The sequence below is a fragment of the Vigna umbellata genome, chromosome 7 (assembly GCF_029865625.1).
Source record: "Vigna umbellata cultivar VRB3 chromosome 7, Vumbellata_1.0, whole genome shotgun sequence".
Taxonomy (NCBI): domain Eukaryota; kingdom Viridiplantae; phylum Streptophyta; class Magnoliopsida; order Fabales; family Fabaceae; genus Vigna; species Vigna umbellata.
Window position 1 is genome coordinate 6,032,827 of NC_142171.1, and position 71,621 is coordinate 6,104,447.

Genomic DNA, 71,621 nt, shown 5'->3' on the forward strand with positions numbered 1-71,621 from the left:
GATTATTTTCGTGTTGTTGTCCTTCATAGGCGTATTCTGCTTTCTCTCTCATGTGTGGCAACACTTTATTCCGATGAACCAAGGTTAATTTTCGTTTTCGTTTTGAAGAACTTATTTGTTGAACTTGTTTTTTGTTATTTTTGTTGAACTTGTTTGTTGTTATTTTTGGGTGAACTTGTTTGTTGTTGTTGTTTGATTAACTTGTTTGTTGTTTGATTTGACTTGTTTGTTGTTTGTCATTGTTGTTTGTTGTTGATACTATATTACACGTTCATAGTTCATGCTTTACAAAATATCAAAAATTGAAATTTGTTGTTTTTCTGCTTTTTAGATCTGGTAAAGTTGTAAAAAAGGATCACAATTAATTTAAAAAATTAAAAAAATTGATTAATATCGTTTATTGATAAAATTCGACGTTAAATTTAACGTCTCCCGATATGACATCATTCTCGAATTCGACGTGAAAGGTCCAAAATATTCGACGTTGTACGCTGTTTTTGTACTAGTGACAACATTTATATATGAAAAGTATAAACTAATTCTGGTTTTGTTTACTTTTTAACACATCTCCCTAAACAAAACCCTAATCTCAACTAAAAAACCACATTTTGTGAAGCAAGACACCTCCTTTCACCGATTGAATCGGTGAAAACTCCTTTTTCCTTCGATTTGAACAATTTTCACCGATTAAAATCGGTAAAAACACTTCCTTTGAGCATACGAACATTTTTCACAGATTAAACTCGTTAAAATCCCTTTCTTCGAGCTCACCTCTCGTTTGCGACGAAAATCCTAGGTTTTCAAAACCCCTTTCAACCGATCTTCACCGATCTCTGATCTTACCACTCTGATTTTCTTTCTAAGGGTTAGAAAGCGGTCTCCTTTCAGTGCTTTGGTCAATATATATGCGATTTGGTCTTCGGATCTGAAGTGTACGACCTCCAGCTTCCCTTTGCTCACTTACTCTCCTATATAATGAAACCTGATTTCTATATGTTTGCTTCTCCCATCAGAAGTAGGATGCTTAGCTAGATTAATGGCTGACTTATTTTCAACATGTAGTCTCATCTATCTAGCTAAACCAACTTTCAGCCCTTTCATTAGTGAACTCAGTTAGGCTTCTTGAAAAGTGGCTTCATAGGCAGCAATATACTCTGCCTCACAAGATGATAAAGCCACTACGGGTTCCTTTGTCGAACTCCATGAAATTGGCACTCCTCCAAGGAGGAAAACGTACCCAGTTGTACTCTTCCTGTCACATTTATCCCCACACCAATCTACATCAGAATAAGAGGTAATTTGTAACTCTTTTCCTGGTTCTCCTCTTGGCAGCAGTATTCCATAGGTATGTGTACCTTTCAAATACCTTAGGATGCGCTTAGCAGCATTCAAATGAGAAATTCTTGGACTCTGCATGTACTTGCTTATAACACCCACACGGTAGTTGAGATCAGGCCTAGTATTACATAGATACCTTAAGATCCCAACCATCTTCCTGTAATCTTTAGGGTCTACTCATTCTTCTTCAGGATCTTTGTCCGGCCTCAAACCCACTTCTGCTGAAGTATTTGCAGAATTGCAATTGAGCATGTCAAATTTCTTTAATATGTCCAATGCATATCTTGACTGATGCATCACAATTCCACCAACAGTCTTAGTATACTCAATCCCAGAAAATAGCTCAACCTTCCCAAATCACTCATTTCAAATTCCTTTAACATTTGGATTTTGAAATCAAAGATTTTCTCCTCACTACTTCCTGTGATTAATAGGTCATCCACATATAAGCACACTATCAACTTTTCTGCTTTGTCATTATGTTGACAGCACTATACATAAAACCCATGTTCAAAAACACATTTCTCAAACCCAATGCTGCTCATAAACCCATTTATCCTCTAATTACAGGTCCTTGGGGCCTACTTAAGCCCATACAGAGCCTTCTTCAGCCTATACACCTTGGCTAGATGCTTTTTGACCTCAAACTCCTGAGGTTGAACAACATACACTTCTTCGTCTAGGTTGTCATTCAAGAATGCAAACTTTACATCTAATTAATGCAAAGTCCAGTGAAACTGTGTTGCCAAGGAGACTACCAATCCGATTGTCTCTATTTTGGCCACAGGTGCAAAAACTTCTCCATAGTTTATTCCAGCTTGCTACAGGAATCCTAATCTGACCTTGTGCCTAATCACAACACCTTGTGGATTTATCTTGTTGGGAGATAACTTTGTCAAAACCCATGTTTGGTTCTTCTCAATTAAGTCTATCTCTTTCTGCATAACCTTATACCACCTTTCATCTCTCACAGCCTGGTCAAATTCAACAGGTTCATCTTATGCTTTTAAAGCATGGTGAACAAAATTACCTTCTGATGTAATTGTTGCATCATAAGACAGGTCATAATCTCTCAGATGTGTTGGCAGTTGAGTAATTCTGGATGACCTTCTAACACTATCATATCTCCTCACACATCTGACTCCACTACTGCATGTTCATCTTCCAACACAATGGTTGATGCTTCTTGTTTATTTGATTCCCACTTCCACATCCCAGCTTCATCAATTATAACATCCATGTTGATTATATAGCTTCATCAACTAACACAAGTTGTTCCTAATGTAGGCTCATACAGCTTATTATATCCTCCTATAGCATTATAGCCAACCAAAATTAGAGAAACCCTTTTATATCCTAACTTCTTCCTCAACTGATCTGGAACATGTCTATAACATATAGAACCAAATATTTTCAAATGCTTAACATTTGATTTTACCCCAATCCAAGCTTCTTCGGGTGTAATGTCATCCAGCCTCTTTGTTGGAGACATATTTAAAATATAGGTGGCTGTCAGCACAACCTCTCCCCACACGAAATTAGGCAGTCATTTACTCTTCAGCATACACCTAACCCTATTTAATATGATTCTATTTTTCCTTTTTGTTGTCCCATTGTGTTGTGGTGTATAGGGAGGGGTAACTTCATGTATTATCCCCTCCTTTTCACATAAATCTTTAAACTCAGTGGAGGTATACTCTTTTCATCCATCTGTCCTCAACACCTTAACTTTCTTCCCACATTGTCTCTTTACAAGCCATTTAAATTTCTGAAACATCTACAACACCTCCTCCTTTCTCCTATTCAAGTAAGCCCAGCATTTCCTAGTCCAATCATCAATAAAAGTAGAAAATACATGCTGCTCCAGGTGTTTCTATTTGTATAGAACCACAAAAACATCTAAATAGACCACCCATAACTTCTCTACTAACTTCTGGGTAAGTATTTCTAGAAACTGCTCCTGCTTTGTTTGCACTGGATACATTCTTTGCATATTGTCTCTGGTATGCTAACTTTAGGTAAGCCACTCACCATGCTCTTTTGGCTTAACTTGGATAAATCTTTCAAGTTTAGGTGACCAAATATGAGATGCCACAATAATTCTCCTTTGTTTTTTGATGCAGTAAAACACCACCCTGAATGTTCTCCTTTGTTAGGGTTCTTAGAATTTTATCAACAACATATTGATCAGAAATCTCATCCTTACAGGCCCTCATTCCATTTACCAACTCCTACACCTTGTCAAAATACTTTGCCACGGTTTCCCCTTCATCCATGGTCAGAACTTCAAATTTCCTCCTCAGGGTCTGCAAATTTTACCTTTTTTTTCTTGTCTTCATCACCATATGTATTCACCAAGGTTTCCCACACCTCTTTAACAGTGGTAGCCTTGGAGATCTTGTTAAAGATCTTTGGGCTGACACACTGATACAATAGAAATTTGGCCTTGCTGTCCATTTTCACCTGTATCTTGTAATTTCTTTTCTCCTCTTTTGTGGCCTTTGCACCTAACTCAGGCAGCCCATCTTCTATTACTTCTAAAACATCTTGGAAGCCAAATATGGTTTGCATCTTGATGTGCCAGTCATCAAAGAGCTTCTCATCAAACACTGGTAAAGACCCTTGTATCCCTCCAAAACCTGCCATCTCTTTCTTGCTTCGATCTTGAAGTTTCTTTGATTTCCTTTTTTACCTTTAAGGATACACACGTTCCAAAGAATCCTTCCTATTCTGGATACACACTTTCAGTCTTCAATCACACCCACACTCACACAGTAAAATCGGTTGAAGCTATGTCTTGATACCATATTAGATCACAATTTCAAATAAGAACACACACAACTTGAGAAGAATGACTGAGAGAAAATGAAGACACACAGACAAGTTACTGGAAAAAAATTAATTTTTATGTCTTATTTCAGTATATTTATAACATTTATATATGAAAAGTATAAACTGATTATGATTTTGTTTACTTTTTAACATTAACTAATACAAAATAAACTTTTTTACATCATTCCATGTTTATGTAAATTACGTATAACTTAACCTAAATAACTTGGTGATAGAATACCAGCAAGTAGAAGTTTTAATACGTTCTAGCTCTTACCGATGAAATAATATACTTCATAAGAGTTCGTATGAATGTATGTATATTTTCAAGCGATGTGACTACTTTCTTTTCTACACACATGTAACCACTGTCTTCTAAAAAGATGAAGTTATAATAATAAACTGAGAAAAATTGTATACACTTAGCAAATAGGTCAAAATAAACTTCAGAGTCTTAAGTACATGTACAAATCTACCACTCTTTTGTAATAATTACTAGCCTCGGGATACAGAAGGAATTTAACAGGGATTTGCAAAACAAATGCTCTCAATTATTGAACAAGTGTCCAGTTTGTTAACCATATTGCATGGAGTACACTGATTGAGGTTGGTGCTGTCATTGACGTTTGTGAAACTATATATATATATATATATATATATATATATATTGTTATTGTGGTGTTAAAAATAGTTATAAATATTAGTAATTGCTTTCGTCACAGTTAGTATTGAAGAAATAATTGGCCTTGATTTTTGAAATAATTGGCCTTGATTTTTTGAAATAATTTCACTTGGAATTATTTGCTTTGATTCTAGTTTACCCTTTAAAAATGATTTAATTTTTTAAAATTAAAAACTATTTTTTAAACGACGGTTTTTTCTCAAAACAGAGGTTTCATCTTCCCAAATTTAAAATTATTTTAATTTTAATATTTAAAATATTTATTTTAATTTTAAAATACATAGATATGCATATTCTGAAATAAGTTGATCTTAACTGTGAATGCCATCAATGAAAATTTCATAAAAATAAAAATGAACAGAAAAGAAAAATTTTAAAATTACACTAATTTATGATAAAAATTATATTGCATAAAATATTGGAAAATTATACCTCTAATAAAAAAAATATATAATTAAAAATATTAAATTACTTATATTATTTAATTTAATTTTCTTTTAAAAAAACATGAGAAATTTTTAATTTTATATATTTAAAAAAATGAAAACACGAAATAGCGTGAGACTCGATAGACAAACTTCTAATCACATTAAGATATTTATATTAGTTAACCCTCTTAAATTTAAAAAAATAAATTATTAATGATTTTTAGAAGTCTCTAATTTGAAGATTTAACAAATATGAAATTATAATTAGTACTTAAAAATGAAATTATGTTAGAGGAAGGGTTAAAATCTTGGATTAGAAACATAATTGTTCATGCATGTGAGCGTACATAAAGGATAGATCAACTTATTAGTTTAATAAATTATTTTGAGAGTACAGTTTTAAAACATTTTCCTATTTTTATAATTTATCTTCTGTTACTCTTATTTAAACAGGTTTCAGTAACATAAATTTTTGAAAGTTTGGTTGAACAGTGATTTTTCTTTACTATGGCAGGTTTTTCATAACATCTTATTGTGTCCTAACTTCTTAAATATTGTAAGAATAAAGTCTAAAAGATTTCCTCAATTTTAAAGTTTAAAATTTTCTACATTTTGGCAATGGATATGTTATTCTTATGTATAATCAAATCATTAATAATAAATTAATCTTTTCATTTGATACTTTGCCTTTGTAAAATTAAAATTAAGAATATGTATAAAACGTCCAAAATGTTGAATTCATTACTTTGTTTGGGTTGGTATTGCTTTCTTTATAATATATTGAAATACTTCTTACAAATACAAAATATGGCATTTTAAAAAATGTAATAATGGTTAGGTTATAAAAATAAGGAAAACAATAACAAATAAACTTTTCAAAATTTATTTATTTAGTTGATAACAAACGTAATTATTGTAGTGTTTAAGGATCATATTAATCCACCAATATACACTTTTTATATTTTTAATGGCTTATATGTCCCTTATCTTCATAAGATCATTATGGCTTATTCTTTTGAGTATTTGAGGGGATCTGAGAAAATCTGAAGATAAATTTTTTTATTGTTTATTTGAGTGAATTTGGAGGTAAATGAGAGTGAATTTGGAAATAAAATTTGTAAGAATTAATATAGAATTGCATTTGACGTGATAAATTAAAAGAATTAGTATAGTAAAAATAAAACTGATTCGTAAAAAATGGTATGAACTGAAAACGTAGGTTTAGTTAATTTTGAAAAACCTCTATGCAGATAAAGACCCAATATACTCACAAATAAAATTATAAAATATATAATATAATAGAAGGGATTAATTTGGTAAAGTAACTTACTCAAGTACTATTTAAACAGATTGATTATATTTTTATATATAAAAACACCAATTGAATGTAAAATAGCAATGCAGATATGATAACAATTAAAGGATTACACGTGTTCTAATAATTAATTTTCTCTTTTTTCTAATGTGGATATTTTTGGGTTCAAAAATGGAGGTGTATTCTAATTTTTTAACTGATAATATGTATTGTAATTTTTTTCTTTAATTTATACTATGAACTTTGTATTACATTAGAATGCTCTCTACACGAAGATACTCTAGTATATATATATTTTGCAAGATGGAATAAAGATTAAAAAACTCTAAATATTCTGTATTATTTAATTTTATTTTGCTGATTAAAAGAATCATCAATCATTCAAAAATGTAAATTAAAATGATCTATTTTCATTTTGTGCTTTTTTTTATCCTTCTAAATTTCTTTTACATGATTAATTAAAGTAATATTTGAGCATATATAAAATTTTTGTTTGTATTTTGTATCTTCTTTTCTCCAACGTTGAAAAAAATGTTGTGAGGATAAATTAATACAATAATACTTTTGACAATATTTTTTTAATAATATTTTACAATATTTACCTATCATATTTTATAATTAATTTATATTAATATTTATATTTATTATTATTGATTATAAAGCAATTTTGAACTAATTACATGATGATGAGATATAAATAATATTAAAATATTATAAAGTGAAATTATCGTTATCCATTAATAAAATAGAAACAATTATCAGTCATATCCCATAGGAGTACCTTAAATTCATCTGAAAATTTGTATAGACACACCTTTTGCACAACCAATTAAAATGCGACACCACATAGCAATTTAAAAAGTAAACTATTAATTTAGAAATTTTAATTAGGTTCATGTATTGGGTTTCGAACAGCTCATAATTATAGTGTCCACCAAACCTTTCTCTAACTTCATTTGCCCATTATGCTGGAGTGGAATTGGATCACCCAACCAGCTGTACAATGCCATTAATTAGATTTATTTTTTCTTTTTTTCTAAAATAAGCCAAAGAATTATTAGTGATGAAAAAGTAGAAGCATTTTAGCGAAAGAAAAATTCAAATAAACAAACACAGACTTACAATGTCTGAATGAGTGGAATCTATATACACGAAAGAAGTATGGTGCTACCATAAGAGGCGTAAGAGTCTAATCACATGGATCATAAATAACCTTACCACTATCTGACACACCATGCCAATATCACTCAATCATAGGTGCAAAGTGATTCTCATATACTCCCATTCAACGTATCTCAACTGTTTCTTACCATTTAATCCTCCAAAACGAGTTTAATGTAGTGTTCATCAATCACATGCCTCAACACGTGCACCTATGAGCCCAATTACCAATGAAAATTTTTATTTTGTAATCATATTATGAATTCTAATATTTCTTTCACATTTAAATATTAAAATCATTGATTTTGTGTTAAGAGTTTAATGTATTTTACATTATAAACTACATTTATTTATATTTTTATCACTTAATGATGTTTGATTTTTTTTATAATTGTTTGCTAAATGTTGAGAAAATGTTAATGAGAAAAGATTATCCATAAACAAGTTACATTAGATCTCTCGCTAGTGTCATGATTAGAATAATAGAAAAAGGAAGAATGACCAAGAATTATATTATTATTGAGAATAGTTTATTAATTTGCTTTTTCTTTTTTTATATTGTAAAAATGTAAATAGATTTTTTCCTTTTAGGATTTTGTATTTGTTTTAAAAATACTTTTCTTTCATACTTATATATTCACTTATTAGTATTTAAGCTAACTACTTACTATAACCATTATAGTAACATTATTATCAACATAGCATCGTCTAGAACATTTCAAGTACCAAGATTATTATCATAGATACACTACCATCATAATTATCCTAGTCATAAACAACATCATGAGCATTACTATACTATGAATACCATAGTGAAAAGAATCAGTCTCACTCCTGTATCCTATCCCACCCGCCTATAGTTGCTCCTACAGAGCAATATGTAGCTTTTCCTACATATATACTCGAGTAGTCCTGCAATCCAACTAAGGAACATGTAGTTCTATCACACAAGGACAAGGAACACACCATCACCCTCACACAAGGAAGGTTTAATACCTGAAAAACCTTTTCTATGCATACAAGGCAAAAGGAAGCACTTATCCATAGATAGCAACATGATTTACCAGGTACAACTAGTAGACTTATCTTCCACTCTCATGCTCATCAACCACATACTCAAGTACACCCCAACACCTACTTTTGTTCCAATTTCAACCACAAGTCAAAACCAACCCTAAACATAACTACTAATCTTATTCTCTGATTATCATCATATTCCACAACTCTTCAAGCTTGGTCCACGTTCATTCTTCATCAAAACGCACTATTTTCAATCGGATTTCGAGATCCAATGTTTTTCCTTTCGGATTTCCATATCTGATATAGTGTTTTTGATAGTTCTTTTTAATTATATTATTTGTAAATGTTTATTAGATTAATTTAAAATGTTTTATTATATTATTTTTAAATGTTTAATTAGGTAATTTGTATGAATTAATTTAATTTATAAAAAAATATTTAAAGTTGATAAATTTATTTAAAAATGATATGAAAAATTTAAAATATTTGTAGGAAGTGTTAAGTATTATTAATTCATTAAATAATTTAAAATAAATATTAAATATTTACAAACAAAATTATTTAATTCATAATTAATTTAATTAATTCAAATATTTATATATTTATAAAATTCTAATATTTCATTAAAAAATAACTATATATCTTAAAAATATAAAAACAAGATATTTTAATGGAGATTGAAAATCCTAAATCAAAGAATCTGATGAAAAGATTCTTATGTTTTTATTAAAAATTAATCACATCTTAATGGAGAACATTTATAAGTATTTCAGAAAATTTTAAGAGAGTTTCTCGTTTCACCACCACACTATGCTTCTTGCACCTCTCCCTTCCTTTTTTATCCTTCAGTGATATTTAAACGAATGTGAATATACGTTGAATTATTAAACTATTAAACAGATGCGTGTACGGATATTGACATCCGTTCAAGACCAAACGGATGTGTCAGATCCGTTTCGCATAACACTCATATTCTACGCTGCCCATAGTGTTATTTGAAAATACATTATATGAACTCAACTAAAAAGATGTATAAGTAATGTTAATTTCCTGATTTTGATACATTTATTCAACTTTTATATGTCATATTCTGGAAAACTAAAATACTAGAACTTGAAGAGATAAAGATGGAGACATAAGAACTGAAAATTCTGAAAATTTTTTGAGGAGGTATAGGAAGCAGTTGAGGTGGTAGAGGAATAGCTCTCAGATTTTAAAATGTAGAGTGAAATTATTGGGGATTTAGGATGAAACGCCCGAGAATGAAACTAAACCTGTGGAATCTCGATTAAGACCCAATAGGAGTCCATGTTGGTTTAAGAGCTGGGGTCAAAGGGCTTACTGTTGTAGCTGGTTATGTCTTCCTCTACCTCCATATTTTCTTCCTGCACACTCCTTTATTTAAAAATTATTAAATACCCTAATATCATATTTCCTTACCATGCACCTCCTTCATTCTGCAATTCTTTCACCTCGATTTTGGTTTTGAAATTTATGTGACGGAATTTAATATTTTCCATTTGGTGTTTCTCCGAGTTATTGTCACTCTGGAAAAGAGTCTGAGCATTGGTAGCAATATCAGGATGCAGAATCAGAATAACTTCTATTAGGATCAATTTGGCCATCCTCTGTTCTTGAGGTGTTGAGGGGTTTTGTTTTTACATTGTGTTCCATGTTGTAACAGAAGATAAACTTTGTTCGTTTAATGATTGATAATGGAGAGGACGCTTCCTTTTCTTCCTGCTGTTTTTTCATTTCTCATTTAGATACTCAAAATTATCACTATAAACTATAAATAGTTATCTTTGCACCGCATGCGTGTAAGAACCATTCCGAATTCTATTATCTTAGAGTCTTTAAGTACTATTATGAAAGGTAGAGAGTTCGTTAGCATTGAGGGCTAGAGTTCTTCCACATTAGTTTTCTTTAATTATTAATTTCCAAGAATTACAATAGATTTTAGTTTGAGGTTTAAAAAATAGAAGTTTGTAAAAATGGATGTCAAAATCTTGTTTTTAAGATAATAATTGTGTCATCTAATCAGTGTGACTTATATTGTCTGAATAATATGACTATTGCATCGTGTGATCATGTAATCTTTTGGAGCATCTAATTAACATGTTTCATTGTATTATTTGATGGGTTTGAGTAATCACTTGAAACTTGACATATTGTGTGCATTAAGTGATAGAATTATGTATTTGTCTGTTCCTTGCAAATCACTTTCTAATCCAAGGTTTAACAGCTTAAAGCATTGAACTATGCTAGGCACATTAACATATATCTTCATTACTTCATTAACATATAACATATATCTTCATTACTTCATTAACATATATATCTTCATTACTTTATATATTTCGTTATCGACAAACCATAATTAGAAAACCACTTAGAACAAGAATCAAGACTAGGAGTACCTACAAAAACATTCTAACGAAATTAATTTAATAGTAAATATGATAATAAATATATAATTAATGCACAATTCATCTGTTTTAATGACCAGGTATTCCGTGCTGTGGCTTAACGCGGGTATTAACAATCCAGTTAAATCTGACTAAAATCTCCCAAAAAAGCGTTTGGTCCGGTTGAAATCTCTGAAACTGTAAGGTTATCTTTTACAGAAAAAATTATTTGTTTTCAGGTATGAACTCAGGTCAAATTATCTTTTGAAAAAATCGTTCTGAAAAAAAATATTCCACGTCTCTCAGAAAACCAAAGTGAGGAGTGGTAGAAAATGAAGTGACATTAACATTACAAACTTTTTTTTGGATAAAATTACAAGACATACTAAGGTATGTTCCACTACAGCTTTTAGTAGCAGGACTTACAACAGCTACAACTAATTCCAGTTTTAATATTGGATTCAAAACCACCAAATAAAAATGTGGGGAAGAAGAAAGGACAAGAACTAATACATCACTGTTACAAAACTCAAATCTAAGTCCTTCCCCCACCCCTTTTTTTCGTCATTTCGTCATAATCAACATTTCTTCACTAAGAATTTTTTGGACATAACTTGATCACTTGGCCATCATCACCTTAACAAACTCCTCGTAGTTTATTTGGCCATCACCATCAACATCAGCCTCACGAATCATCTCATCAACCTCGTCATCAGTGAGCTTCTCTCCAAGGTTTGTCATCACATGGCGGAGCTCAGCAGCAGAGATGAACCCATTTTGATCCTTGTCGAATACCCGGAATGCCTCTTTGAGCTCCTCCTCAGAATCAGTGTCCTTCATCTTCCTGGCCATGAGGTTTAAAAACTCAGGGAAGTCAATGGTACCATTCCCATCAGCATCCACTTCGTTGATCATGTCCTGGAGTTCTGCCTCAGTTGGGTTTTGCCCCAATGAACGCATAACAGTTCCCAGCTCCTTAGTTGTGATACAACCTGAAAATTCAACCCATATACAATAAAATCAACAACAGCTTTTACTTCACAGCCTAGTCCATAATTCACAAGTCTGTTTCGATATTAGTTACATTAATATCATTAACCAGTCACTCCCACAGAGGATATAATGTATAATAAACTTTTCTCATTCAATCCATTTCAGGGTCCACGTACTATATAACATTGTCAAACGTTGTCATGTATGAAGCTGTGTTCCTGATTTTCCCCGTTAGCATCACGATCTTGATCATCACATATTATTGACCAGAAAGTGCAGAAAAAATGTAGAATAACGAGTAGACCACCTACAAGCTACTATTTGTTCCTTTCTTCTACCTCTTTTCCCAAAATTGAATAAACCAAAACGTCATACATAACAACATGACCTATAACCTTAAAAGAAACATTTTTCTTTCTGGAATTATATAAAAAAGTCACGACATTACATGCAATTCACCTATAAAAAACAAAAAATTGAAACAAACAACAATTTTTCAACAGACATCCGTCCCTTTATTTCTTCTCCTCAACAACCAAACAGAAACATGAAGAACAATCACTAGAATAAAAACATTAACGTCAAAAGTATTGCCCACTGAGAAACTCTACCAATATTAATTATAATGATGATAAACAACATAAGCACATATCACAAATGAAAAAACCCTTATACTTAAATTATTATTGACAAGAATTTCTAATTGGTTGATTCATATAAACCTTCCTAATTCGTAGATTTAAACTAATAATGATAATAATCGAGATCTAAGCCAACTAAATTGAAAATGAAAGCGATCTTAAGAGAAAAAAAAAATATCAGACTCTGTAATTTCCTAATTAGCGACCGATTTATGAAAAGCGCAATCGCCAGAATCAAATTAAACACTCAAAGCATGAGAGAGCAAACCATCGCCGTCCTTGTCGAACAAGCTAAAGGCCTCCTTAAACTCGGCGATCTGGTCGTCGGTGAGTTGATCGGCCATTGATTTGTTCTTCGGTGAGAAAAGTCGCTCTTTTTGTTTTCTTCTTTCGTTCGAGTTTCTTCGATCGAATATGGAGAGAGAGAGAGAGAGAGAGAGAGAGAAAGCGCGTTTGGATGCGAATGGATGGATGGTTACAAACAAGTGTCGTTGGCGTTGCTATATAGGAAGGATCTTCGGTGGCATCAAAATCAATCAATGTTATCACTGCTGAGTAACGCAACGCAACGCGGTATCCACACACCTTTACCGTTTTTGACTTTTCTCTTTTCGCAATTTCCTTTATTTTTAAATAATATGGAAAAAGATATTTTTACAACTCATGTAATATATTACAACTTTAAAAAGAAACATAATTAAAATTTTTAATATTTAATTATGAAGTGCTTAAATTTTTAAGAATTAAACATATTTTAGTTTTTAATATGAAATTAGAATTGATTCTCGAAACTTTGATCTTTTTTCAATAGAAAGTAATAAATTTAATCTCTTATTTAATGGTGTTAATTGTTTTTATATGATAAACAACGTGTCAACAATATTTTACTAGAATGTACGGCATGTTGACACTTTATATATTCTCACTTAACAAAGTCTAATTTTGTGAATTAAATTAATTTTTTTCATTATAAGAATCCGAGAAGAAGAGGGTGAAGAAAAAGTTAATTAAGTGAGCTAATGAACCAACCCGTTTAGCCCACCAACCCGTGGTGGGTCGGGTCGGGTTCGAATTTTTCGGCTTGCTAATAAATGAGCCGAGTTGAGTTGACTCACTAAGTGGCCAACCTGTGGTGGGTCGGGCCGGGTTACTCGTTTTGACAGCTCTAGTTTCGATGCCACCACGAACTGGTTGGATCAAGTGAAATTGGATGTGCTAGGTTTTGTAGAGATTCTTTTGAAATTGATGGGGTTTAGGAGAGAGGGGGGATAAGAGAGAGGTGGGAAGGAAAGAGCTTTAAGCAACAAAGATAATGAGTAGAAATTAAAGGTGAGCTTTAAAAAGCATGATTTCTTTTCAAAAAAGAAATTGCTTTCTTGTTATGTTGATGAAGTCTTTAATTATATATATATAAGTGGGTTTGTATTTGTGTGTTGATTTTATCTTTGTTTGTGATGGTTTTGAAGGAGTAAATGAAGGGTTTTGGTTAAAGTGGAATAGAAGAACTTAAGAGACATTTGAGGGGCCTTATTCTAATTGTTTACATTAATTTTGATCCATGAGAACAAAAGCTTAGGCTTACTCAACTTAGTTGTAGGTCAATCTATTTGTACGTGCTTGGCCATGACTTTTATGGTCAGTCCCTTAACTAGAGCTTTGTAATCATCACTTTCCTTTTAATAGCATTTTGTCTCCAAATATAGAGGTTTTGCTTCACCATTTGTTCCTCCTACAAAAGGAATAAGATCACTAACATTAAAGGTGAGACAAATCTAACTTATATGCATTATTGTTGACTGTTTTGGTCACTTGAAAGGATTATCTCCTCTAAAACTGAGTTTGGACTTTCTTTGTTTAGGAAGTCTATCATTGTTCAAGTGAAGCCATGTTGAATCCCCTTCCTTAAATGTCATATATCTCTTTCCCTTATTATTGTGTTTAATATATCTCTATCTTTGTTGTTAGATCCCTTTCATGTAGTTTTTTTTTTACAAAAGTCTTACCTAGCTACCCCTTCTTTATGAAACAAATTAATAGGGTTGGGTAAATGTAGCAAGTTTAAAGGAGTGATGGAAATCACCCTTAAGGTTTGCAACTTAGGTCAATGGCAAGGCCTAATTTTATTTCTTTGTTTGTAAAAATGTAATATATAGTAGATATGTGAATAGGTTTAGCCTTTTGGGGCCTTGTATTTTTGGACCATTATATTTTCCTTGTAAATTGTTTAGACCTGGAAAGATCGAGGCCAATATCTTAGTTAAGCCTTTTGTTCTTGTGCTAACTATTTGCACAACCTAATATGTAACCTAGTAAGTCCCTAAATCTTGAATGTTTTTCATGACTATTTGCATTACTTTAGGTTAGATGAAGTGGTCAATTAGTAGTTTTTAGCTTAGATTTAGTTAAGATAGCTTTTTAGTTGATTTTTACAAAATTAGCTTAATTAGGCAATTTTAGATCATTTTTAGTGTAATTTCTTATATTGGTAGATTTCACTCACTTAGCTTAGTAGTAGTTTGGATTATTTTATTTTCCATTATAAGATTGAATTAAATAAGAAAAAACCTATATTAGTAAAAAACCTATACTTTTCATTCAATCTTATAATTAAGGCTTATGTGAGCAGGTTGAGGGAGGTCTTATCGTAAGGCTTTGGCTTAAGGTAGTTATACTTATAAGGCTTATGAGAGCAGGCAGAATGACTCTGAGTGAGGTTAAAGTTATAGTTTGTTATGGGGAATAAAAGACCTAACATTTGAAGTGGGTTGATGATATCATTATGATGGTATGTATGAATTTTTTATGATGCCTGATTCAACATTTTTTTGGTTGGGTAAGTGTATACGTAATTGTTTAATCTGTTAAGTTTTTGGTTGACTCGCCCTTTTTTTGTTTGTCGATGTGTGATGATTGTATAACATGTTTGTTACACGGGACCAGATGCAGTTGCAAATGATGTCGGTAATAGCTAAAGTGACGAGAGAAGTTAGAAACCTTTAGTTTTTTTTTATAATTGTAATTTTGGACTTTGAAGTTTATTTTGTAATGAACATAAACTATGGTTAATTTTTTATTACCAATTGGAATAAAGTTTTCCAGTAAACGAGTTTTTTTTTTAATTCGTTTCCGCGAGGGTATCAGATTTAACCATATTCTAAACTTCAAGTGACACTCTGAAAATGGGGTGTTACACCTAGCACATGCACCTGATAGGTATGAGATGTAGAAGGTTACATGGACTACGTTCGATGGACAAATGACATCACAATCAGCTCAACTAATATAAGAAAGAATTTTAAGTACAAACTCTTGACTCAAAATCATAATTCATATGAATTTTATGTAACAAACATCATTATGATATACAAGATGAGTTGGTTGAGCAACAAACTCAAGGTTCATTTGTTAGCTAAGGCAAGGAGGATATTCTTACAACGGCCATTGGAAAGCTAGAGCACCCAAGTCGTGTGTGGGGCATTGGAGGTGTAATTAGACTAAGGCCTTGTTCTTTTGAGTGGATTTGAGGGGATTTGAAGATAAATTTTTTTGTCGTTTATTTGAGTGAATTTGGAGGTAAATGAGAGTGAACTTGGAAATAAAATTTGTGAGAATTAGTATAGAATTGTATTGACATGACAAATTAAAAAAATTTATTTCCAAATTCACTCTCATTTACCTCTAAATTCACTCAAATAAACGACAAAAAAATTTATCTTCAAATCCTCTCAAATCCCCTCAAATCCACTCCATCAAATCCACTCAAAAGAACAAGGCCTAAAAGACTACTTTGACCCTACACAAAGAAGTAAAAAATCCTTGAGTCATGAGGCGTTGAGGAAGTTAGAGTTCCAAATGGAGGAAAGAATCAACCAACATATGATTGTTATCGAGCAATGCTTTATGGAATGCCTTCAACAATAACAAGAAACATAAAGAGCATTTGGAGAAAGACTTTAGTCCATGACCCAAGAGAACGATGATCTCCCTACTTAAGATCCAACAGAGAACCAAAGGCTCATGCTATGATGCAGATCATAATGACCACATTTGTCAATATGAGCTATTGGTTGGTGGAGATACCCTACACGTAATGGTGTAAGTCGACAACTTGCAAGAGGGTAGACTATCCATGGTGATCCTCTATTGCCCCACCACACATGTGTGATTATTGATGAAGTCCGAGATCCTCACTCTCAAGTGCCTATGCTAACTTCTGAAATCCAATTTGTGGGAGGCCTTAGGCACATTTATAGTTTGGCCTAAAGCTTTAATCAATCCACATTTTAGCTCACCACAAGTATTATATTGTTATTCTTAGTATTTTATATGAAAGTTAGAAATAAATTATTCATAACTTTTAAAATGTTTATTCCAGTTCTCTGTCTTAAGAAAGAACCCATGTGTGAACCTTTGATCCATGAAGATTATGACATGGAAAAAGCTGAGGATTATCCTTTAGCAAATCTGTTAACAAAATTATACAAGTTAAATAAAGAACTAGTAGAACTGAAGTGAGATTTAAGAGTATTGATGCATTGAAGATCATTGGTGGAGAAAGGATGTTAAATATTTCAATCCTACAACTATGGTGCATGTAAGATTTTTCATTGTCTTCCTTATTTAAATATTCAGTTGCTTTTTAATACATATACTCAACTTTATTGTTATAGCTACATGAACATTGTCATTGTGGGCCAAGGTCGAGTATCCATGCATGAATTTTTTGAACCTTAGACCATTTAACCTTGTGGAAATACAGTTAAATTCAAGCAATCATATTTGTAAACACGGATGATTGAGTCCAAAAGAGAGATGTACATCGTGTCATACATTGAAGGGTATGTGTTGTTGATTTTACAATTTTATGAAGGTTTACTTAATTAATTGACTCATTATTTGTGATTCATGATAGGGCCCATTGGTAATTGATGGTGATCATACCAAATCAATGCATAATTGTATGGCTTTGTTCCCTACTCAAGAAGATGAAATCTGACTTGAAATCCTTGTTACAAATGTAAGTGTTACATTATTTCATATCGATTCATTATGATATTAATGTATTAACCTATATTTCAAATGTTTTGAATTTAATTAAAGTTGTGGGTAGGCGCAAAGCACAACAAATTCAAATATTGTATCCAAAGGTTGAAACCTATTGATCTTTAAGTTATTAATTTTCGTATGTGAATTTTAGACCTTCATATTTGACTATTTTCTTTATCATGTTTAGTGTAACAAACAATTAGATTCATGGGCATGCAACTACTATATCATTCTTGGATCAAGACTATCATTCAAGCAGGAATTAGAGATGATTGAGTTGAGGTAATAATATATATTTTACATATCACAAAACTTATGAGAATGCAAACATAATAAAGTTGTCTTGTTTTTGTAGTGCTTCAATAATCCATCACTAATAACAGAAACCACAATGAAGGAGATACGATAATAGTGGACAACGTATATTTTGGAGCAATTGAGTTAGGACATACATTAGTTTAGTTTTAATACTTTGAGTTTTGATAATTTTAATTTTTAGTTTTACTTGTGATAACTTTAATTTATAGTTTTGATTGGTAAATACAAAGTTGAAACTGAGTTCTGGATATATGAAATGCCAAATTGTTGCTTTTATGCTTTTTAAGTTTGGTAAAACTGTAAAAACGAATTATTTATTTAAAAATATCTAGGAAGATTAACAAGCATCCATTGACGTTGGTCAAGGTAAATTTTGACGTCAATTTGGCCCCTTTTCACCATCCTAGAAAATTGTGCTCAATGTCAAGGTATGTGCTCAACGGTCTTGAGCGTCAGATATTCCAGATTTTTTACGCCAATCCAACGTCTCTTTTTTCTTCCGACGCCAAATTGATGTCTCCCACTATAATGTTAGAGTTTGGGCAGACATCAAAGGTCGAAAACAATGGATGTCAAAGATCGTTTTTGTAATAGTGCTTGCTTTTAGTTGACATGCCTATGTTGCTGATCTCGGGAATTCTCATTGTCTTGCATCCATTGATGTAACTCTTCGTTTTTCTTTTTCAAATTCTCCTGCTAGTAGAAAGCCTCCTCCATGTGTTGACAAGATTCCTCCATCACCTTCTACATGCATTCACGTTCAATATCTGATTGAGCATGACTTCCTTGGAACATTTACGTACCTCCTTATTCTCTCACTGCAACTCATCGATGTTCTGTATGATCTATTGCATAGTCTTCATCCTCATGACTATTGAGGCTGATTCTTGTATTCCTCATGGTAATGAGTTTCTTATAGTGAGCGGGGTTAGGATCAAGTTTTAGCGAGCCCCATGGTTGGACGAAAATTTGGTTTGGTAAAAAGTTGGAGTCTTAAGCTGAAGATAAAAGATATAGTAAATTCTCTTACTCAAGTTAATAACTATCTTAAGCCAAAATAGTTATATTCCTTGACCGTGGGAGTTAACATTTTATTTCTAAACAAATAAGTTACAATTACAAAATATAACAACAAACAAAATATAAAGATAATAACCAAAACATCAAATCTCTCGTGTATAGAGTAAGATTTGTTAATGAAATTTAAACTAACTACTCGATGAATGTAGGCCTAATTCTTGACCCAATCTTCTAGGTCGGTCTTTGAATGTCAACTCGATCCATAAACAATTTATGTTGAGGTTTGCTAGTTTTTCATAAGGTTAGACATGAGCCAAACAACGTGCACTTCTCTTTTTTTATCTTTACTTGTAAATGTTGGATTACCATTGAACATATTAACTATGATGAGTATATCGGAAATTACCCATCTATCCCTAAACGATTTATACTTTTTCCTTTGTTACTTACATACACATTAAAATAATATTGAAAAAACATTTATAGATATAATAATAATTTAAATTAAATATCTATAAATTAAATTAAATGAAAAATTTATATATTAAAAAAATATTTTTTGTATGATAAATTTATATATTATAAAGTAATTTTTGTAGATTTTATTTTATAGGACAATCAAATAAAAGACTATATTAAATTTCAATAATTAGAAAATGAACGAATATATAATTTTATATTTTAAAATTGACCCTCTAAATTCATAAAAACCGAAAGATAATGCTACAATGATTAATTAAAAAATTTTATATTATTTGTTCATAAGGTTGGGAAGGGACACCATAAACGACTGTGCTCAGCAACAGATTTTTTTCGTCCCACTTACCTTAAACGACGACTGTTTCAGACAAACGGTGCCGGTTGGTGGTGCCGCCTTTACCGATCTCAAAAACTACGTTTTATCCATCATTCTCTTCAAAACCAAATTCCTCCTTCCTCTTTATTCACAAACCCTAATTCAGAAGACAGAAGGTCGCTTTCTTCACCATCATTAGCGCGTAAGTTTCAATTCAATTCAATTCTCCTTTTGCGATCTTCTACCGCTTTCCTTTTTCTGCATATCGCATGATGGGTGGGATTTTGTAGTTTTCCATTTCTCATCATGATGAACTTAAAAGTCTCGTCTCCCGTCGACCCCGCATCGCCCCCCGGTCCTATGCCTTTATTCATGTTGAGGTTTGCAGCAATTGCGGTGTAGATTTAGTATTTTGTATATGAATATGTTGTTGAAGTAATCTGGCGTGCTGGTATGAGGGGTCGAGATATTGGTTAAGATTCATATTTGGTAAGAATTATGTTGATGCTGGTGTTGGCATAAAGGGGGGGGGGGGATTTTGAGGCTATGAGTGCTACGCCTTCATAAGTTTGATTAAGTCTTATTTTTGTCATATATATGTTGGATGTGAGATTTGAACACCTCCTTCACTCATCCATCAGGATTGGACATTTGTAATGTGGAGATTCTTTGACTGAAATATTAATGAGGGATCAAGTTATTTAAAGTGTAAGTCTATGAGAGTTACTTATTTTCATTTTCTCTTAATTTAATAGTTAAATGTGAATTATTTATTATACCATTGTATTATAAAAATAAAGGGTTAGAATGAGGGTAGAAGCAATGATTTTTTAAGCAGTTAGAAAGTAAGAAACTTACTGTGTAAGTTTCTATTCCTTCTTTAAACGAACAAACCGTCTATTTCAAATCTACATTTTGCGTTTCTCCTTCTCTATTTAAATTTTTATTCAGATGAATCTAACATACAGGATGTCTTTTTCAATGATGGTAATATGCAAGGGGGTTAAATATCTTAAATGAATTAGATCCTCTTTTCACTTTTTGGATTTTAGATGGAAGGATTAGATCCATTTATGTATCAGAAAATAATGTGTGCAGATTGTTATATTTGACTAACTTTTTAATAGATGATTTTGAATATTCTCTTGATTGTCAATTTAACTAATTCATAATAATGGTCAGTGTGTGTATTTGTGCTGCTGTATCCTATATTTTGGAACTTATTGATGTCTCTTTCTGAGTCTGTATCCATGCTTCGGAAGTTCTCAGTTTATATAGAACAATGTTGTTGACACGTGTTCTGATCCTCATCATGACATTAACTGATCATATAGTTTCCTATTTTTATTAGGAAAACCTTTTTCCATTTTCAAATTTGTTATGGAACTTTTAGCTGGGGCAAAGCTGCAATGGTTAGTGTTTGACATAAAGCAGAAGGGTTCTATAGTTTAGCTCATAATGAGTGATCCATTATGTTTTCTTGCACTTGAACGAGACTTGGTTCATTTGTAGAGGTAACTTTGACTGATCAGTCTCTTCCTCTTTTGTAAGAAGGCTGACATAACTTATTGGGGAAGGATGGAGTAACTTCATGAAGCACCGTGTAAAAAGTACCTAGATTTACTTTCACTGCTGTTTATTAAAGTCAAAGTGATCAATGGCTGTAATAATGTAGAATACCATTGTGACTTAATCTGTCTGTATCTTTATTATCATGATATTCTTGCACTATCGTATGGTTGTCGTAGCTTGTTCTTGAGGCACCAGAGGAGTTAGTAGGATGTGGAATGTTAAATTATCATAAGTGGGGGTCATTTTGTCATAGCTACTTATATGAATCTGTGTTTTAGGAATTTCTCTAGCCTGACAAAATTTATCTCACGTTAATCGTGAAGACTGGAAAATTATTTATAAAGTCAAACACTAGAAGATTTCTCAACTTACAGAATTATTGATTTTACATAATTTTTTAGTTCTTGTATTATTTATTCTGCATTCAATGTAAAATCTGTTAGATAGGAAGATATGACTTCTATAGATTATTTATTCTATAAAATGAGAAATGACCTTACCTTGGTTCTGAGTTTGGTTTTCTTCCTTTTGCATCTTATTTTCAGGAAAATGGCATCTTCTTCAGACTCTTGGATGAAGGAATATAATGAAGCTGTAAAACTTGCTGATGATATCACTGGTATGATTGCTGAACGGAGTTCGTTTCCTGCATCTGGACCCGAAACCCAGCGGCATGGATCTGCTATAAGAAGGAAGATTACGATATTAGGGACCAGGCTTGATAGCTTGCAATCTCTTTTGTCAAAGGTCCCTGCGAAGTGAGTGTTTAGTTATTTCCTATATACTGATCGGGAAAAGTTCAATGGTATTATGGCAGAGCATAGTGACCTGGAACACTATTGGGTTGTAGTCATGTGATACTGTGTATTTTTGAAATAAATTTTTTGTGAAACCTTATGATCTTGACTATATCTTTTATGTTAAATTGCATGCTTGTTATTGAAGTGTTTCCTTGTCAATAATGCACAGAACTGAGAAGGAGATGAATCGTCGCAAGGATATGCTTGGAAACTTGAGGACCAAAGTTAACCAAATGGCTTCAACATTAAACATGTCAAGCTTTGCAAATAGGGATAGTTTGCTTGGGCCAGAAATAAAATCAGATGCAATGAGCAGAACTGTTGGCCTGGACAACAGTGGACTAGTTGGTCTTCAACGGCAAATTATGAAAGGTCACTTTGAATTGTTTGAAAATTTAAAATATCAATTGTAGTCTGCTTTCTTTTTTTTATATTAATTTGCAAATGTGTTATTCAAGCAGAACAAGACGATGGCCTTGAGAAATTGGAGGAGACTGTAATCAGTACTAAACATATTGCGTTGGCAGTGAATGAAGAGCTGGATCTACACACCAGACTCATTGTATGTTCCCCCACGTGTTATTTTTCTTTGCTCCTTTTACAGTCCATGTCCTATCAGTTCTGAAATCTAATCATTTCTCTTCTTTTGCTAGGATGACTTAGACGAACATGTAGATGTTACAGATTCCCGGCTGAGGGTAACACTCTCACTATAACTTCTATATTTGGAATCATAACTTGTTTTTAAGCGTAAGAAAGTTGAATTTATGGCATGGTTTCACAACATGCACGATTTGGTGGAATCATGTGATATTCTCTTCAACTATGTCCTTATTTTTTTGTCTATAAATTCCTTCATTCTGATAGGTATATTGTCTTTAAATTGTTATTTTGAAAGTGAATCAATTTAACCTCCTTTCAAATACACGACACAGGCACACATTATTTGGTCAGTCTTTTTTGTGGTAGTGGTTTAGCTATAAAATCATACTTATTTGGGATAAATATACTTTCATCATTATACACTGTCAAGTATAGATTTGTGGGGATTTCTTCTCATAGTGTTACGTTTTTATCAGGATATAAATGTTTTTGTATAACAATATTTAGTAAATTTTCTTCAAATATATTTGCATTTCCTTTACCTATGATGAACACTTTAATTTGAAAGTTTCAAATTAATATTTGACACGTGGCATAGAAAGCAAAAGTATGTGAAAAATAAACGAATGATATTCACATATGTTAATATACGTATTTCTGGTGCATTTATTTAAAAAGTAGTTACTTGTTAACTTTCCCACATGATTTAGCTCTTGATATGAGATATTGTAGAAATGAAGTAGCTTGCAACTGACCTTCCGAGTTTATGATGTGTAAACAGCGAGTGCAAAAGAACTTGGCAGTTTTGAACAAACGTACCAAGGGTGGTTGTTCCTGCTTGTGCATGCTTCTATCAGTGATCGGTATAGTGGTTTTGGTTGTTGTCATATGGCTGTTGATCAAATATTTGTAAAGATAAAAATACCCAACTCGTGAACTTTCTCTCTTTTTTATGTTTCTAAATGTGTGCATTGAAACATGGCAACGTGTTTCTTTTCTTTTTTTTCACTCGGTGTTTTGGCAATGACAGGAATTTACTAAGGTGTTGAAAGGTTTTATTTTGTAATTCTCAGTTTTAAAGTTTTGCCTTTGAGTGTTTCTGTTGTAAAAATCATTATATCGAAAGTGACTTCCTTTAATGACTTAAGCCAATTTGAGCTTTTTGGAGCATTTTGAATATTTGTCATGCGTCTTAGTTCCTATCTAATTACTTTAATCCAAATAATATTTCATCAAATGACAATTAAAAATCACCACTAACGTTACTTAGTTTTCCTCAATTATTTCCGAACACACAGGTATCATGGAAGTTTTGCCATTGTTTTTTCTCTTTACTGAATTATTTTTGTTAAACAGAATTAATTAAGGAAAAAAAAAGAAAAGACGGTATCATGCAGTTATTTAGTAAGAAATTCTGTGTCAAACACAAAATACCACAATCAATACAACTCAAACAACCACAAGATTTTCAAATGTATTACATGAGTAGCTAAAGAAATCCTAATCAACAATCTCTAACGCCCTAGCCATCACATCTTTCATTTCGCATATCAACTTTTTGTAATGATTAAGGAAGGCTTCAATCTCCTTGGATGGGCTAAAGATTGGCATCATAGACTCGATTTCTGCTAGCATCCTTGGGACGTCTTTAATAGCTCTGTTTGTTAGGGTCGCCAAGTGTGAGAAATGTTTCTTCCAGTTCTTCAAAATTTTTCCTTGTTCGATTCTTTAATGAGCTATCCAAACAATCAGCTCTTGGCATCTTTTATCCGACTCAGAGTCGGTGCTCTTTGATTAGTTGTTTCATTGTCTCTTTCTCTCGTTGTTCGAATTCGTCAATTTCTGATTTGCATGTTAAGCAACTTCTCCAATGTCTCTTGCTTATCTCTCTTTTAAGCTCATCACACTAGTGTTTCACATGGCTCTAAGATGACACAATTATATCATTGTCCAAGGATTTCAAGGCCAGTTTTGTGTTAGTTGCAACAAGGTTCTGGTTAATTTTGATGTTGTAGTCCTTTTTCTTCCTTTTGCTTTCTTAGCAGCTCCCTACACACTCCCCTGTTTCTTTCATTGTCCCATTTGAGGTCCACCTATTCATGCTGCAGACTCTGAAGGTCGTTAGCCAACTCAGTATTCTTCTGTTTCAACCTCTCCACTTCCCCTTTCAGAAGTTTCACCTCCTCAGTTTCAGTGTCTTGTGATGGCTCTTCACAACTCAAGTGAAAGGGAACTAACTTGAATGGCAATTTAACCTCTCTAACTCCCTATCCTATCCATTGGCGGTACATCTACTGTCCATGGTTTTGGGTCCCTCTTAGCACAAACCACCTAATTATGACCAAGCACATTAAAAAATAGTCGAGGTCATATGTGAAAGATGAATTTAGACTCTTTTTTGGACTATCTTGAACTATTATGGAGCTTCTAGCAGAATAGGAATAATTTGAGTCTTGTATTTTGGATCAAGTAGTCTAGAATTGATTTGAACTTTGTATTATGGACCAAATAGTATAAGATATATTTTTTAGTCTTATATTATATGTCAAGTAATGTAGGGTTTTTGGACCACTTAGTCAAACAAAGATTAAGGTCTAATATTGACCCAAAGTGGATGTCTATGAGCTTAGGTTGATCATGGGATCAAAAGTTTTAACATAGCTTGGTGGCCAAGGGTGTATGGGACGTATCATGTGAGAGTGATCATGTTTTATTATTCTTACATTATATAAGTTTTCTCAAAATTAGTGATTACATGTCATATGAAATGTGTGTTCTAAATAAAACATTTAGGAAAAACGTTTTAAATAAGAAACCACAGTAGGCATGACACATTGGGGTCACCCTCTATATTTGGCTCAAAACTCACAAATATGAAGGATTGGGAATTAACAAATGCAAGTATGAAGGCTTTAGTGCAACTTCGGCTGAAGGGGATTGGAGAGAATTGAGTAACGCCCGGAAAATCAACACTCTTTTCACTATTAAAGTGGGAGGGACGATGCACTGAGGAAGATAACATTAATGTCTGGATAAGAAAATTTAGAATACATAAAAAAAGTATTACATTTCGGATTGATAATCAGCAACGTATTATTATTTTTTAAATATATTTCAGATTATACAAATTTAATTTGTATTACAAATTATATAATTTGAAATATAAATTTACATTATGAGATGTATAATTCGAAATGATATTTGAATTTAGATTGTTTTTTAAATTTATATTACAAATTATATAATTTAGAATATAAATTTCAATTACAAATTTTATAATATAAAATATAAATTTATATTTTATATTACATAATTTGAAATGTACACTATTCAGAACTATAATTTCAACAAGTGTAACTAGAATTTAAAAAATGTATGGGATGCAGAAAGAAAACATGGAAGTGCAGGAAGAAATTTTATTATTTAGTGGCATGAAGTTGAAATCCTTTAAGACGAACTAGGGCTAATGCTTCCTCCATCCCCATAATTATTAATTGCACTCCTACAATAATAGGCGGCCCTTGGCCGAGTATGTTAACAAGTCCAGCAAGATTAGTGGAAAGAACACTTTGTTACCAAATTTTAGGAACCGACATTATTGAAGGATAAACCGAGTCATTTGCTTTTGAAGTCAGTTTTCTAGAGCACATGACAATCAACTGACTTAAAGTCACTTAACTTTAACCAGAACAGAAGAAAACAGCGAACTGCACAAAAACTGAGCGCTAAAAGGCAATATAATGACTATAAACATCTACAACCTTTGCAGCAGTAGAAATGCATCCAATGACTTACATGTATCCAAAGTTGCGTAAACTTAATGACTATAAACGTCTACAACCTTCGAAGTAGTAAAAATGCATCCAATGACTTACAAGTATCCAAAGTTCCATACACTTATTTATGTTTCAGAAAAAGTTTAGGAAATTCAATGCACAGCACAAATCAACCTCTCGTGCCATTTGCCAGTTTCGGAGCAATTTCACATTCTAATTTTTGTTAATTTTGCAATAACACCGTAAATTGTTCAAAAATTAATCTAGTTCTGCTTTCCGACTAAGGAACACAAATAAACTGTGATATAGCAAAATCTGCAAAACAAAAAAACGTGCAGAAGAATCAGAAAAGGCTGTACCAAGATGCATGCTGCTTTATTTTGCAACTTGAACATAATGAAGAAACTGAAATGAGTAAGCTACATATCATTTGAACGAGGTTAACAAATGGATGAGCACAAATAAAACCTACTTGAAGGTCGCTTAATCTCCAGATTTTCTGTATTCAGGCTTCAATTCATACGTGCCTTGATTAGTTCCTTTGTTGTTGTAGACACAAAGGTCTTTTAGTATATCTTTCAGAAATTGCTGTAAAAATATGAAGATCCACCACATTGGTTAAAACAGGCTCTACTAAATTAATAACCACAAACAAAAAAATGTGGATTTGAAAGTATATTGTTTCTTAATGGTGTGTGGGCTTGTAGAGGCATACCTACTAAGCAGTAAAAGTACAACATACATCGATATCTTCATCACTTCTTATAAAAATAACATAAATGATAGAGACATACAATCTTAATCTCTCAAAAGTTCTCTGAAAATGAGATATACAACTCAGATTAACTTATCAACCTATCTTGTATAGATTAGTTCAATTGCACAAATTATTATATCGGACAGGTCTGAGCATTCACTACATATGCATATCCATTAAAAGCAACAAACTTTTATGGTTGCAGTTCATTTTGCGTAGAGTTTGAGATTTAAGCTTGTAAAAGTGCAAGTATTCAAGAAAGCCAGATTTTAAGAGTAAAACTACTCAAAACACATACTTCAGGTTGGTCGGTTTCTTGTATGAGGTTTCTTAAACTCCAATTAGATTGCCGTTCAAATAGCTTAAACACAATCTCTTCCATCTCCCCACGATCTCTTCTTGTTCTCTTTGTATCGGTTGCTTTAGCAGGAGTTTTCTTCTTTTCCTAATCCAACACAAACATCTGTTACAACTGGAGTATAAATTAATAAAATATATTGAACTGCATAACAAGCCTGTAGAAATAGTCCTCAGCACCACCTCTTCAACACCCTATATCTCATTTGTGTCTCATTATCAACCCAAAAAGAGGGGGGAGGGGGGAGGGACTAGATGTGATTTGATCAGTAAGTTATAAAATGATGATGAGCTGACATTATGCCAAAACAAGGGGGATTCTCTTAGCATGAATTCATTGAGGAATAGGATTGGTAACAGGAAGGAGAATAAGCCATTACAGGGGGCCCAGAAGTTGAAAAACTGATCATCCCTGGCATTGGCCTCATATGTGCCCCACTATCATTGTCAATAACCTGAAAATAGAATGCAGAAGTCAAAGATAATGGAACTGTTTGCCTAACTCATGGATAAGGAGAGTTAGAGCCATTAGAAAACCTGAATCTGTCTACTTTTGACCATATACTTGTTTGTCCTTTCCCGGCAGAGTTTCCCATAGAGTTCAAGGTTTTGATTATGGGGCCTCATGTCAAACTTGTTCAGTATTTTTCCCTCCACAGAGATCTTTCCTACAATACAACAGAAATTTCAACAGCTGGATTTACATTTTGCTAAATTAACTTTGATAGAAGAGATTAATGATGCTTTAGATATCAAACAATACTGTCTAGAATAAAAATATCTTAAGGGAAAAGAGAAAGAAAAAAGTAGAAGAGCAGAGAATAAAACATCATGTAGTGTTGTAGTTGTAGACTAAGATATAGAAGGACAGCATATTAACTAAATAAACTTGTCAGTCTCTCTGGCATATTCAACAAAACCCCCCTAGAATGACTGCTTCAGCAAGGAGACCTCTGAACCTCATAAAATAAGAGACAATTGAAGAAAAACATTCTTGGAATTTTTACAACGAAAAGCATAGATAACAGCATAAACCTAATATGCTTTATAGGGAATTTCAGTCCAATAATATCCAGCAACTAAATATTTTAAATGGTTGTTAGCTGTTAAAAACAGCACCAGAGAAACACAAATAAAAAACATTAAGATAATATGTTTTCTACATATATGCCTTAAAACTGTTACTCTAATGAAGTGCAACTGTCCAAATAAAGATTTGTTATAACAGATCAGCTCAAATGTTGGAAGGTCAAATTCGTAACTAATTTAGAAAAGAATGCGCATGCATCATAAACTCCTCTGATTATTTCAAACATATGATTCAAAGCTTATACACATGAGGTCCACTTGTTTCAACCTAGAGAGTAAAAATAATGATCGGCTTCATTTCTTCTTTTATGAAGGAACGCCCTCATTTCAATAACAAGCACCATGATACAGCTCATCATTTAATGACAGAGGAATATGGACAAGGACATAAAATTACCAGGTGATAATATTAAAGTAATACACATATCAGAATGTTCAAACAATCACAGCTATTTCACGTCAAACTGAGATATAAATAACAGTGAGCTTAACTATCCACCAATGTAACTTTCAATGTAAATGGTCACCACAAGATGAAACTTATTTACCTTGCTGTGTGTCTGAAAACACAGACATGGGAATGAAGTCTTTAGACATATCCATAACATAACATTTGGGTATATGTCCAGCTTCAGTTCCAGCCAACTCCATTGTAAACTGAGTATTTTAACTAAAGAATCAATTTAAAAGGACAAAAATCACAGGGAAAAGTGTCACTAATAGCTACAGCAAAAGTAACTATTTTCATATGATAAAAAATACACGAATAATATACATATCATTTTCCTAAACAAAAAGATATAGGACAAAACTTGGAAGAACTTCCGCGTAGGCTTTTGGTGTTATTCTCCAAGCAGAAAAAGCTTTTCACCTTAGTAATTCTGTTAATTTTTAATACATAACTTTATTATGCAAATTAGCAAAGTTAAATTAAACTTCAATTCTAATAGAAACCAAGGTTTAATAAATCAACCTGTAACTAAGATTTTGGCTGCAATGACAAGGTTTTTCAGTGTCCGAAACCGCAATGCGACTGAAATTGTGGCTGCATCTGCCACATTTCTCATAGATTAAACTTTTGAACGCCCTATTCTTCTATCACAATTATTGCTTCACCTTAGTAACTTCGATTGATTTTTTAATACATAAATTTATTACACAAACTACCAAGATTAAATAAAACTTCAATTCCGATTGAAAGCAAGGTTCTCAAAATCAGCTTGCGACTATGATTTTGGTTGCACATGAAGGTTGTATTAGTGTCTGAGGCAGCAATGCAACCGAAATGTGGCTGCATCAGCCACATTTGTATGTGATTTCAAAAATAGATGAAACATCAACGGTAATTTAAAACCTCGTCGGAGAACAATACCAGAAACGTATCCATAAAATTTTTATACGAAAATCATTTACAGCGAAAACAATGGCAGCAGATTAAAAACAAGTAATGCATTATTTTCCACCTCGACGCACTTTGGTTAATCCAAACAACTGAAAAGAAATATAATACTCAATTAATGAGATATCCGTAGGACTAATTCAAGGAAAATTGATCCTACCAGAACAGAGTCCTTGAATTTTAGGTCTCAACATTTGCACTCACACAATGTGGATCACGGCATGGCATCCACACATTCATTATCTGTAGATAGAGGAAAGGAGAAGAACCTGAGGAGGAGAATCGTCGTCGTTGGAGTTGAGAGGGTCGATAGAGACAACGACCTTGGCGACGGGGCGAGAGGGGTCGGAGGGAGGGGCGCGGAGGCAGCGAGAGACGAGGGGAGGACACTTCATCAGCCACACTGCTCTCTCCGCTTTCGACGTGTCCACGTACGCATTGTTCGTCTGTTTGGTGCCACCACCACCACCTTGGTCTTCCATTCTCAATAGAAAGAAGAAGAACACGAAGAGAGCGAATTTGCAGGTGACTTTTGGATTTTTGAAGCAGAATGAAACCGTTTTGTTGGTTTTGTTCTCAGCCTGCTGCTAGTGTGGTGTGCAGTATTTATGTGGCATTATCATTTTATATTATTTTTATTTATATTATTTTTATTTCATTATCTGTACTAATATACAGAGTGTATACCACTTTTAAGAACTGTATTTAGCAATTGAACAGTTATTAAACCTGTCAAAATACCATTTAGAAGTTTAATGTTAAATGATTTTAGTAAATAATGATATGATATAATATAATATTATAATTTCAAAATATTAAAAAATATAATTGTGTTTAATTTTTAACCTATGAAATAAATATACCAAATTTAAATAAAATATTTTCAAACATGTATAGGATTAATCCCTAAATATTCAATATTATTTTTAATTGTCAAGTCTCATTAAATGCACCCAAAGCCACCTGTTTGCTCTCATAAATGCTCCCTACAACTCTGATCAGATGCATTAAAAATGCACTCAACTCTGACGCGCTACTGCCAAGTGTCAAAATGGAAGATTCGGAAGTCAGTCAGTGGAGTGCAGGTGTCAGCAGAAGAACGCACGACCGTTTGGACGTGGGGTAGACAAAAATGATTTCTGAAAAACCTGCCCACACTCTTCTGCATGCACCTTCTCCTTCCAAACTCTGACCTCCATTTTCTCCTCCTTCTCTCTAGAAAACCTTTCCCTTCTCTCTACTGTAACTCACTCTTCTCTGCTCCGATCACCGTTCAGGCACCGTAGAAGTATTCCCGGCGTCTTGAGCTTTCACTTGAACCGAACAGTTTAGAGTTCTGAAACCGGTAAGTTCATTTTCCTTCAACTGTTCGTCCTGGTGAACATGCACACCCAACTCTGGGTGCATGAGTTCTTAAGTTAAATACTGAACCCTTTTTCATCTGTCTTTGATGTTGATTCAAAGAGTAGTAAGCGTTGCGGGTAGAAGGGATTGTAGTTGGCAAGCCAAGTTGCAAACTTAGGACGATCGTTCACATTAGAGGTAAGGGAAGCTTATTAATTTAATTCGTATGTTGTTGTATGCTTGCTGAAAATGAATGCATGTTGCTGAACGAGTGAATGTATGTATCCAGTATGAGTATGATGCATAATGGTTGATATGTATGAAGTGTATGAATGTGAAAATGAGTTATTAATTTGGAGTGTGAATTATTGATGTGGATGCTATAAAGTCTGAAAATTGATAATTTATGTGAAGTATAAAGTATGAACTGGTATGTGGAAAAACTTAATTTGAAAATAGTTACAAATTTGAATATGAACTCCTTACTATGATTAAAATGGAATTCTTTCATTTGGAAAGAACTCTGATCGAGAACGAGCGTCCTTATGTGGAAATACTATCTTGGAGTGTTCGGCTCAGAACAGTCGTACCCTAATCTTCGAAATAAAGTAATATATATATATCTTGTACTTTAAGATTTGTAGCGCTCGGTCTTACACCTAGCATTCGTAATAAGTAGCGCTCGGTCTTACACCTAGCGTACGTCCTAAGTAGTGCTCGGTCTTATACCGAACGCTCGGATTCTTCTTTGATTATCAAACGTGTGGAAATAGCGTACGTTCAAATTCAGTAAAATCCTCTTACCGCGTTCGGTCATAGACTGGTAGTCGGTCTCTATAATAGAATTGTTTTCGTTATGGTTCTGAAATCGTCTTGAGGTGGTTTTATCCATTGGATCCGGCCTAGAGTCTTGTACTTAAATTATTCTTTGAGTATTGATCTAATCTTTCGAGAGTCAGTTCATTCAACTGATTCAAATGGTAAATGACGTTCGTCAAATATGATGCGTATTTGTAGTCAAATTTATTCGGTTCTGGAATGAAGGTTATCGTTCTCTTTCCTCACGTTCGTCCTCGTTATGAAGAGGACTGAACGTTCGTTATTTTATGAACTTGGATTGGAAGACGAAAATGAAAATAAAGTGAAATATTATAAATAATGAACAGTATATGAGATGAATAAATGATGGTGGATTTTGAACGAGCGTTCCAGGGAGGAACGACTCTATGCATTGAATATGGGAAGTTTGTATAGTATGAACGTGGTAAAGCTACTGATGGCAGTTTATCCTGATGTTCCATGAGTGCTCGTCCTCACGTAGAGGAGGGTAGGTCATGTGTGGGAACGGCAGGAGGTCCTAGTCCTTAGGAGTACTTTGGATTGATAGGGCTAACCACGGGTGGCAGCTGTTGAGTGTTTCCCAGTTACTACATCACCGGGTGCACGAACGCCTGTAGATACACAGATTCATACAGTCCGGACAGTCTGTCTAATGAGAGTTTTTGGATGGTTATATGTGTTGAGATATTCTTGTATTGTTGGTATGTTTAATTTGTATGTTGATGCATGAATTAAATTACATAAGCTTACCCTATGTTTTTCCTTGTGTTGTCTTGTCCTTGTACGTCCGTCCTGTCATTGCAATGATCATCCGTGTGGATGTGAGCAGAAGGCGAGGCATTGCTAGAAGACGTTATTGAAGAGGAGAACTTGGTGGACGTCGAAGTTAAGGCCGAGCCTTAGGTCGTCCAGCTGATTTTTAGAATTTTAGTGTTTTGTAGTGGTCGTTCGGTATTATAATTTTGTAAATCGTTCGATCCTGTCTTCTCTTCTTATTCAATTATATTGTAATCAACTACGTACTTAATGTCGTTCGGCTTTTGAACAATGATGTTAGTGTAAGACTGCACTGTTTAATTATGCAATATAATTAATTCTAATTTATGGTTATTACTCTATTTTGGGATGTTACATTATTGGTATCAAAGCAGTTTTGTTCTCTTAAGGACTCTGTAGGTTATGAGTACACTATGTTTTTGTTGTGTGCTTAATGTGTGTTTAATGAGTTATTTTTCAACTCTTTGAACATGACTAACGCTCGTTTTTCTCTGTTTCCCAGAGAACAAATGGCACCTAGACTTCCTCCTCCACCACAGCCCAATGAACCTGATGTGCCCAACAACACTAGGTTGTTGGAATCGGTGATAGATAGGCTACAACAACAAAATACTGTGTTGATGGAGCAGAACGCTGCTGCTTTACAAAGTCTGGAGGCCGCACGTGCCAACTCTGAAGCAACGCAACGTCAATTGATGGAGATTATTGCTGCGACAAGGAACACGTCCGGAGCATCAACGTCCAAAAGACTCATCCAACCGAGTGGAGTTTGGAGAGTTTCCTTCAACACCACCCTGCCAAATTCAATGGAAAGTGCCTTCCTGATGAGGCGGACCAGTGGCTAAGGGATATGGAACGAATCTACAACGCCAAAAGGTGTCCGGATGACAACCGTTTGGCGTTCACAGAGTATTTATTGACTGGAGAAGCTAGCCACTGGTGGGCAAGTATGAAGATGATACTGGCTGAAGCTCAAAGTCTCATTTCGTGGGAAGTTTTCAGGGCTAAGTTTTATGAAGAGTATTTCCCTGACAGCGTTCGTTTTGCCAAGGAAGTGGAATTTCTATAGTTGGTACAAGGGGGGATGTCCGTCTCGGAGTACACCAACAAATTTAAGCATCTGGTCCGTTTTAATACCATGGCTACAAGTGAAGAATGGCAATGTCGAAAGTTTGAGAACGGGCTGAGGAGTGATTTGAAAGTATTGATATCCAGCCTGTGTATTAGGTCGTTTCCTGCTATGTTCGAGAGAGCCAAGGTGTTGGAGAAGAACGTTGCTGAGGCAGAGCAACAGAAGAAACAACAAATGGGTAGGGGGCCAATCTTATCAAGAAATACTTCGAACGTGAGAAGGTCTCCTTACGTTCGTCCAACACAATCCCCTAGTGGATCACAAGCAATGGTTACTGTCGGTCATTCTGGACAGCAGGGGAATGTAACTTGCTTTTAGTGTGGAGGACCGCACTACCGATGGGCATGTCCTCAACTATCAGGGGGAAAATATTGCAACCGATGCAGAAGAAACAGACATTTAGAGCATGAGTGTAATATGGGAGGACGGGCGGCAATGAGGCCGCCGAACGCTGGAAGAGCACAGCAAGGAAGAGGTGGACGAGCGCAGGCAGTGGGGAGAGTGTATGCGATCACGGGTGTTGAAGCTGCTCGTTCAGGTACACTCATCATCAGCACTTGCTTATTGTTTGGAAAGCCTTGCTGTGTATTGTATGATTTGGGGGCAACTCATTCCTTCATCTCGAAGGCGTGCGTTGAGAAACTGGAGTTAGTGGAGAGCGAATTACAGTTCGACTTGGTGGTGTCAACCCCAGCGGCTGGTGGGATTAGGACATCTACGGTTTGCGTCAGATGTCCCATAGAAGTTGAGGGGCGTAGATTTAAAGTTAACCTCATCTGCTTACCTCTTCAAGGTTTAGAGGTAATTTTGGGGATGGATTGGTTGGCTACCAATCGCATTCTCATAGATTGTGGCAAGAAGAAATTAGTATTTCCGGATGAAGAAGAAGAGGAATTATCAGTGATGCTCGGTCAATTGAAGGAAGACATCATGGAGGGCGCTAGCTGTTTTCTAATAATGACGCATGAAGACAAAGAAGTGGAAGAAGTGAATTTTGAGCGATCGTCCAACAACAAACTCAATGGAGGACGATCGGTTGTGGATGAATTCCCGGACGTCTTTCCGGATGAAGTGCCTGGACTGCCTCCCGTTCGTGAGGTTGAGTTCACGATAGACTTGGTGACGACAGCAGCACCCATCTCTGTTCAACCCTATCGGATGTCTCCAGCTGAATTAACTGAACTCAAGAAGCAAATTGAAGATTTGATGGATAAGAAGTTCATCCGGCCGAGCGCATCACCTTGGGGAGCACCTGTGTTGTTAGTGAAGAAGAAAGATGGAAGCTCTCGGCTCTGCATTGCTTACAGACAACTTAATAAGCTGACCATCAAGAACAAGTATCCACTGCCTCGGATTGACGACCTGCTGGATCAGCTATAGGGTGCGAGCGTATTTTCGAAGATTGACTTACGATCGGGCTATCACCAAATTCGGGTAAAGGAAGGAGACATTCAGAAGACTGCCTTTCGGTCCCGTTATGGACATTATGAGTATGTGGTGATGCCGTTCGGGGTGACGAACGCTCCAACAATCTTCATGGATTATATGAACCGAATCTTCAGACCGTATCTGGACAAGTTCGTGGTCGTTTTCATTGACGACATTCTAATCTACTCCAAGAACTGTGACGAGCATGAGGAGCACTTGAGGACGGTACTTGGCATATTGAGGGAGAAGGAGTTGTACGCTAAGTTATCCAAGTGTGAATTTTGGATGAAAGAAGTGCAGTTCTTGGGCCACGTGGTATCAGCTGGAGGTATTTCGGTAGATCCGGCAAAAGTACGAACGGTCTTGGAGTGGGAAAGCCCACGATCGGTCACTGAAGTCCGAAGTTTCGTGGGGCTCGCGGGCTACTATAGACGGTTCATTGAGGGATTCTCCAAGATAGTAGCTCCGCTGACTCAGCTGACTAGGAAGGATCACCCGTTCGCTTGGACCGATCGGTGTGAAGAGAGTTTTCAAGAACTGAAGCAGAAGTTGACGAGCGCTCCAGTTTTAGTGATTCCAAACACTGCCAAACCATTCGAGGTATACTGCGATGCATCTCATCAAGGTTTGGGTTGTGTACTGATGCAAGAAAAGAGGGTTGTCGCGTACGCTTCTAGGCAGCTGAACATGAGAGAAACTATCCAACGCACGACCTGGAGTTGGCAGCGGTCGATTTCGCACTGAAGATTTGGAGGCATTACTTGTACGGATCCACATTCCAAGTCTTCAGTGATCACAAGAGCCTCAAGTATTTATTTGATCAGAAGGAGTTGAACATGAGGCAGAGACGTTGGCTTGAGTTCTTGAAGGATTACGACTTTGAGCTACTCTACCATCCAGGGACGGCGAACGTGGTAGCGGACGCCCTAAGCAGAAAAGCAGTTCATGTCTCGGTTATGATGGTGAAAGAACTCAGTCTGGTTGAAAGCTTTAGAGATTTAAGGTTGCAGTTCGAGTTGGAACCAAACAGCATCAAATGCTGTAACATTAGAATATTCAGTAATATTTTTGACTGGATCAGAATGAAGCAGCGGGAGGATGAAGACTTGGTGAAGATTTTTAGTACGCTCGGTACAGATCAGGCTAAGGATTTCAACACTGGAACGGACGGCCTATTACGCTATATGGATAGGACGTGCATTCCAAACGATTGTGATATGAAGAGGATTATCCTGGAGGAAGGACATCACAGCCGTCTTAGCATGCACCCTGGCATGACTAAGATGTATCAAGATCTCAGGAAGTCCTTCTGGTGGCCGGGAATGAAGAATGATGTCGCACGTTTTGTGGCATCATGTTTAACTTGTCAATGAGCGAAGGCTGAACACCAGAGACCGGGCGGTTTACTTCAGCAGTTGGAAATTTCTGAATGGAAGTGGGACAGCGTTTCCATGGATTTCGTGACCCACTTACCACGCACGGTCAGAAATCATGACTCAATTTGGGTGATCGTGGATCGACTAACGAAGAGCGCTCACTTCCTGGCAGTCAACTTGAAGATGTCGATGACCAACCTGGCCAAGCTGTATATCAGAGAGATCGTTCGTTTGCATGGAGTGCCTTCGAGCATCATTTCTGACCGAGACACGAGATTCACATCTCGGTTTTGGCAATCTTTGCAAGGCGAATTGGGAAGCAAACTACAGATGAGTTCAGCTTATCACCCTCAAACGGACGACCAATCTGAGAGGACCATCTAGACGCTTGAAGACTTATTGAGGACGTGCGTCCTAGATCACTTAGGCGCTTGGGATGAAGTCTTACCGCTAGTGGAATTCACCTACAACAATAGCTTTCAGTCTAGTATTGGAATGGCGCCGTTTGAAGCTCTCTACGGGAGGAAGTGCCGAACGCCACTTTGTTGGTTTCAAGAAGGAGAGAAGGTGTTGACTGCACCCGAGCTTATCCAGCAAACGACCGAGAAGGTGAAACTGATCCAAGAAAGGTTGAAGACGTCACAAAGCAGGCAGAAGTCTTATGCGGATAAGAGAAGAAGACCTTTGGAGTTCACTGCAGGAGATCACGTCTTTCTTAGACTGAATCCGATCACTAGAGTAGGAAGAGCCGTTCGACCAAAGAAGTTATCTCCCAAGTTCGTCGGACCTTATCAAATATTGCGGAAGATCGGACCAGTGGCGTATGAGTTGTCCTTACCTCCTCAACTATCCAACCTTCATCCAATCTTCCACATTTCCCAACTCCGGAAGTACATAGCTGATCCCTCTCACATACTGGAGTTGGAAGACGTTCGTCTTGGTCAAGACCGGACGCTGGAGATGCAACCAGTCCGTGTGGAAGATAGCCGCACCAAGTACTACAGGGGAAAAGACGTTCGTTTAGTGAAAATGGTGTGGAACGAAAAGACCGGCGACTCTACATGGGAAGTGGAGGATGCCATGAAGGACTTGTACCCTCACCTATTTCCGGTAAGTTTAATTTTCGAGGGCGAAAATTTTTGTAGTTAGGGGGAATGTCAAGTCTCATTAAATGCACCCAAAGCCACCTGTTTGCTCTCATAAATGCTCCCCACAACTCTGATCAGATGCATTAAAAATGCACTCAACTCTGACGCGCTACTGCCAAGTATCAAAATGGAAGATTCGGAAGTCAGTCAGTGGAGTGCAGGTGTCAGCAGAAGAACGCACAACTGTTTGGACGTGGGGCAGACAAAAATGATTTCTGAAAAACCTGCCCACACTCTTCTGCATGCACCTTCTCCTTCCAAACTCTGACCTCCATTTTCTCCTCCTTCTCTCTAGAAAACCTTTCCCTTCTCTCTACTGTAACTCACTCTTCTCTGCTCCGATCACCGTTCAGGCACCGTAGAAGTATTCCCGGCGTCTTGAGCTTTCACCTGAACCGAACAGTTTAGAGTTCTGAAACCGGTAAGTTCATTTTCCTTCAACTGTTCGTCTTGGTGAACATGCACACCCAACTCTGGGTGCATGAGTTCTTAAGTTAAATACTGAACCCTTTTTCATCTGTCTTTGATGTTGATTCAAAGAGTAGTAAGCATTGCGGGTAGAAGGGATTGTAGTTGGCAAGCCAAGTTGCAAACTTAGGACGATCGTTCACATTAGAGGTAAGGGAAGCTTATTAATTTAATTTGTATGTTGTTGTATGCTTGCTGAAAATGAATGCATGTTGCTGAACGAGTGAATGTATGTATCCAGTATGAGTATGATGCATAATGGTTGATATGTATGAAGTGTATGAATGTGAAAATGAGTTATTAATTTGGAGTGTGAATTATTGATGTGGATGCTATAAAGTCTGAAAATTGATAATTTATGTGAAGTATAAAGTATGAACTGGTATGTGGAAAAACTTAATTTGAAAATAGTTACAAATTTGAATATGAACTTCTTACTATGATTATGTACGTTCGTCATCGAACGGTCCTCTACCGTTCGGTTTTCTAGTAAACTGGTTAAAATGGAATTCTTTCATTTGGAAAGAACTCTGATCGAGAACGAGCGTCCTCATGTGGAAATACTATCTTGGAGTGTTCGGCTCAGAACAGTCGTACCCTAATCTTCGAAATAAAGTAATATATATATATATATATATATATATATATATATATATATATATATATATATCTTGTACTTTAAGATTTGTAGCGCTCGGTCTTACACCTAGCGTACGTCCTAAGTAGTGCTCGGTCTTATACCGAACGCTCGGATTCTTCTTTGATTATCAAACGTGTGGAAATAGCGTACGTTCAAATTCAGTAAAATTCTCTTACCGCGTTCGGTCATAGACTGGTAGTCGGTCTCTATAATAGAATTATTTTCGTTATGGTTCTGAAATCGTCTTGAGGTGGTTTTATCCATTGGATCCGGCCTAGAGTCTTGTACTTAAATTATTCTTTGAGTATTGATCTAATCTTCCGAGAGTCAGTTCATTCAACTGATTCAAATGGTAAATGACGTTCGTCAAATATGATGCGTATTTGTAGTCAAATTTATTCGGTTCTGGAACGAAGGTTATCGTTCTCTTTCCTCACGTTCGTCCTCGTTATGAAGAGGACTGAACGTTCGTTATTTTATGAACTTGGATTGGAAGACGAAAATGAAAATAAAGTGAAATATTATAAATAATGAATAGTATATGAGATGAATAAATGATGGTGGATTTTGAACGAGCGTTCCAGGGAGGAACGACTCTATGCATTGAATATGGGAAGTTTGTATAGTATGAATGTGGTAAAGCTACTGATGGCAGTTTATCCTGATGTTCCATGAGTGCTCGTCCTCACGTAGAGGAGGGTAGGTCATGTGTGGGAACGGCAGGAGGTCCTAGTCCTTAGGAGTACTTTGGACTGATAGGGCTAACCTTGGGTGGCAACTGTTGAGTGTTTCCCAGTTACTACATCACCGGGTGCACGAACGCCTGTAGATACACAGATTCATACAGTCCGGACAGTCTGTCTAATGAGAGTTTTTGGATGGTTATATGTGTTGAGATATTCTTGTATTGTTGGTATGTTTAATTTGTATGTTGATGCATGAATTAAATTACATAAGCTTACCCTGTGTTTTTCCTTGTGTTGTCTTGTCCTTGTACGTCCGTCCTGTCATTGCAATGATCATCCGTGTGGATGTGAGCAGAAGGCGAGGCATTGCTAGAAGACGTTATTGAAGAGGAGAACTTGGTGGACGTCGAAGTTAAGGCCGAGCCATAGGTCGTCCAACTGATTTTTAGAATTTTAGTGTTTTGTAGTGGTCGTTCGGTATTATAATTTTGTAAACCGTTCGATCCTGTCTTCTCTTCTTATTCAATTATATTGTAATCAACTACGTACTTAATGCCGTTCGGCTTTTGAACGATGATGTTAGTGTAAGACTGCACTGTTTAATTATGCAATGTAATCAATTCTAATTTATGGTTATTACTATATTTTGGGATGTTACATTAATTGTGTCCATCCCAGGAGTAAAATGGAAGTGTTAGTATTAATCTAATAGAAAAAATTACATTGAATTTGTTTTAAAAAATATTAAAATCATATTGAATTAAAAATAAATAAATAAATAATAAATATTGTTATAAACATAGAAATTAAAAAATGATTAAATCACAAGTGGAATCCGTGTGTTGTCTTGTCCTTGTACGTCCGTCCTGTCATTGCAATGATCATCCGTGTGGATGTGAGCAGAAGGCGAGGCATTGCTAGAAGACGTTATTGAAGAGGAGAACTTGGTGGACGTCGAAGTTAAGGCCGAGCCATAGGTCGTCCAACTGATTTTTAGAATTTTAGTGTTTTGTAGTGGTCGTTCGGTATTATAATTTTGTAAACCGTTCGATCTTGTCTTCTCTTCTTATTCAATTATATTGTAATCAACTACGTACTTAATGCCGTTCGGCTTTTGAACGATGATGTTAGTGTAAGACTGCACTGTTTAATTATGCAATGTAATCAATTCTAATTTATGGTTATTACTATATTTTGGGATGTTACATTAATTGTGTCCATCCCAGGAGTAAAATGGAAGTGTTAGTATTAATCTAATAGAAAAAATTACATTGAATTTGTTTTAAAAAATATTAAAATCATATTGAATTAAAAATAAATAAATAAATAATAAATATTGTTATAAACATAGAAATTAAAAAATGATTAAATCACAAGTGGAATCCGTGTGTTTTTTATTTATTATAAACTTGTGGAAACATGTGTGTTCGTTTTTTCTTAAGGATAAATATTATTATAATTATAAATTTAAATATAAATAATTTGTATAACTTTATTATAAATAATTTTTATTTATTTTATAGGTAGTTTTATAAATAAAAATGATTAAGTTTAAAATATTATTTAAATTTAAAGAAATGGTTTGATAAAATAGATAGAATAATTTTTTAATTTAAATTATTTAAAGGATAAAATTAAAAATTATATCTGAACACGAAAAAGATAATCATTTATATATAGATGTAGAATGTAAAATCCCATAAAATGATATTTTAGAAGTGGTGGTGGTGGTTTAAAAATAATGAAACTCAATTATTTTAATATTAAATGGTTTTAATATAAATAGTTTTGTTAGAAAGAGTTTTGTTATTTTAAAACATGTCATCTCTTTAGAAATCATTTTTCTAGAGTTGTCTGACTTCTCTCTAGGATCTTCGCTCCTGGTTCATATGTTTGAAGATTGGAGACCACTCGAGTGATCCTCGCGGCAAGATCTTCAAATAACCGATTAGTTTTTTTCATAGAATAAATTAGTTTATGCTTCTTTCTTTGGTCAATTTTGTTTTTCTTTTTGCATGTAAGCTTTTGTGGTTGCATGTGATGTTTGAGTTTTCTATAAGACTTTATATTGATCAAGTGGTCTTAACGGTATGCATTGATCATGTTTCTTTTGTTCGTAGGAGCATATAGAGATTCATGTGCATTTGGTATTTTTTAGGCCTTTTAGAACGACTTCATCATCTATAAGGTAAGGGAAGCTAAATATCTTGTTTTAAGTTTTAAGTACTTTGATAATATGTGTTGGAATGTTTAAGTAGAATTAAATGGATTGAGTTTGCTAAAATTTTGTTATATTGTGGCATGATTGCGTGAATTTGGTTCGAATATTCGTTGTCTGACATTAAAAGAACCTTATTGTGATTGCCAGTTAAATGTACCTGTTTTGGATGCGTGGATTGGTGGATTTGATATTATAATTGGTTGGAAATGTCTCATGGATCTTGGTACAGTGAAGGTTAGAGTGATTATTAGTTTTTGGTCTCTGAACATGTGGTGTTGAGTGGTGATTCTGTACAACTGAGCGCTGGCCTTCCAATGGCCTTGATTTGGTCTCTGGACACAGGGCATTGAGCGATGGTCCTGTATCGTTGAGCGTGCCCTCCTACGATTTATGTTTTTAGTTTTTTGTATTTCTAATTCTTGATTTGGCTTAGACTGATGTAAATTACTTCGGTGCATGTTTATTTTGTAGTCATAACATAGAAAAACACAAGAACACCTAGTGGAAAAGATGAATGGTTCCAAGAGTAAAGCAAACTAGAACCATAAAAACAACAAAAATGGTAACAAAATTATGACAAGTAAGAACAACACATAAAAAGCAATAAAGATAGATAAGGAAACCAAGGAAACTTAGCTTTTGAGGAACCAATGCTCTTAATACCAAATGATGGAAACTTCCTTAGTTAGGTTGGGCCAAAACTAGGATATGTGCATGGAGGGATGTTTCCTTGGATGGATGGTGCGAAAAAGTGGTGGTAAATGGTCCAAGGATGATGAGCTAAGGTGTGGATGGGGTAGAAGCTCATGGCTTTTAGGAGATATGGTGGTGGTGTAGTGTTTGGTGACTCCAAGACAGATTAGGCCAACTCAAGGAGAAAAGTGTGTAGAGAGGCCTCATGGGTTGTTCTAGTCTTAATCTAAGATGAGTAGCATGACAAAAAATGGACATCATAACATTACTCAACATCAAAGCTGAATACATGATAGGAGACACCTCTATTTATAGGTTAAAGATGTTTCCTAAAAATCCTAAAAACATGATCTCCTACCTTTGCTCTTATTAGCTAAAACTGAGGCCTTTAAAGGAGTGGATAAGTGTCCACAAATCCTCTCCAAAGGACATGTGACCACTAACAAAACACAATCCTCTCTATTCCTAGAGTGTCATGTGACCATTTATAATTTATATTTCATAATTTATAATTTAATAATTTTTTGTTTTATTTTTTTATTTTATTTTTTTATTTTAATATTTCATAAATTTATAATGATATATTTTATAATTTTATAATTTAATTAACTTTAAAAGTTAAATAACACAAATATTTTAGAGAGATCTTGTCATAATGTTCTGACAAAATATTATATGACAATGTATAAAATGAGGATAATATAATTGTCACATCATATAGCTAAAATTCTAAAATAAGAATTCAATTGAAAATTTTTAACATTTTAAGGACTCAATCGATTGCAAAACTTTGATGGACACTCGATTGAGAGTTTGCATTAACTAATTCTTTGAATGAGTTCTTTGAATGACTTGTTCTAAAATATAAATTTTAAAAAATTAATCTTTTAAAAATAATTCAATTATGTATGTATAAATAAAAAAATCAAATCAAATTTTAACAATTATTCAATAATACCAGTTTTTCGTTAATAATTTTATTTTTGTTACTTAATTTAAAAAAATATTTAAATAAAATTTATTTATAATTATTAGAATTTATTCATATTTGTACCATTAATATTCATACCCATTATCTATCCAATGCTTAAAAGAGTAGTCGTCAAACCCACAACAAATCCACATAATGAGATGCATCATTTCATAATATCATTCAATCATATAAAATGCGATTTTTTCCTGGTAAATTGAAGAAGAAAACTAAAATTATGTAGAATTTCGCTAATTACTATTACTAACAAAATAAATAAGATACACAAAATAGTGTAGTTCAAAGCTTAGAAGCTCGTTTTCACCGTTAGACCCTATTCATGTGCTCTCTTCTTTCATTCCTTTCTCAGTCTACACATAATGACATAATAACTACAACTACGACAATACACTAACATCTTTCCTTTTTTTTCTTCTTCTTATTGTTTTGAGTCAATGTGAGATTTGCAACAAATGTTAAGCTTGATGGATGTCCTTGTTTCTCATTTTCAATTGGGTTGCAAATATGGCACAATGTTTATCTGAGTATAGTAAGCATTCATCATGTTTATGGTTGATAATTTCAATGAATGGTGAATTGTGCTATTAATGTGATCTTTAAAACTATTCACTTGTAGAGGTTCATATTGAATTGATGTGTATGGTCATCCTTCTTTGCCTTTGTGGTGTTTGTGCAATTAACAATGCTTATGATTGTGTTAAATAGAGGAGGGCATAGCGGTGTGAAGTGCTGAAATAGTGGTGAATAATGACCGAGAGAAATGGGCCTTCTTCATTCAAGGTTGGTTTTAGAAAGTCATTGTTTTGCTTCTTTACAATGACATCGCTTATGTTCGTCTTGTAGCGGTTCTTTGTTATGCAATCCACATATCATCCTAATCACATGGAGTACAATGTGATACCCAATTCAAAGCATTTATCTGCATTAGATGGTTCAAAGTATCAGATGCCGAAGCAAAATGTTGAATCCTCATTTGGGAACAGAAAACTAGTGAAACATGATGAAGGGAAATGCCACCAAAATGATGAACTTGTTATCAAGGTTTACATGTATGATTTACCACGAGAGTTCCATTTTGGACTCTTGGATTGGAAACCAAATGAGAATAGTGTCTGGCCATGTTAGGAATAATATACCTAGTTACCCTAGGGGCTTGAATTTGCAACATAGTATCGAGTTTTGACTTACATTGGATATTCTTGCATCAGAATTCCCTCAAGCTCCTAAGGCTAGGACTATAATCAGAGTTCCGAATTCTTCAATGTAAAAACGTTCATGTTATATCAGGAGGGATTTACAAATATAATGTGGATAAATTTTTAAAGACAATAATCATTCACGCCTCAAGAAATCCATTTTAGATTGTGTTTTGATCAAATTCTCCAACACTTGTATCATATTATCAAGAAAACTCTAAACACTTCTTCAAAAGTCAAATAAAATATATAAAAGATTCTAAACCCGATGGTAAAGTTAAAGGTTGTGAGTCATCCCACAGTTGCCATGATTTGGGGTCCAGCTGACAAGATGTAGCAAGCAATCCACTTTGTTGGATGGACAATACCAGATTCAGTTTCATAATAGAATAACTAGTCCAATCGTTATCATTTTATTCCAGTATATTCTCAAATAAATCTTGTGTTCTCAAAAAATGACTAGTGGATTTTAAGAAAATGCTTCATACTTGAGTCAGGACTTTTTTGTTTCTTCGGCATCAATATGTCTCCAGGGGTTGAGAGCTTCTCTAATAGCCTGAGCATCCGGGGAGTTCTCCCAAGCACGCTTTTCTGACTCCAAAACAGTTACTTTGTCATCTGTACAAATACAAGGCAAGGAAAAATTGAAACAAAAATCAGACTTTTATAAAGTCAAAATCCTTTGGTGAAAACAATCATGGGGGGTTATCGCAATACCTTAGAAAACAATTATTAAATTCTCTACATACCCCAAATAACGTGTTTATTGGGCAACTTGGCCAAGACAAATAATGTAAAAGACGTGTATAACAGAGTTCACGATATTTTCCGAATTTCATTTTCATTGGAAGACCATGGTGCTCCATGAAAAAACATCACTACATTAGAATCCAAGATACTAATCTAGCAAACCAAAATCAATAATCAGCTAGTACTAGACAACTCAAGGCCATATCTTTTTCCTTTTCTTTTTTAATCCTTAATATGTTTACTACCAAACCACCTTATAGGTGTTCACTCAAAAGGTCATATCATATTAACCAGAATGAAAAATCTTTTAAAAATTTTGAAAACCCACTTCAACAAGAGCATTAATGGAAAATCAAGAAAAGGGTAATGCAGGGCAAGAGAGGTTAGAGAATAAGAAAGGAAAGTTCTCACACAGAAGCCAGTTTTGATCATGAACACCTCCATTGAAGCCCCGATCAAAGCAGATACAAACCCAATCTTCAAGTACCAATCAAGAAACTTCATTTTCAACTGAACCAAAAGGAAACAATGAATATTGAAGTTAAAATATGAATACACAACTGGTTAATTGCAAATTGAACACCACTTCTAATCTAAACTATAGCTAACTGTTTCAAGTACAAACTTATTGTGAAAGACTACGTCTCAACTAATGTATAAATGGATTTAACATTTTTATCTCTAGAAGCATTTGAATAACTACAGCAGATAAGAGCAGATTGAAGGAAGCAGAGGACACGTTGTGATTATGAAAAATCTAACACAAATTAACACAATGAGTTGATATCAGCAAAAGATTTTTCACCAAAAGACAAGCGGAATAGACAGTTGCTCAATGTCCAAACACTGGTTATTACCTAAATTGTACACTGCTCAATGCTGATTATCAGATCGACATTGAATTCAACTCAAACTCGACCCTAAAAAAAGATCACTACTTCCGGAAACGGTTTAAAATATAGAGTAGCGAACTAGTGCACTCATATTCCATGATTTCGAGATTGTCCGACGAAAACATCAAATGCAGGGAGCTTCAGTTCAGTTCTCTCTTATTCATTTTCTGACATTACCCAAAAACCTAAAGATAATACAGAGAGAGAACTAACCATTTTTTCTTTTTCCTAGAGAAGGAAGCGAAAAGAAATGGAAAATAACGTTGGAACGGCAGGGAGTGCAGGAATGGTCAGGGTTGGACAATGAAAGAATGAAAGGGGAAGAAAAACTGAAGTTTTTTTATGCGTCTGAAAGAATAAGTTACATAACTCAAAAAAAAAAAAAAACTACCACAGATATTACATCATCTCCAGTAATTAGTCCTATCTGATAAGATATTATTTCACTTAGTTCTAATATACTGCATGTTCTTTTAAAATTTCTTACAATTTTATATCAACAGTATATATATATATATATATATATATATATATATATATATATATATATAATTTCTTAATTTAAAAATCCAACTTGATAACTAGAGATAAATATTTTTTGAGGTTCAACTTTTTTAAATAATATTTGGGTCTTAACTTTAAGATCTTAATCATACCGGTGACCTAATTTTTTTTATAAAATTTAAGTTTAAAATTTATATTACTATGTTGTGAAAGATCAAATAAGTTAGAGATGAGATATATTAGGGTTGTTAGATGATGTGTTTATCATACATAACTATTTTCAATCTTGAAATTAATATATTATTTTAAGTGTAAGGGAGAAGATTTTTCCCAAATTAAAGCTTAACAAGTTGGGAAGACGTGGAAAAAAAATTCTGTTACCAAGGATTTAAAAAGATTTTTCCATCATTTAAATATATAGGTACTAAGACTGCCATTGCAACATTTTTCCGAATATTTTTTTGTAAAACATGGATTTGACAAAGTAGCACAACTTGATATATTTTATAGTAGACTTAGACCACAAACAAGAATGTTGTTGAATGTCTCAACAAAAGTAATTATGATGATGAAGAGTGTTAAGGAGGCTACTACAATAATTGAATCACTAGCAACTAGTGATCACCAAGTACAATACGACATAAATTGTAGCTAGGGATATAGATGATGTCATATTAGAACAAAAGAAACTCATTTCTTAGCAAATGGAAAAGTTGAAAAAGCATATGGAAAAGCTATAGCTTGAGTCACGAGCTTATAGTTCCACGCAACAGATTTTAAAATGTGATTTTTTGTTAGGTGAACACTAGAATGGTCATTATTCTGTTGTGAAACTGCAAGGAAAAAAGAATTACACTTCATGAATAACAACAAAAGACCAGATAACTACTCCAACAGTTGGAGATCAAATCAAAACCAAAAACAACAGCAAAGTTGGCGGCAAGATGGTGGTTCAACCAGCAAGCAATATGCACAAACAAACTATCATGGACAACAACCTCAACAACATGATAGAGTATCAAAAATTGAGGATGCATTAACACAATTAATCCAGGTGTCTACATCAAATAAGAAAAAACAGAAGCATCACTTAGAAAACTGGAAGTGTAGATTGGACAACTAGTAGATCAGCAAGAAGCAAAGCTCACGGTCAACACCAAAATTAACTCAAAGGAGCAATGTATAGTCATCACTATTAGGCAAGGAACTATTATAGGTAAAGGAATTGGGGATGACTTGAGAATAGAAGAGAGGGGTGAGGAAGCTAAAACAAAAAAAAGAAAAAAGAGAGAAAGAGTGTGAGCATGATTCTAAAAAATTGAGAGAAAAAAAAATGTAGAAGATGAGGAGTGTGTATCTATTCAACAAGAAGTAGTGAGTGAAAAAGAGAATGAGAAAAAGAGAGATCATGAGAGAGAAAAAGAAAGAGGGAGAAAAGAAAAAGAAGTTGTTTGAATATGATAATCCTCCTATCACTTACTTATTGTACCCTCGGAGACCAATCAGGAAGGACAAGCAAAGACAATTCACAAGGTTCCTAGATATGATTAAAAGGTTACAAATTAATATACCATTCACTGAAGCCATGGAGCAGATGCCTACCTATGCAAAGTTCATGAAATATTTGTTAACCAAAAAGAGACAAATCTTGGAAGATGAAATTATGGAACTAGAGGCTGGATGCAGTGTAATTATTCAAAAGTCACTGTCATAGAAGACTACTGATCCAGGTAACTTCACAATGCCTGTAACCATAGGACAATTGAAATAGGAAAAGCCTTACTAGACCTTGGAGCAAGTATCAACCTTATACCATTGTCAATGATTAAAAAGATTAGTGATGTGGATATCTTACATAGAAGGATGACACTGCAATTGGCCGACAAATAACTCAAACATCCTTATGGAATTGTAAAAGACCTATCAGTGAAGGTAGATAAATTCTATTTCTCTGTGGACTTCGTGATAATGGACATAGAGAAAGATGCATAAGTCTCATTGATTCTTGGCAAGACATTCATGAAAACTGTCAAAGTCATAATTGACGTGGATAATGGAAATTTAAAGTTCGAGTACAAGAAGAAGTGAATTTTGACGTGTTTGAGGCTTTGAAATATCTAGCTGAAAGAAAAGATCGTTTCAGAATATATGTGATGGATAAAACCTGCATGGATGTCGGAAGCTCATTTTCTCCAACCTCTACAAAAAGCCTTGATGAATATTGAACTAGGAGGAGATTTTTGTGAAGAAGAGTTGGAATCATTTGTGGAAGGTGGCCCAATGAGTTAATGTTTTGTCTTTGCCTTGGTGAACTAGAGAGAAAGGTATCCCCACCTTTGGGAGAGAGTGGCCATGTGTCATGCTCTCAATGAAAAGGATTTCCCATAGGTAGTGATCACGTGTCATTCTAGGAATGGAAAGGATTCTCCTATGTTAGTGACTACATGTCCCTCCTAATGGGGAGTACTTTTACCTTGGTCTCCAAGCTAGTCAAGTTGACGTTTCTAGGTTTTGCTTCTACAATTTGGAGACACTTAAGCCTATAAATAGAGATGTCTCCTCTCAAGTAAATTCATCTTTGAATTGAGTATTGTTATACTGCCAAATTTGTGTCATACTACTCAAATTAGGTCACTAAGGCTAGAATACCCCTTTTAGGTTTTCTTTAACCATCCTTCCTCTTAAGTTGGACCAACCTATCCTGAGAGCACACCAAAAATCACCATAGTCTTTCCCCCTTACTTAAGTAATATAGCTTAGAGGAAGAGGCACCATCTCACCACATAAAAAAAATACAAACACAGCTCATAATACATGACTCACACACATAACAACTTGAACATAACTCAAGTACAATCATAAAGAAAATTCTGAAATTTTAAAATATCACAAAGATATTCCAACAGTTGAAAATTACTAACAATTCTTTTTAAAACTGCACCTACACTATAAACAAACTTAATCCAACTCTTAAAACATTTGGCACACCAAAACACTTAGTTAGAGAAAAATAGATTGCATGAATAAACTAGACAACAAACAGGTTATTTCATCAACTTTCTTAAACACCTAGTTACACCACCAAAATCGCACACACCAAACCAGAAATATACATAACTTAAACCATATCCTTTAGTTCTAACGTTCAAACTAGATTTTTCAGTAGCTTTTATTCAACTATAATAGATTTTAACCTTGAACACCAATCTTGTAGCTAGTTTAACCAAGACTGAACTTGCACCAATTATGTTAAGAACAAAATAGACTTGACAACACCAACTTGTACCAACCACATCAATCTAGCCACCAAACTGATAGGGTATTAAGGGTTTATGAGAGGAGGAATAGAAATTAATGAAAGGGTTAGGCGGTTAGGGGTGGTTGCAACTGTTAGCAGTTGGTTAGGTTAAGGGTGACCTTTATAAGAAGGCCGAAGGCTTTGGTTAAGGGTTAACTTTTAATATTCTTTGTATAGACGGGAAGGTGTTCCTTTGGAGGGAAATTGTTCCTGTAGAGGGAAATTGTTCCCTTGGAAGTTTAGTGTTGTACATTAGGTATTCTTTGATTACAAGAATAATATACAGTTTTGTTTCTCAATTTTCTATGCATGTGAGTGCTCAGTGCGTTTAATTTACATACGAAAAATTGGTAGGTAAAAATTCGTATGTAACTCACTTTTATAAATTCGTATGTAATATATATACATTACCTACGTATTAAAATCCGTATGTAAATATCAATAGATAACTCACATTTTTCTTATAGTGATTTCGAAACATTGACTTCGATTATAAGGAGAACCAAAACCAAATACCCCTTCTAATTTATATATATATATATATATATATATATATATATATATATATATTATTTCAAGGGTATTTTAGCTTCAGTTATCCTTAAAATTAAATAATATTTTAAAATCAGAAAATGTATTTGACTTCCGTTATAAGCAGAACCGAAGTGAAATGTCCTTTCTAATTTAAAAATATTATTTAATTTTAAACGTATTTGACTTTTGTTTTTATGAGAAACGAAGTCAAATACTAAGTAATAATTTTAAATAAGAAAATATATTTGGCTTTGGTTATAAATTAAACTAAAGTCAAATCCACATTTTATTTATTTATTTATGATTTAATGTTTTAGTTCTTAGTGAACCGAAGCGAAATATTGAATTGTATGCCTTAGTTCATAATCGATGTCAAAAACGCACATTTTTTTACTTCACCTTAATATGATTTGATTGTAAAATTGAAATCCAATGTCCAAAATAACTGGTGTTATAGCCTTTCACTACACTAGTGAGCGATCATTTGCAATTTTTCGTTATAGTTGAGATACCAAAATCATATTTAATTCTTTATAATTTTCTTATTTTATAAATTTATTATTTTATGATTTTATAATTTTATGGTTTTATAATTTTATGATTTTATTCTTTTATGGTTTTATACTTTTATGATTTTATAATTTTACATTTCATGATTTTATGGTTTGATAATTTTATTATTTTATAATTTGATAATTTTATAATATTATGATATTATAATTTTGTGATTTTATATTTCATAATTTAATAACTTTGTAATCTTATATTTTTCTATTTTTATATTTTTATAATTTTATAACTTTGTATTTTTTGTAATTTTATAATTTATAATTTTATAATTTTATAATATGTGGTTTTATATTTTTATTTTACTATTTCATAATTTTATAATGATATATTTATAACTTTAGTTAACTTTAAAACCTAAATAGCACAATTTGATATATTTATAACTTTAGTTAATTTTATAATGATATATTTATAATGATATATACAGTTCTATTCCAGCAAGTATGATGATGGACGGGAGATCAATTGTTAATAGTAGAAAGATTGCTTGGATTTCTCTCAAGGTTTGACATATGCTAAAGTCATACTTTGTTATAATTGTTTTATAACAAATGTTATTCACTAACTATTATCAACTGTGATGATATATTGTAGTGTAACAGACAAAATGGGTCATATGAGTGTGGATACTATGTAATGTATTGGATGACCCATATTGTTCGTTCTCACATCACAAGTCGCTGGGAAACGGTAATATTTAACTTTAACAAATTTTGATTTTTTAACAAATGTTGAATTCATATACACTAATTAAAATGAATTGTCTTTTGCAGAGATTCAAGACTACTACACCAGTTCCTGAGAAGTCACTATTATTCATTAGGAACGCTGCTGCGAAGTATATAGTTAGATTATACAATAGCTCTTAGATTTATATTTAAACAATGCATTTGATTAGATAGAATTTTCTTAGACTTTGTACTTTATTTGATGTTGAAATACATTTGAACATGTGTTTGTTATGTTGAAATTGAATTTCTGTACATGTTTTTATATGCAGGTCTGTTTTTGTGGTAGTGGATATCACAAAAACAGACCTGCAATTTTAAAAAACTGCAGGGGAATATGCCGCGGTTCTAACCACAACCGCGGCATATAGTGATTCGTTTTTTTAAAAAACGAGACATATGGCCGCGGTTTTGACACTAACCGCGGCATATTCTACACTCTTTTGTCGCGGTTCAACCGCGGCATATAGTGTCTTTTTTTTTTTTTTTTTTTTTAAAAATGGCTTTAGGCCGCGGTTCCCTCGACAACTGCGGCATATTCCGCAACCTATATACCGCGGTTAGAACCGCGGCCTAAAGTGTCTGACTTACTACCGCGGCTGAATATGTCGCGGTTCAGGAACCGCGACGTATAGTGAAAATGAACCGCGGTAAAAACCCCTCGCTGCACTAGTGAAATCTTATAGGTAGATCCTTGTCATTACGATGATATATTGTTACATAATATTATATGACAATATTGAAAGAGAGTTAGAAGGTAATATGGTTGTCACGTCAAAAATCTAAAGTTGGAATTCAATTGAAAATTTTCAAAATTTTGAAGACTTAATAATAGACTACAAAAATTTAATGGAACTCAATTGAGAGTTCACAAACTTAAGAGAGACTCAAAACTTAACTAATCCTTTAAATGTGCTGTTCTAAAATAATTTTTTTTAGAAAATAATCTTTTAAAAAACATTCAATTTCGTAAGTCTAAATAAAAATATATGAAATCAAATTTTAACAATTATTCAATGATAATATTTGTTTCTTACTAATTTTATTTTGATTACTTGATTTTAAAAGATACTTAAATAAAATTCATTTATAATTATTAGCAATAATATATATACGCATACCGTGGTATTCGTGTCCATCCCTTTAATATTCATACCTATTATCTATTCTAATTATGAGAATTTTTTTTCCATCCTACAAATACTAAAATTATGTAGAGTTCAAACCCACAACAAATCCACATGATGAGATGCATAATTTCATAATATCATTCAATCATATAGAATACGATTTTTTACTAATAAATTGAAGAAGAAAACTAAAATTATGTAGAGTTTCACCATTTATATTACTAAAAAATAAATGAGATACATAAAATAGTATAGTTCACATCTTAGAAGCCCGTTTCCACCGTTAGACCCTATTCATGCGCTCTCTTCTTCCATTCATTTCTTAATCTACACATAATGACATAATAACCACAACTACGATAATGCACTAACATCTTTCCCTTTTCTTTTCTTCTTGTTATTGTTGTGAGTCAAGATTTGCAACACTTATAGTGAGATGTTAAGATTGGTGGATCTCCTTGTTTCTCATTTTCAATTGGGTTTCAAATAACTGGCACAATGTTTATCTATGCATATAGTAAACTTTCATCATGTTTATGGTTGATAATTTCAATGAATGGTGAATTGTGTTATTAATGTGATCTTTAAAACTATTCACTTGTCGAGGTTCATATTGAATTGATGTGTATGATCATCCTTCTTTGCCTTTGTTGTGTTTGTGCAGTTAAAAATTCTTATGATTGTGTTAAATAGAGGAGGACAGAGCGGTGTGAAGTGTTGAAATAGTGGTGAATAATGATTGAGAGAAATGGGCCTCCTTCGATCAAGGTTGGTTTTAGAAAGTCATTGTTTTGCTTCTTTACAATGACATCGCTCCTATTCGTCTTGTCGTGGTTCTTTGTTATGCAATCTACGTATCATCCTAATCCCATGGAGTACAATTTGATACCCAATTCAAAGCCTTTATCTGCATTAGATGGTTCAAAGTATCAAATGACGAAGCAAAATGTTGAATCATCATTTGGGAACAAAAAACTAGTGAAACATGATGGAGGAAAATGCCACCAAAATGATGAACTTGTTATCAAGGTTTACATGTATGATTTACCACGAGAGTTCCATTTTGGCCTCTTAGATTGGAAACCAAATGGGAATAGTGTCTGGCCTGATGTTAGGAATAATATACCTGGTTACCCTGGGGGCTTGAATTTGCAACATAGTATCGAGTTTTGGCTTACATTGGATATTCTTGCATCAGAATTCCCTCAAGCTCCTAAGGCTAGGACTGTAATCAGAGTTCAAAACTCCAGTGAAGCTGATATTATATATGTACCATTCTTTTCATCTTTGAGCTATAATCGCTACTCCAAAGGTAAGAAGAATGAAAAGAAAAATGGGAACAAGATACTGCAGGAAAAGTTAGTGAAACATTTGGCAACTCAAGAGCAATGGAAAAGATCAGGAGGAAAGGACCATTTGATTTTAGCACACCATCCTAACAGTATGTTAGAAGCAAGAATGAAGTTGTGGCCTGCTACATTCATTCTTTCAGACTTTGGGAGATATCCTCCAAAAGTAGCTAATGTTGAAAAGGATGTGATAGCACCTTATAAACATTTAATCCCTTCCTATTTAAATGACAAGTCCACATTTGATAGTCGTTCAACATTATTGTACTTCCAAGGAGCAATATATAGAAAAGATGTATGGCCTTCTTGCTCTTTAATATATTAGTTGCTCTAGCCTTTTTTTGCTTTTCAGAGAAGATAGTTTTGCATTGACAATAATTCATGTAAGTTAGAAAACACTTTGTTTTTCAATTATGGCTAAACAATGTTCAAGGGGGATAATGGAATCCCTCTTTTGTAAATAGAAAATCAATGTAATTTAGGAGGCAGAAAATGGAAGAAGCTAATGTTTTAAAGATGGTATTTTTTTTAGGCAACAATTGACACACTAATATACACTAATTTCAATGTTATAAAATATATTTAATTTTTTAATATATTAACATTGATGTATTTTGAAGGCTAAGTAGAAGGACAATAGCAAAATAATAAGCTACAAATTTGGACTTGTTGACACAAGCTACTGTGCATTTATGCTTGAACTTAAGAAAATGTTGATGATTTTCATGCTTGTTTCGCACCTAGACTTGTTTGTCTTGAGATTTGACCCTTCCCCCACTATCCTCAAAGTGAGAAAAGGGATCAGTATCTCCTAATATAATAAAAATATATAGAATCCCATGCAGACAGAGTTCCTTATATGGAATGAACATCACTTTTATAACCATGTCTGATAAAAGAAGATCAAAATTTTGCTAATTCACCATTATTTCCTTGTCTTGCTATTGCATTATAAGTATATTATGCTTCGAGATTAATTCTAGCTATCTTGAATATCTTCTCCTTATGATCAGGGAGGTTTAGCACGACAAGAGTTATTCTATCTTCTGAAAAATGAAAAGGATGTGCATTTTTCCTTTGGGAGTATTCAGAAAGATGGAATTAAGAAAGCAACAGAAGGGATGCGTGCTTCCAAGTTCTGCCTTAACATAGCTGGTGACACCCCTTCATCAAACCGATTGTTTGATGCCATTGCAAGTCACTGTGTCCCTGTCATCATCAGTGATGCAATTGAGTTGCCATATGAAGACGTGATTGACTACTCTGAGTTCTGCATATTTGTCCGTACTGTTGATGCCATCAAAGAAAATTTTCTTATAAACTTCATCCGGGGTATTAGCAGAGAAGAGTGGACCCGAATGTGGAACATGTTGAAAGAGATTGAACATTTCTTTGAATTTCACTTCCCTTCTAAGGAAAATGATGCTGTCCAAATGATTTGGCAGGCCGTGGCACGCAAGCTTCCTGCGATCAAATTAAAGCTAAATCGTCATGGAAGGTTTTCTAGGTCCCCTCCAAGTACAGACAAAGGACTTAGGTCAATACCATCACCAAGGAACTTTTGGTGAAGAAATTAATATTGAACACGATATGAAAAATGTGGTAGTTATACCTAGGTTTATAACATTTTTTTTATTCTTATATTTATAGCAAATGATGTAATGCTTTTCCTTTATTTATTTAATTTTGACTTAATGTGTTTGTTCTATATTTTTTAAAAATATTTAATAATGTCCCTTCTATATTTTTTTAAAATAAAATATGTTAAGACAAGATAGTTTAGAAAAACTAAATTATTTAACAATTCAAGTTTTGAAATTTAATGAATAACATTAAAAATGAAATATAATTTAAAAAAACGTCTGAAAAATTACTGAAACAAGATCATCTAATGTAATAAGATCGTCTAACCACACTAGTTTTAAAAATTAACGTACAACGTTAAACGAAATGTGTGGATCAAATAAATCTACTGTCTATTAAAAACTTTTTAAGAAAACATTGGTTTCTCTCTGTACTGTTTGAAGAAATAGCGGCTTGAATTTATTACTTTCAAGTAGATCGTCTAAAGGAACATTTTCATAAACAACTTTGAACACGCATCGTGTAAACAAAATATATTATCTAAGTAAATGTTTTCAGAAACAACGTTTGTTTGGACAAAGTTGTTAAACGATGTTACATATATATAAACGAGTTTACTAGAACAAGCGTTTAATGAAACAATTTTGTAAACACGCTATGACTAAAACCTAGTACAAAACAAACTTTTTAAGTATGTTATTTTGGGCTTTTTAAGTTTGTTTTACGACAGACTTAGATTCGGCAGACTTAAATTTTAAGTCTGTTGTTGACTATCTAAACACACTTTCTTCTAAACAATGTACGCCTTGTAAACAATCTAATGCTCAACAATACCTTTTATACTTTGGAAGATAAACGATGTTCTGTAATCCAACGATGATCCATTCTAAACGGTATCTTTTCATGAACAGACATCTAAACGAGCTTTTTCATAAACAATGCTTTCATAAGCTTTATATCTAAACGATGTTCCTTAAATGGTGCAGACAAAAACGATACTTGTTATGCTCTTAACCTCAATGATGGTTTTAGGTAAACGATACATTCTCAATATCATAAGCTTAAACGATGTATCCTTAAATGAGTTGACAAAAGCTAAGGTGTTTTAAACAAGTGATATGACTTATCATTCATCAACATTGAAAATAATAAATACTATACAAAAAGGCTATCTTTGGGTGCATGCTCTAATCTCTTTTCTTGTGCAGATCCTACAGGTACAAGCCTCTATTACTCTTTTGTACAAGCCAGATAAAGACATTAAGAGATAGAAAAACATTCAAAGAATGTTTCCATAATGCTTTCTACAATGAAGATATCATACAAGCCTTTTTTTGTCAAAGCTCCGCAAAAGTACGAAAAGTAATGCAACGTAGGGTTTGACAACCTACTTGAAAAGGCTATGAAGTCTACAAGAAAGTCAAATTTATGTGTCTAACAGATCTTTCTTTTTAATGCCTGCAAATAGAAGACCGCTTAAAGAGAAAACAAAAAGAATTTGCTAATATAACATTGTTACTTTGTCTTTAACTTTGCTTCAATCATCTAACACTCTATTTTAAGATAAAATTGTTACAAGTTCTCATATTATCTTGTATTGAATATTATCCTCTTGTTGAGAGTTACCAATTTGTATCTTGTAGAAAAACCCTTTGTGGTTGAATTGTAAATTCTGACGAAAATTCAAACACTTATTGTTTAACTTAGTTGAGTTAAACGTTCTAGATAATTGTTTAGGCTTGATGCTAGGAATGGTTAAACTCGAAGTAGTCAGATTGACTAGGAGACCAGGAGTGGTGAGAATACTTGTTGTAAACTTGAAGAGGTAAACACCAATGTCTAACAACATCATTTAAATGTTTACCTCTCTTGCAAAAGTCATTAGATGTTGTCTTGCGAAAAGCTTTTAAAAACACTATTCAACCCCTTACTCTTTTAGTGTTTTTCCAATGCTTCAAAATAAATGGATGATTGTATTATCTGACACAGTCCATCATATTCTAAACAACATTAATGCTGGTTAAAAGTTTTCTTTATTACATTAAGTAAAAATTAAATATAGGAAAAATATTAAATTATTGTTATAAAACCAAAAGTACTATCCAATTATATTTACGACATCTTGACAATGTTTTCTAGTTTTATTGTTCAATATGTTTTTGGTTAGTTTCACTGTTAGGTTTTTGTTGGCAATTTCCTCTAAGTTAACAAGACTAGACAAAATTAAGTTGATGTAGTGTCTCCTTTCGTAAGTCTCCAAAATTAGGTGGGTGATATTGTGGTACAAATTAAATAGGGAGACAAATTTATGAGAACATGAAAACATGTGTGTGGGATGTATGTAGGGATGCCGATAGAGGCTGGTCTGTCCCGTTTTGGTATGTTTTGTACTAGTTTACAAAAAGTGGTCGAACTGGCCTGCTCCATATAAGAAGTGTGGACTAATTTCTCTAACCTATCTCATATAATGTTTGACCTATAAGTTTGCGAGTTAGCCTACGACCCGCATATAATTTTTAATAACTTTATTTTTATTTAATTAAATTACAACTAAAAATTTCTATAAGCTTATTTTTTAAAATAAATAATATAAAAAGTTTCATATTTTATAAATTTTATCTACTAGTCTATTGAAAATAAAAAATGGATTTGAATTGAATTGAAACAAGGAAAAAAAAATGTAAATGAGAAAGCTATTTTTGGATGGATTGGATGCAAATGATTGAGCTACTTTTGATGGATTGCAAAAGAAACGTAAATTAGCAAGTTGCTTAAAAAAAACATGTACAACTGTTCTTTTGATATTGTTGAATTTTAGGAATTTAAGTCTATCCAGATTAGCCAGTTGGTCAACATGGACTACAAGTTATGCAATGCAGCTTTAAGCATACTAGTGAACTACAATAATAAATTATTTAGATATACATAATAAATTATGCATCAAAAGAAGTAAAATATAAAGGTTAGGATAGGGGAATATCTTAATTATTGGTTGATAATTTGGAAACTTGACAATGAAGAACCAAAAATAAAAACCAAACGACCAATTATTGTTAGAAGATTTTTTTTTATGAATTCATGTTAAGATTGCACTTTAATTCATAACTTAAAATAAAACATATTATAAACTATTCACTTATTTAGTAAAAATAATTTGGTCGATTGTGCAACTTGCCGTACCACTTAAATTTAGATTACTATCACTTAAAATTATTAGAAAGAATTTCTTATAGCCCATTGGTGATTCGCCTTTACAAATATCATTTCAAAAACATTTTTCTTGACGTAATCACAAATAAAGTGCTACCCCACTTCTAGATTCATTAGTCGCATCAAATAAAATATGATATGATCAACATAAACTTGCACAGTTAAAAAATATTTGTTGCGTTAAGGTACTTTCAACCTTTCCTCTTTCAAAACCATTTTCTAATAGAAAATTACTCAATCTTTCGTATCAAGCTTTAGGTTGGATGTATCTTCAAATCCTTGAGGTTGCTTTGACATAAACTTTGATTGTAGTCGTTTTGCACTCAAATAAAGATCAATCGTATAATGCACTATACTAATTATGGAATGCACAAAATTGGGTCTTTTGCTTCATAAAAAAATGATAATTGTATAAATAGGGTTAGTTAAGCAAAGTCGTCTTCATAGTTCAATTAAGAATTTCACTTAAAAAAATACTTATAAGAATATGCATGAATGTTAGAAGCATAAAAACATGATATATATTAAATATTAAATAATAGTTTAATTCTCCGGTCCTTCCATAGTCAAATTCTTTATTTATTATATTATTATTATTATTCATTCAACTTATAAGTGATAATATCAAATTAACTAAATATGTATTAATTAATTTGTTAAGACTCTTACTTGTTCCAATATCTACGAATAAGATTCTATTTAGACTTCACTTATTTCAATGTATATGAATGATGTTTTATTTCTTTTTACTTTCTTAAGCAATCAAGTACAAGTTTGAATTAACTACTAAGTTAGCATCAATTAACTCGTTAGTTTCTAACTTATTCCAACCTCTATGAGTGGAATTTTATTTATACTTCACTCATTCCAATGTTTATAAATGAAGTGTTATTTATATGTCCCATATTCCAATATCTACATCTGAAATATCCTTTTACTTAAACAGAAAGTAATCCAAATTAAACAAACTGATAAAAATTCTAATTAAAGAGTAAGATTGAATTATAAATAAATGTTCTAAAACAATCCTAAAAAGAAAAAGAATAGAGAAAATATATTATATTATATTTTGTTTAAAATTAAAGAATTACACTTTGATTACAAATAATCTCATAATTCATTATGAAATTACATGAGAATTAACTCGCCTTTCATGTGGTAAGACACAACATAATAATGTAAAAATGTAAAAGAAAAGTGATAAGCGGTGATGGGCGGTGGTGAACTAAGATGAGTTGGACGATGGAGTTGAGCTTTGGAAGACGCTGTTTATATCTTCGGTGTCCAATTTAGGATCGATCCAAAGAAACCCACTTCAGTTGCTGAATTTTGGTACGTAACAAAGAGTCACGTTGACACGTTTAAAGAAACAAAAGGTTTAAGCTAATTATAACTTAAACAAAAAGAATTATATGTAGATATAAATAGTATATATAGTAGAAAATTTTATATAATATTCATTCAATTTTATCATCAACCTAAAGAAACTAAAATCAAGATAACAGTGAAGTCTTCGTGAAGCGAATGTGATATGCATTTGCAGAGAAAATCATTACTTCATGAAGAATTTTCGCTTTACAAAAGGAAAACAAATTTAGATCAAAAGAATCTCGACAGTAACATTGTATGACTCAAAATAAGTTCTTTGTTATACCAATTAATGCTTGAACCCTCTCAGAAAACAATATAAACATTAAGAGTCATCTATTTTTGGAAACCTTTGTCCGGGTACTAAACAAAAATAAAACCCCTATAATATTTATTCTGTGATATTACAACATAATATTTTATTTGAATCGAAAATAATCTTTTAGATACTTGGGTTCTGAAACCCTTCTCTTGGGCCTTTCACTGCGTTCAACTTGCTCATCAGCCAAATCTTCAATTTCACCAGTTTCTCCATTTTCCATGACAGTTAAATCATGCTTCTCTGCTGATGAAGGAACCATCATTACCTTCCCAAACAGCTTCAAAACAACAGGATCTGTGGATGCTATTTCTGAATCTGACGAACCAGGCCCATCTGCTTTGTCATGCTCATCAGTCTGTTCAATGTTTTGAGGCACATCAGTTGCTGTTGAACTGCTGCTACAGCAAATATCCGTTTTCACTTCTCTATCGACCTGTTCCTTCAATGAAATCCCAGGTTTATGAAGTTCATCATCGCCACCAATGCTCATGGAATTAAGTTTATCACTGTCATCTTCATGTTGGAGAGTTGTTATCTCTTGCAGAACTGAAGTATCAATGGTATTTTCAGAAACCAAAATCTCAGCAGCAGAATGAGTCTGGCAAGGTTCTACTGTTTCAGAAGTAAACACCAACTCTGTGACCTCATCTTCCAATTCTGTAGTTTCTGAGACATTGCAGCCTTCCATTGCTTGAGATTCCTCGTGTTTCAAATTACTTTGATCTTCATCAACCTCATCCCTATCAACATTTACCTCATTCATTGGAAATTCTACTATCTCAGAAGCAGGCACAAACTCACTGACTTTTTCTCCCTCTTCCACGATGTTTTGCATAATTACATGATCACTAGAAACAGTGCTTATTACTTCTGTTGATTCTGATTCATTCTTACCTTCAACGGGTTGAAATCCATCATGGTTCAGATTCCTTTGATCATCCATATTATTGGTCTCTGGGTTTACCTCCACAACATTTACCTCATCCTTTGGATCATTTACCTCATTCAATGGAGACTCTACTATCACAGAAGTAGGCACAAACTCAGTGACCTTATCTCTCTCTTCCATGATATCCTGCAAAATCGTACAATCACCGGAAACAGTGTTTATTATTTCCGTTGATTCTGACACATTTCCATCTTCCTTAGTTTGGAATCCATCATGGTTCAGATTCCTTTCGTTGTCCTTTTTATTGGTGTCTGATTCTGCCTCCACAATTTTCACCTCATCCCTAGCATCATTTACCTCATTCACTGGAGATTCTACTATCACAGAAGTAGGCACAAACTTTGTGGCCTCATCCCCCTCGTCCATGGTATCCTGCATAAGTACACATTTATCATAAACCACACTCACAATTTGCGTTGCTTCTGAAACATCCCCTTCTTCATTAAGCTCGGATTCATCGAGGTTCAAATTCGTTTTATCCATTCTTGTTTCGTTATCTAACTTTTCCTCCACAATATTTACAACATCCCTGGAACCGTTTACCTCATGCACTAATGATTCTCCTACTTCCACGATATCTTCCATAATACAATCACTAGAAACTGTTCTTTCCTTTGATTCTGACACAATTCCATCTTCCACCAGTGGAGATTCATCATGGTTCAGATTCCTTTCATCCTCAATTTCATTGGTGTTTGATTCTGGCTCCACTACGCTTGCCTCATTCACTAGAGACTCTACTACCTCAGAAGTTGGCACAAACTTTGTATCCTCGTCTCCGTCTTCCAAGATATCTTGTATAACTATACATTCATTAGAAATCATGCTTATTACTTCTGTTGATTCTGATGCATTCCTATCTTCCACGAGGTGAAATTCGTCATGGTTCAGATTCCGTTGATCCTCATTTTTGCAGGTGTTTACCTCATCCTGGGGTCCATTTACCTCTATCATTGGAGATTCTGCTCTTTCATAAGTAGACACACATTCTCTTACTTCATCTCCTAGTTCCATTATTTCATGCCTAGTTACACATTCATTAGAAACACTATTCCTTATTTCCATTGATTTTGACACATTCCCATCTTCCTCAGGTTGCGATTCATCATGGTTCAGGTTCCTTTGATCATCATTTTTATTGGTGTCTAACTTTGTCTCCACAACATTTACCTCATTCACAAGAGATTCTAATACCTTAGAAGTAGGCACAAACTTCATGGTCTCATCCCCCTCTTGCATGATATCCTGCACAATTATACTTTCATTAGAAACAATGCTTACAACTTTATCCCTGTCTTCCTCATGTTGGGACTCATCATCATGGTTCAGATTCCTCCAATCACCATTTTTATTATTGGTGTCTGACTTTGGAAGAGAATCACACAAGCCAACCAACACATCAGTTGAAACCCTCTCTCTTTGATCTACAACAATGGCAAGACTGTTAGAGTTTGATATACATGTGTTGATATCATCACTCATCGATGCTTTTAAAACATCATCTCTTCTCCAAAGGAAAAGTCTTCCTGAAGGTGTTCTTCGAGTGCATGGAATGACACGTTTCTTCAATGGAGTTTCACTCAACTTCTTTTGTGAAACAACATTCACTTTTACATTTCTTTTTCTACCTGATCTCCTCAGGCCAATTTTTGTTGCACTCAACTTCTCATTCCCTCTACTCTTTCGTTTCTTATCTTGCTCAAAGCAATCAAGCTTGTGACTTTTGTAGTAGAATTCAACACAATCAGCAATCGTCTTGTGGTCAAGGAAAGAAGCAATTTTTCTAAAATCTTTTCCAAAAACTCTAAATTTCTCCACGTAAATCTTTCTCTCATCAGATGTCCAAGGGTTGATCCTAACCCTTTCCTTCTCAACGGCCACTGGATCTTCAACCACTCCATTCCTAGATTTAAACATTGAAATCATTTTATCCTTTTCATCCAAAATCAATGATGGCATCTTCAAGATTCTTTTCTTAACTTCATTTTGGGATTCCCAAAGCTGGCTTGTAAAATTTATCATTTCAGATGTCGGAACCAAGCTTAGCTTTTTTCCTGCTATAAAAACAGATTGAAATCAAGAAAAAAAAAAGTACAATTATTATTATTACAACCTAAATTAGAGTAAAACAACTATCAAATATAAATGTCACGGATGCATAATTAAAACAAGTAATCTATAGCATGTGCATGATAATGGCATGACAGATGACAATCTATGGCGAAGTATTCTACCTTAAAAGTTAAGAAATGTAACTATTATTTTAGAAACACTAAAAAATTGTAAACAATTAAATATTATCCTATTTATTTTTTATTTTATATATTATTTAAACTTTTACTAATGGAACAATAAGAATAATTAATATTTTTAACTTTAAAAATAATAATTAAATAAAAACTTTTTGAAAACCTAAAAAGCTTAGCTGGGAACTAAAGATGTTAATCGATTTGTATTCAAACATATATTTCGATCTATTGTTTTCAAATAAAAAATCCACCTTTCACTCACCAACAACTAGTCCATTTCTTTTATAATATTTTGGAAATGTCTTCTTTAACAACTCTTTTTAACAATTTTTTTGACAACACAGACGTGGTGGCTTATGATGGGTTGGTTTCAAATATTTTTCTGAAAACAAATTCAAACAAACCAATAAAGCAATGACATGTGGCCCATTGTCAAAAAATTGTTAAAATTTGTTGTTGAAATATCATGATCCTAATATTTTAGCAACTTTTAATTCCATATATAGATATCATCTTACGCCTCTCATTCATGTGATAATTGTCTATATGATCATTTTTACGAAAATAGAGTTGATATCATTTATTAAATAACGACATGACAGTATAAATAACAATGTGTGACCATATGTAAGGAATTTCTGTATAATGTCAATCAAATTATTTATCTGATATCTATAATCTTCAATTGCAAAGCATTTGTGGCCATATGTAATTATGCAAAGAAATCAATAAATAGCAAATAACACTAACTAATATATGTAAGGAAGCAAATAGCAAAAAGCAAAATTAATGGCATATACTTTTAGCAGAAAGTCAATTGCAAAATGTTCATACCAGGGAAAGGAAAACGATGACGAGAGAACGAGCGATTCTTGAGACAATCACTACTGCTATGAGATGTTGGTGAGTTATTTCTGAGAGATCGTAAGAGCATATCCTTTTTCCAAAGATGATCCAAGGCTTTATATTTAGTTATTAAAACTTTTTCCTTAAATCTACCAAACCACTCTTTCTCTGCCAACTTTTCCTTTATGGCTGCATTTTCATTGGAAACTGAGCCACTGCACATGACCTTGTGACATTCTTTTGGATAAAATCTGTCAAATACTGCGTTTGATCCTTTTGCTATTTCTCTGTTGCAAGAAATAATTGTCTCACACTCACACAAAGTATCTTCTCTATGCAAGTTAGGAGGCATTTTCTCTATATTTCCATCATCAGAGGGTGCAATTGGCAATGCTTCTGGACTGTGACCAGATTGCGATTCGGATTCTATTGTCATAAGTTCATTTTCTAGTGAACTAATTTTTGTCTGAGTCTCCTCCAATACTTTAGAAATCATAGTTTTCCATATCAGCACCTTTGTCATTGCATTGGATCTTCCTATACTAGAGCTCAAATCAGCAGACTCTAACAACTTATCAACAGAAGCAGATAAAATATCAACACTATCTGTGTCCCCCGTTGTAGTTTTTACATGTAAAATATCACCCTCACCTGCTGCAAAGCAAAACCTAGGTCACAATTTAAATACATAATAAATTTAGAATCTTGAATAAATCTGGCTCACCTTATATATCATAATTGCATACTTCTACATGTTAAGTTTTCTTTTTATATATATACAACTTTCTTTCAAACACTTATATTTTCTTTCTATATCTCTTTCTATCTATATCTATATCTATGTCTATGGATAATATATACCTCCTAATTTTAAAATAATTCTTCTAGTAATTTCCTTTCTCTTTTTCTTATTATTATTTTTAGGGAGAAATTTATCTCGACAATATACAAGGATGTGTGTTTAAAAAGACCTAATTGATTTTTTTTCTTAATTAACATCTATTAAAAAAGTTTTGTAAGGTTTACTATAGAGGAAGCAGCAAAGAGAATCCAGCAACATACCTGATAAGAAACTGCATGCAACCGAAGATGAAGTTGGAATAGCAGCAACAGCAGCAGAAGAAACACTCAAACCTTCAACCTCTCTTTTCTTTTTCTCATACTTAGAGAGTCCTTCACCCCAATTCAACCTACGCCTCTTCCTACTCTCTTCAATCTCATTACTACTTTTCTCTAACACATCCGTGTTCTTGTCCTTTTCCTTTCCCGTTTCTCCATGATAGAATCTTTCATAACGACTCCATCTCTTGATCGGATTCAACTGCGCACAACTCTCTCCCTCATTCTTCTTATTCTCATCTTTATCGTAATGTTGCTCAAACTTTCCCCAGCTCTTCATAGAATATATATTTGAGGAAGGTATCACCACATTATCTCTGTCTTTCTTTCTCACATTTTCCAAGAACTGGGGTCTAGGATCCCTAGGGGCTCTGGTGTTTCTGCCATTGGACTCAGACCCACAACCATCACCACCTTTCAGTGTTCTCAGACCTATGCAGAAAAAAAAATGCTGCTCAATGGTAAATAAATAAATAAATAAATAAGAAAGAATATTGTAAGTTTCTATTGATAAATGTATACAAAACCTAATGGGATTTTTTTAATCTGTGTCATTAAGGAAATAGTACAATATATGGTATTCAGCTCGATTCATCTAAAATATTAACACCACTTTTAATTTAAAACTTTAAAATAATAAATTTATGGATTTTTTTTTCTTATAATGTATTTAACTCTGTTATTTCTTTATATCTAATGTAGATTTTGACTCAGATTTTATCATTTCTGAGAAAAACATTGATACAAACAGTTCTAAAGAGAATCCATGGATGTACCTGATAAGGAACCGTCACTAGTAAAAAATCGGGTTTTTACAGCGCACATTATGCCACGGTTCAACGAAAACCGCAGCATAATGGTGCGCGGTGGCAGTTTTGTAAATAAAACGAACCTATATGCCGCGGTTCTAATGGGAACCGCGGCATATACCCCAGTCAACCATTGCCTTTGACGCCACGTATGAATAAAAAATTAAATAACAGAGTATATGCCGCGGTTCTCTGCACAACCGCGGCATATACCCTGCCAATTTATTGCAGGTGCTGACTGGGTCAGAGAATTCGAAAAGTTACAGGGGGTATATGCCGCGGTTCTCTGGGGAACCGCGGCATATACCCCTGTAACGTCTCAACTTCTCTGCCAGTCAGAGAATTTCAGAAGTTACAGGGGGTATATGCCGCGGTTCCCCAGAGAACCGCGGCATATACCCCCTGTAACTTTTCGAATTCTGTGAAAGGCAGTTGGGGAGACAGTTGTGTTGAACACGTTTCAGGGGTATATGCCGCGGTTCTCTGGGGAACCGCGGCATATTCTCCTATATGAAATTAATTTAATGTTTATTTGAAATATTTCGAGGTTTATGCCGCGGTTGCCCGCTGAACCGCGGCATATAGTTTGAAAATAATTTCAAAAATGCCATTTCTGATAATTTTTTAAATTAGTATATGCCGCGGTTGGGGGTTAACCCGCGGTAGATTCTCCCGTTCAGAGTTAAAAAACAAAACTTGGAACAGTGCATCGTCTTCCTCGCGCGTTCTCTCTGTTTTCGCGTTTCTTCTTCCTCCGAACCATCCTTCATCTCAGATTTTGCGTTTTTAACCGTTTAAACTCAAAATTGTTCGGTCATTATTCGTTTTTGACGATAAAAACGAGTTTTAGCCGTTCAAAATCGTGATTTCCTGGCGTTTTTCACCCTCTCCGCCGCCGTTGTGTTTCGTTTTTCACCCTCTCCGCCGCCGTTCCTCTTCCAGGTATTTATGTCCATTTGCATTTTTAACGTGATTTCTTCATTAATTTTTGCATAATGCTATAGTTTTGGTAATGTATGAAGTTTCTATAGTTTTGGTATAATTTTTGCTTTAATTTTGATAGTGCATGAAATTGTTATAGTTTTGGTAATGTATGATATGGTTTTTGCTATAGTTTTGGTAATGTGTGTTGTAGTTCTTGTAGTTCTTAGATTTAGATTTAAACAATGCATTTGATTAGATAGAATTTTCTTAGACTCTCTACTTTATTTGATGTTGAAATACATTTGAACATGTGTTTGTTATGTTGAAATTGAATTTCTGTAAATGTTTTTATATGCAGGTCTGTTTTTGTGGTAGTGGATATCACAAAAACAGACCTGCAATTTTAAAAAACTGCAGGGGAATATGCCGCGGTTCTAACCACAACCGCGGCATATAGTGCATTTTTTAATTTTTTTTTTAATTTTTTTTTTTAAAAAAAATGAATTTAGGCAGCGGTTCCCTAGACAACCGCGGCATATTCCGCAGCCTATATACCGCGGTTCGAACCGCGACATAAAGTGTCTGACTTACTACCGCGGCTGAATATGCCGCGGTTCAAGAACCGCGACGTATAGTGAAAATCAACCGCGGTAAAAGCCCCTCGCTGCACTAGTGCGTAGTCAACAGAAGTTGGAGTAGCAGTAGAAGTTGCACTTTCAATTTTCTTTTCCTGAAGCTTAGCAATTCCTTCACTCCAACCCAACCTGGGCCTCTTCCTTGTTTCTTCAGTGATTCTGTCTAAACGATTCCATTTATTAAATGGCTTCAACTCCATAGAACATTCCCTCTCATGCTTCATGTTATGATCATTATAAACATAGTGGTTTTGTTCTATATGGTGAAGCCGTTGTTGAGTATTCATAGAATGTTTTTCCGTAACATTTTCCAAGTACAGGGATCTGCTATCTCTAGAGGGTTTAGTGTTTCTGACATAGGAGTTAGATCCAGAGCCATGGTTAGGATCCTCCACAAATTGGTTCCTAGCACCAACACCACCACCTGATGTTTTCCGACCTATATAGGAAAAACAAATAAACTAATCACCCTTGGGACAAATAGAGAAATATATATATATATATATATATATATATATATATATATATATAAGGGCAAAGTATAAACTATCATTCCCATAGAAGAAAAAAAATTGATGGCATTCACTTGTGTTACATATATATAAGTGATGGAAATAAATATTATTTAATAATCTTATTTTAAGTTTCTATCATTTAAATAAATAAATAAAATTAATTATCTATTTTTAATACAATTTTAAATAAGTTATGTATTATATTCACTTAACTTGTTCTCACCAAACAGTTTATAATAAAAAATATAAATAATGGTATAAAAAAAGTATTAATATTTTTAATTTTAAAAAACAAGTAAAAATTGTATTTTCATTAAAAAGGAATGAAACCATAAAATATTAATATTAAAAAATATATTTAATAATTTACATTAAATAGAAGTTTGACTTTGGACAGAGGATGTATGAGTTGTAGATTGTGCTGTAGCGTCTCCATGTTCACATTGAAAAAACAAATGTCCATATTTATTACATAATTTATATATTTACAATATTGGAATTTAATTAAATTATAAGTTATTCAAAAACTAAATTTGGCTCATAATTTGGAAAATTCAATTTTTTTTTCACAATAATAAACTCGTGATAAAATTACAAGTCCAAAATTATGATGAAATATAGTTTGTATGATAAAAAAAATTTAAAACTAAGAGACAAATAAGAAGAGAGAATTTAATAATTCACACATATTTAGTACTTAGATATTAATGTAATTCTTAATGTTATTAATGTAACACTCAATGCTATTAAATAGTATTGTATAAATACTTAAATAAATATTTTTAAAACGCGTTTATGGAATTTATATAATTATATTAAATGCACAACTTTTCATTAATCGTTATGCAGACTGATTTAATAGTATTTTTGTTTCACAGGTTAATAATTAAAAAAGATTTAAAAGTATGCAGTTAAATTTGAAATGATAGATGACATTTTATTTATTTTAATGTGTATCGATATGTTTAAGTAAGAAACTAAACTAATGTGATCCGTTGATGGATACTTAATTTTTAAATTAGTATTTATATAAATCTAATTATTTTTAACTGAATAAATATATTTTATCTACTCATATTTATCAAATTTACTTATGTTCAAATATTTTGTAATAACTTTAAAATCAATAATGAAACTATTTTTTTTTATCAAATTTAGCATAACTTTTTACTTTTTGTTATTGGAAAGATAAAATATATTTAAAAAATATTTGCTTAGTTATTATTTTTCATAAAATATTTGATAGTAATATAATTAAAAACAGTAAAAGATTAATGCATTTTATAATTCTAATTAATATAGTAATTTTATAAATATAACTTTTTTTTGTAATGTTATTATATTAAATGCGTTTATTAAATACAATGGATAATTATTAATTATACATTAATGAATATAGTTTTTTAAACAAAAAAAAAATGTTTCTATGTTTATTATTTAATTTTATTCACAACTTAATAACAATATTATTAATATTTTTCAAATAAAAATGTTGTAATGTTTGTTATAATTTTATAGATTTTGTAATAATATCTTATCCATTTAAATTTGTGTATTTAAAGCAAATGTATAGGTATGATGTCTTCAAAACCCATATATATATATATATATATATATATATATATATATATATATATATATATATATATATATATATATATATATATATATATATATATATATATATATATATATATATATATATATATATATATATATATATATATATATATATTAATATTACACATAGAAAACTGACCTCCACCACCAGCTTGTTGAAACCTAGTAAATCCATGTTGTCTGGTAGGAATATCATTCCTCTGGTGTTTCCTCTTCTCGTACAAACCTTTATGTTTCCATGTCGGTTTTGGAGACATAGAAGATCAATGATAATATAATTCAACAGCCCACAAGAAATCTGAACACACAATGAAATCAAAATAAAATTTAATTAACACCAAAGTTTGTCAGTATTAACAAATTTATGTAATATTAACAATAATTAAATGAAAACTAGTTTTATATTCTGTATCTCTTGGAAATT

General features: G+C 33.3%; 7 protein-coding genes and 1 pseudogene across 11 annotated transcripts; 4 read left to right on the top strand and 4 right to left on the bottom strand.

Moving 5' to 3' along the window:
* Positions 1-1,113: 1,113 nt before the first annotated feature.
* Positions 1,114-1,491, bottom strand: LOC148195008 (secreted RxLR effector protein 161 pseudogene; annotated as a pseudogene).
* Positions 1,492-11,507: 10,016 nt separating this feature from the next.
* LOC148195009 (calmodulin-1-like) lies at positions 11,508-13,298 on the bottom strand. The gene is made up of 2 exons (XM_088094290.1): positions 13,087-13,298; positions 11,508-12,176 (listed from the first exon to the last, which is right to left on the bottom strand). Exons 1-2 carry the CDS (start codon positions 13,160-13,162, stop codon positions 11,803-11,805), a joined length of 450 nt encoding a protein of 149 aa, XP_087950416.1. The 5' UTR covers positions 13,163-13,298; the 3' UTR covers positions 11,508-11,802.
* Positions 13,299-19,961: 6,663 nt separating this feature from the next.
* LOC148195010 (syntaxin-51-like) lies at positions 19,962-24,143 on the top strand. 2 transcript variants are annotated; one of them, XM_088094301.1, is made up of 7 exons: positions 19,962-20,200; positions 20,640-20,706; positions 22,116-22,328; positions 22,540-22,742; positions 22,832-22,932; positions 23,024-23,068; positions 23,755-24,143. In XM_088094301.1, exons 3-7 carry the CDS (start codon positions 22,120-22,122, stop codon positions 23,884-23,886), a joined length of 690 nt encoding a protein of 229 aa, XP_087950427.1. In that variant the 5' UTR covers positions 19,962-20,200; positions 20,640-20,706; positions 22,116-22,119; the 3' UTR covers positions 23,887-24,143. The 2 variants fall into 2 exon arrangements, with proteins under 2 accessions (XP_087950427.1, XP_087950426.1); XM_088094300.1 differs by lacking the exon at positions 20,640-20,706.
* Positions 24,144-26,692: 2,549 nt separating this feature from the next.
* LOC124822795 (uncharacterized) lies at positions 26,693-30,940 on the bottom strand. 2 transcript variants are annotated; one of them, XM_047294862.2, is made up of 7 exons: positions 30,621-30,940; positions 29,501-29,609; positions 28,401-28,531; positions 28,244-28,318; positions 27,805-27,951; positions 27,222-27,337; positions 26,693-27,064 (listed from the first exon to the last, which is right to left on the bottom strand). In XM_047294862.2, the coding sequence occupies exons 1-6, from the start codon at positions 30,831-30,833 to the stop codon at positions 27,233-27,235; spliced, it is 780 nt and encodes a 259-aa protein (XP_047150818.1). In that variant the 5' UTR covers positions 30,834-30,940; the 3' UTR covers positions 26,693-27,064; positions 27,222-27,232. The 2 variants fall into 2 exon arrangements, with proteins under 2 accessions (XP_047150818.1, XP_087950425.1); XM_088094299.1 differs by lacking the exon at positions 29,501-29,609 and having other exon boundaries at positions 28,401-28,526.
* Positions 30,941-34,879: 3,939 nt separating this feature from the next.
* LOC148195011 (uncharacterized) lies at positions 34,880-35,824 on the top strand. The gene is made up of 2 exons (XM_088095056.1): positions 34,880-35,237; positions 35,292-35,824. Exons 1-2 carry the CDS (start codon positions 34,880-34,882, stop codon positions 35,822-35,824), a joined length of 891 nt encoding a protein of 296 aa, XP_087951182.1.
* A 156-nt stretch (positions 35,825-35,980) lies between these two features.
* On the top strand, positions 35,981-45,220 carry LOC148195012 (uncharacterized). The gene is made up of 5 exons (XM_088095057.1): positions 35,981-36,497; positions 36,773-37,067; positions 37,725-38,358; positions 42,559-42,645; positions 44,939-45,220. Exons 1-5 carry the CDS (start codon positions 35,981-35,983, stop codon positions 45,218-45,220), a joined length of 1,815 nt encoding a protein of 604 aa, XP_087951183.1.
* Positions 44,425-47,275, bottom strand: LOC148195013 (uncharacterized). Of its 3 annotated transcripts, XM_088094699.1 has the most exons (4): positions 47,148-47,275; positions 46,455-46,551; positions 45,780-45,909; positions 44,425-45,014 (listed from the first exon to the last, which is right to left on the bottom strand). In XM_088094699.1, exons 1-3 carry the CDS (start codon positions 47,148-47,150, stop codon positions 45,785-45,787), a joined length of 225 nt encoding a protein of 74 aa, XP_087950825.1. In that variant the 5' UTR covers positions 47,151-47,275; the 3' UTR covers positions 44,425-45,014; positions 45,780-45,784. The 3 variants fall into 3 exon arrangements, with proteins under 3 accessions (XP_087950825.1, XP_087950824.1, XP_087950826.1); XM_088094698.1 differs by lacking the exon at positions 44,425-45,014 and having other exon boundaries at positions 45,404-45,909; XM_088094700.1 differs by lacking the exons at positions 44,425-45,014; positions 47,148-47,275 and adding an exon at positions 46,899-46,970 and having other exon boundaries at positions 45,404-45,909.
* Positions 47,276-54,433: 7,158 nt separating this feature from the next.
* LOC124843633 (putative arabinosyltransferase ARAD1) lies at positions 54,434-56,615 on the top strand. The gene is made up of 2 exons (XM_088094697.1): positions 54,434-55,342; positions 56,061-56,615. The coding sequence occupies exons 1-2, from the start codon at positions 54,434-54,436 to the stop codon at positions 56,613-56,615; spliced, it is 1,464 nt and encodes a 487-aa protein (XP_087950823.1).
* Positions 56,616-71,621: the final 15,006 nt, after the last annotated feature.

What these genes read in the sequence shown, in the direction of transcription:
- LOC148195009 (XM_088094290.1), bottom strand. Translation starts at nt 13,162, where the DNA reads ATGGCCGATCAACTCACCGACGACCAGATCGCCGAGTTTAAGGAGGCC. An exon ending in GTTCGACAAGGACGGCGATG is followed by an intron (nt 12,177 to 13,086) that starts GTTTGCTCTCTC and finishes TTGAATTTTCAG; the next exon opens with GTTGTATCACAACTAAGGAG.
- LOC148195010 (XM_088094301.1), top strand. Translation starts at nt 22,120, where the DNA reads ATGGCATCTTCTTCAGACTCTTGGATGAAGGAATATAATGAAGCTGTA. An exon ending in TCAACGGCAAATTATGAAAG is followed by an intron (nt 22,743 to 22,831) that starts GTCACTTTGAAT and finishes TTATTCAAGCAG; the next exon opens with AACAAGACGATGGCCTTGAG. An exon ending in ATCTACACACCAGACTCATT is followed by an intron (nt 22,933 to 23,023) that starts GTATGTTCCCCC and finishes TTCTTTTGCTAG; the next exon opens with GATGACTTAGACGAACATGT.
- LOC124822795 (XM_047294862.2), bottom strand. Translation starts at nt 30,833, where the DNA reads ATGGAAGACCAAGGTGGTGGTGGTGGCACCAAACAGACGAACAATGCG. An exon ending in ACGACGATTCTCCTCCTCAG is followed by an intron (nt 29,610 to 30,620) that starts GTTCTTCTCCTT and finishes TAAAATACTCAG; the next exon opens with TTTACAATGGAGTTGGCTGG. An exon ending in TCAAAAGTAGACAGATTCAG is followed by an intron (nt 28,319 to 28,400) that starts GTTTTCTAATGG and finishes TTCTATTTTCAG; the next exon opens with GTTATTGACAATGATAGTGG.
- LOC148195011 (XM_088095056.1), top strand. Translation starts at nt 34,880, where the DNA reads ATGAGGCCGCCGAACGCTGGAAGAGCACAGCAAGGAAGAGGTGGACGA. An exon ending in CATCTGCTTACCTCTTCAAG is followed by an intron (nt 35,238 to 35,291) that starts GTTTAGAGGTAA and finishes GCATTCTCATAG; the next exon opens with ATTGTGGCAAGAAGAAATTA.
- LOC148195012 (XM_088095057.1), top strand. Translation starts at nt 35,981, where the DNA reads ATGGATTATATGAACCGAATCTTCAGACCGTATCTGGACAAGTTCGTG. An exon ending in TTACGCTATATGGATAGGAC is followed by an intron (nt 37,068 to 37,724) that starts GTGCATTCCAAA and finishes CTACAACAATAG; the next exon opens with CTTTCAGTCTAGTATTGGAA. An exon ending in TGGATCTTGGTACAGTGAAG is followed by an intron (nt 42,646 to 44,938) that starts GTTAGAGTGATT and finishes TTCGTCTTGTAG; the next exon opens with CGGTTCTTTGTTATGCAATC.
- LOC148195013 (XM_088094699.1), bottom strand. An exon ending in CATGATCAAAACTGGCTTCT is followed by an intron (nt 45,910 to 46,454) that starts GTGTGAGAACTT and finishes GTATTTGTACAG; the next exon opens with ATGACAAAGTAACTGTTTTG.
- LOC124843633 (XM_088094697.1), top strand. Translation starts at nt 54,434, where the DNA reads ATGATTGAGAGAAATGGGCCTCCTTCGATCAAGGTTGGTTTTAGAAAG. An exon ending in GAGCAATATATAGAAAAGAT is followed by an intron (nt 55,343 to 56,060) that starts GTATGGCCTTCT and finishes CCTTATGATCAG; the next exon opens with GGAGGTTTAGCACGACAAGA.